At 39.0% G+C, this 55,729-nt stretch overlaps 2 protein-coding genes and 1 long non-coding RNA gene across 3 annotated transcripts; 2 read left to right on the top strand and 1 right to left on the bottom strand.

Annotated features, from left to right (window-relative positions):
- Positions 1-12,391: 12,391 nt before the first annotated feature.
- LOC146659897 (ferric reductase 1-like) lies at positions 12,392-16,590 on the bottom strand. The gene is made up of 5 exons (XM_085421921.1): positions 16,466-16,590; positions 15,804-15,862; positions 15,289-15,426; positions 13,707-13,738; positions 12,392-13,621 (listed from the first exon to the last, which is right to left on the bottom strand). Exons 1-5 carry the CDS (start codon positions 16,588-16,590, stop codon positions 13,532-13,534), a joined length of 444 nt encoding a protein of 147 aa, XP_085278047.1. The 3' UTR covers positions 12,392-13,531.
- Positions 16,591-23,020: 6,430 nt separating this feature from the next.
- LOC146659896 (uncharacterized) lies at positions 23,021-30,818 on the top strand. Its single transcript, XR_014913677.1, has 5 exons — positions 23,021-23,160; positions 24,764-24,794; positions 25,766-25,797; positions 26,926-26,952; positions 29,937-30,818. It is a non-coding gene; the product is annotated as an uncharacterized LOC146659896 (long non-coding RNA).
- Positions 30,819-40,000: 9,182 nt separating this feature from the next.
- On the top strand, positions 40,001-43,774 carry LOC146659895 (uncharacterized). The gene is made up of 6 exons (XM_085424213.1): positions 40,001-40,114; positions 40,335-40,418; positions 40,600-40,783; positions 40,872-41,431; positions 42,280-42,416; positions 42,503-43,774. Exons 1-6 carry the CDS (start codon positions 40,001-40,003, stop codon positions 43,089-43,091), a joined length of 1,668 nt encoding a protein of 555 aa, XP_085280339.1. The 3' UTR covers positions 43,092-43,774.
- Positions 43,775-55,729: the final 11,955 nt, after the last annotated feature.

Genomic DNA, 55,729 nt, shown 5'->3' with positions numbered 1-55,729 from the left:
TGAGAACAACGAAATGAAGAATGGTCCCCGATCATTGCATCATCCCTAGCAATATCAAAATATAAATAAAACAATAAAATTCAATAAATAAAATAGATAGAATACTTAAAATACTAATAAGATATAACAGTAAAACATTCACATACATTCCCACACACATGCTTCAGACCGTGCATAGATTAACACAAGAGTGGCGTGATGGACATTTTTTTGTAGTATTCAGATGTGTTATTGCAGTTGGATAACAGCTGTGTTTGAGTCTATTAGTCCTTGCTCTGATTGCCCTGTACCGTCTGCCTGAGGGCAACAGTTCGAACAGGGAGTGGCCAGGATGTGAGGTGTCTTTTATGATGTTTTGGGCCTTTTTAAAACAGTGGGCGTTGTGTAGAACTTCCAGTGTGGGGAGAGGGCAGCCAGTGATCTTTTGGGCAGTGTTAATGATCCCTTGGAGTGCTTTCCTCTGAGCCCCTGTGCAGCTAGTGTACCAGATGCATATGCAGTAAGTTAGAACACTCTCAATGGTGGCTCTGTAGAAGGACACCAGCAGTCTCTGTGTGATGTTATTCCTCCTGAGAATTCTCAGGAAGTACAGTCTCTGTTGGGCCTTTTTCAGCAGCTCGGAGGTGTTCACACTCCAGGAAAGGTTCTCCTCTATATTGACTCCCAGGAAGCGGAAGCTTGCCACCCTTTCTACACAGTCCCCATTTATGAATAGTGGTTGGATCTCTGCCTTTTTCCTTCTGAAGTCTATTATGAGTTCTTTGGTTTTTGAAGTGTTGAGGAGGAGGTTATTGGCCTTACACCATGACGTCAGCTGCTCCACCTCGTCTCTGTACGTAGACTCGTCTCCCTTGGAAATGAGCCCCACCACTGTGGTGTCATCTGCAAATTTCACAAAGATGTTGCTGTGGTGGCGAGGAGTGCAGTCGTGTGTGTAGAGAGAGTAGAGCAGTGGACTGAGCACACAGCCCTGGGGTGAGCCAGTGCTGAGACTCAGGGCTGAGGATGTGTGATGGCCAACTCTGACTCTCTGTCTACGGCCCGAGAGGAAGCTATTGATCCACATGCAGGTGCTGTCTGGAAGCCCCAGGTCTTGTAGCTTGGCCACCAGTTTGTGTGGAAGGATGGTGTTAAAAGCTGAGCAGTAATCCACGAAGAGCATCCGCACATAGCTACCATGCTCTTCCAGGTGAGTTAATGCAGCATGGAGTGCTGTGGCTACAGCGTCTTCCGTGGATCGGTTTGCTCTGTAGGCAAACTGGTGTGGATCCAGGCTGCGGGGCAGGGCTGCTGTGATGTGTCTGCGGACCAGCTTCTCAAAGCATTTCATTACCACTGGGGTGAGTGCCACCGGTCTGTAGTCATTCAGGCCGGTGATGTGGGGCTTCTTAGGCAAGGGGACTATGGTGGAGGACTTCAGGCAGAGTGGGACAGTCGCCTGTGCGAGGGATTTGTTGAAAATCCTGGTGAAGATCCCAGCCAGCTGTCCTGCACAATCCCTCAATATTCGACCTGGCACACCATCAGGACCCGCCGCCTTCCTCGGGTTAACAGCCTGCAGCATGCGCCTCACCTCGTGCTCTTCCAGGGTGAGGGTGGTGCTGCTATGGGTGGCGTGTTGCTGCTGTGGCTCCAATACCTCCGGTACCCTGGTCTCAAAGCGGGCAAAGAAGATATTCAGCTCCTCTGCCAGCTCCAGGTCACCGTCCGCAGCTCCGAGATTGATCTTATAGTTGGTTAGGTGCTGGATGCCTTGCCACACCTGCCGGCTGGTATTACTCTTCAAAAACAAGGCCAATTTCTGCTCACTTCCAGTGATATTAATCCCTTTTATGTTACCATTCTGCCTAATCCTTTCAGCCAATGGCTCTATAAAAATAGCAAATAAGAGTGGACTCAGTGGGCATCCTTGTCTTGTGGACCTTTCAAGCTTGAAAGCATCTGAAAGTTCACCGTTAATCTTTACTTTTGCAGTTGGGCTATTATACAAGGCCCTCAATATAGTGATGATGGACCCATTAAACCCATGGATTTTTTTTTTAAATATGAAAAAAAATTTAACTTTTTCCTTCCGTCATACTTCAGAAATATAATACATTAATTTTTTGAACATTTTAAAACATTTAAGTTTGCTCGTTGTATTTATAAGATCCTACATTGACGTGCTCCACAATCATTGGTCAGTCATGTTAAAATCCATTATCAGTGGAAAACAAACCTGATCCTCTACTAGAGGCGATTGTGCAATACCTTTTAGACATAACACTCAGCAAACAGTTATTATTAGTTAAAGTCAGTGAGATTTGGAGTGATACATGACACATGATGGAATAAGACACGCAGACTTAGCATGACGAGCCGACGAGGAACACGTACACTGTGAATACATACAGAGGGAAAAGGGGACAGGAGATAAGACATGGACATAACTAAGCACAAACAGAACATGATGGCTGGGGGGGAAACACACGTGACAGAAGGAATGGGTCACAAGGGAAAAACATGTAAACGAGACGGGAGAAAAGGACATTACTGAAATACATGAAGGGCCAGGGCTGGGACAGCCAACCAGTCACAGACAAAGAGCCACATCATACACCTGGGCGCACATGAACATCACCCATCCCTTCCTCTGTCCTGCGTTCAGTTTAGGGTATCGAACTCAGGACCCTAGCCTCATCAGGCCGGGGTCTTTGTGTGGAGTCTGGATGTTCTCTCAAGCTTCCTCCCACAGTCTAGGGACATGCAGTTAGTGGGGGTCTTCTCGCCCCGTTCACATTCACACAGAGATGAATTGAAGATCACCTTGTGGTTAGTGCCTTCTATTCGATGTACAGACTGAATAATAACACCTTCTAATTAGTTCTGTCTCCTATTGGTGCTCTTCTACGAGTGATCAGTGCTTGATGGCTTACTAAGCTTAACTTTTTTCCACAACATTGATAACAAACACACACAGAACAACAACAACATATGTTATCTAAAAAAAACTTGATTGGACCAAAGTTTTGATGTTCATCCTACATGTTTATTGAGATTGTCTAATGTCTGCGACGGTATCTTCTCCCACGTCTGCGGACACCCGAGGCCTTGTGGGGTCTCTTGTGTCTGCGAACGGGGCGAGAAGACCTCGCATGTCTGCGTCTATACCTGCGTCGTGGCATTGTCCAAAACGGCGGTACCTGCTCCACGTCACGGGTTCTATTTATGGACTCACCTGGCAACTTTAGTGATGTCACTGCTGATGTTGTCACTGTTGGTGTGACCTCATGACTCATTCATGCCATCTGAACTGTGGTGTAATTATGAGGTCACAGGGGGACGTGAATTTATTCACAAAGTTGATAGAGAGTTTGGGTCATAACTCAAAGACGCAATGATGCAGTCAAATCATTTGGAATTAAATATCTCTGTCAGTGCGCCCCAGGGTGGCTGTGGCTACAATGTAGCTGCCATCACCAGTGTGTGAATGGGTGGATGACTGGATGTGTAAAGTGCTTCGGGGTCCTTAGGGACTAGTAAAGCGCTATGCAAATACAGGCCATTTACCATCTGTAAATTACAAGATTTAGAGGGTTCTGACATCACAGTCATCTTTCTGACATTGACATCCAGTCTCTCTGTTGTGATGTCAAATATTAATGCCAGATTCGTCTCTCTGTTGTGATGTCAGATATTAATGCCAGATTCGTCTCTCTGTTGTGATGTCAGATATTAATGCCAGATTCGTCTCTCTGTTGTGATGTCAGATATTAATGCCAGATTCGTCTCTCTGTTGTGATGTCAGATATCAATGCCAGATTCGTCTCTCTGTTGTGATGTCAAATATCAATGCCAGATTCGTCTCTCTGTTGTGATGTCAAATATCAATGCCAGATTCGTCTCTCTGTTGTGATGTCAGATATTAATGCCAGATTCGTCTCTCTGTTGTGATGTCAGATATCAATGCCAGATTCGTCTCTCTGTTGTGATGTCAAATATCAATGCCAGATTCGTCTCTCTGTTGTGATGTCAGATATTAATGCCAGATTCGTCTCTCTGTTGTGATGTCAAATATCAATGCCAGATTCGTCTCTCTGTTGTGATGTCAGATATTAATGCCAGATTCGTCTCTCTGTTGTGATGTCAGATATCAATGCCAGATTCGTCTCTCTGTTGTGATGTCAAATATCAATGCCAGATTCGTCTCTCTGTTGTGATGTCAGATATCAATGCCAGATTCGTCTCTCTGTTGTGATGTCAGATATCAATGCCAGATTCGTCTCTCTGTTGTGATGTCAGATATCAATGCCAGATTCGTCTCTCTGTTGTGATGTCAAATATCAATGCCAGATTCGTCTCTCTGTTGTGATGTCAGATATCAATGCCAGATTCGTCTCTCTGTTGTGATGTCAAATATCAATGCCAGATTCGTCTCTCTGTTGTGATGTCAGATATCAATGCCAGATTCGTCTCTCTGTTGTGATGTCAGATATCAATGCCAGATTCGTCTCTCTGTTGTGATGTCAGATATCAATGCCAGATTCGTCTCTCTGTTGTGATGTCAAATATCAATGCCAGATTCGTCTCTCTGTTGTGATGTCAGATATCAATGCCAGATTCGTCTCTCTGTTGTGATGTCAAATATCAATGCCAGATTCGTCTCTCTGTTGTGATGTCAGATATCAATGCCAGATTCGTCTCTCTGTTGTGATGTCAGATATCAATGCCAGATTCGTCTCTCTGTTGTGATGTCAGATATCAATGCCAGATTCGTCTCTCTGTTGTGATGTCAAATATCAATGCCAGATTCGTCTCTCTGTTGTGATGTCAGATATCAATGCCAGATTCGTCTCTCTGTTGTGATGTCAAATATCAATGCCAGATTCGTCTCTCTGTTGTGATGTCAGATATCAATGCCAGATTCGTCTCTCTGTTGTGATGTCAGATATCAATGCCAGATTCGTCTCTCTGTTGTGATGTCAGATATCAATGCCAGATTCGTCTCTCTGTTGTGATGTCAAATATCAATGCCAGATTCGTCTCTCTGTTGTGATGTCAGATATCAATGCCAGATTCGTCTCTCTGTTGTGATGTCAAATATCAATGCCAGATTCGTCTCTCTGTTGTGATGTCAGATATCAATGCCAGATTCGTCTCTCTGTTGTGATGTCAGATATCAATGCCAGATTCGTCTCTCTGTTGTGATGTCAGATATCAATGCCAGATTCGTCTCTCTGTTGTGATGTCAGATATCAATGCCAGATTCGTCTCTCTGTTGTGATGTCAGATATCAATGCCAGATTCGTCTCTCTGTTGTGATGTCAAATATCAATGCCAGATTCGTCTCTCTGTTGTGATGTCAGATATTAATGCCAGATTCGTCTCTCTGTTGTGATGTCAGATATCAATGCCAGATTCGTCTCTCTGTTGTGATGTCAGATATCAATGCCAGATTCGTCTCTCTGTTGTGATGTCAGATATCAATGCCAGATTCGTCTCTCTGTTGTGATGTCAAATATTAATGCCAGATTCGTCTCCCTGTTGTGATGTCAGATATTAATGCCAGATTCGTCTCTCTGTTGTGATGTCAAATATTAATGCCAGATTCGTCTCTCTGTTGTGATGTCAGATATTAATGCCAGATTCGTCTCTCTGTTGTGATGTCAGATATCAATGCCAGATTCGTCTCTCTGTTGTGATGTCAGATATCAATGCCAGATTCGTCTCTCTGTTGTGATGTCAGATATCAATGCCAGATTCGTCTCTCTGTTGTGATGTCAGATATCAATGCCAGATTCGTCTCTCTGTTGAACAGTATCCGGGTTTACACCAGCCCACCAGATTTCTTATTTGTGTTGCCCTGTAGTAATCCTGTAGGCAAGGGATGCCTAATCCTCCTTTATCTTTGGGAAGCTGAAGTGTTTTGAACTTAACTCTTGGCTTTTTACCCGCCCATATAAATCTTGAGAGGGTCCTATCCCACTCTACAAAGTATCTATCAGGGTTTTCTATAGAAACAGACTGGAATAAGTTTAATATCTTTGGGAGCATATTCATTTTTATGATGTCCACTCTAGAAGAAATGCTTAGATAGACCATCTGCTAATATTTAGCATGATATCTTTTTTAAGTAGGGGGTAGTTGATTTCTTCCAAGCTAGTTATATCCATTGATAAGTTTATGCCCAGATATTTGATAGTTCTTTTGTCCCAGCTTAGTTTGTATTTGTTGAGCAGATTCTGGGGAGGGCTATAAAAGCTACTAAGAACTTGTGTTTTTTGTATATTCAATTTATATCCCGAGTATAGCCCATACTCCTTTAACACTGACATGAGCTCCATAAGTGATTCGGTAGGTTTTGATAAGTAAACCAAAATGTCATCTGCAAACAAGGCCAATTTCTGCTCACTTCCAGTGATATTAATCCCTTTTATGTTACCATTCTGCCTAATCCTTTCAGCCAATGGCTCTATAAAAATAGCAAATAAGAGTGGACTCAGTGGGCATCCTTGTCTTGTGGACCTTTCAAGCTTGAAAGCATCTGAAAGTTCACCGTTAATCTTTACTTTTTCAGTTGGGCTATTATACAAGGCCCTCAATATAGTGATGATGGACCCATTAAACCCATGGATTTTTTTTTAAAATATGAAAAAAATGTAACTTTTTCCTTCCGTCATACTTCAGAAATATAATACATTAATTTTTTGAACATTTTAAAACATTTAAGTTTGCTCGTTGTATTTATAAGATCCTACATTGACGTGCTCCACAATCATTGGTCAGTCATGTTAAAATCCATTATCAGTGGAAAACAAACCTGATCCTCTACTAGAGGCGATTGTGCAATACCTTTTAGACATAACACTCAGCAAACAGTTATTATTAGTTAAAGTCAGTGAGATTTGGAGTGATACATGACACATGACGGAATAAGACACGCAGACTTAGCATGACGAGCCGACGAGGAACACGTACACTGTGAATACATACAGAGGGAAAAGGGGACAGGAGATAAGACATGGACATAACTAAGCACAAACAGAACATGATGGCTGGGGGGGAAAACACACGTGACCAATAATAGTAGACCTGTGCTACATTTGTCCAGCTAGGCAACACATATTTCTGCATAAGAGATACATGAGACACCCTTTAAATAAGCAAATTTCATGTTTAAAACATGGAAATGCAGCCAAAATGGACCATACAATGGCCTCAGTGAACACATCAGCACATAAGTAGAGATAAGGAAACTCAATCACATTAGATATTAATATTACTATGAGTAAATTATATATATTATATATTCTGTTATATGGTTTAAAGAATACAATGTGATAATCACACAGGAGAACGCTGTTTCCAGTTATACAAATTTATTTTATTTCACTATTAAAGAAACCAATTATGTAAATAAAAGCTCACCACAAGAACATCTCCCAACCCAGTCTTACAAAGTTGCAGTTACAATAAAAAATGGGTAGGGAACATGAACTGTTGGTGAGCTAAAAAACAATCCTGGTGCTGATGCTTGTCATTGAACGTTTTGGACAGAGCTCTTGATTGAAATGCCTACCGTTGTGTGTAGGCATTTCGGTCCAGATGTTATGGAGTTCAGTTCAGCTAAGATGTATTTCTAAAGCACCGGATCGCAAAAATAGCCGCTTCTCGGCTGTTTATATTGTAAGGTAAAGACCATACAATATAAGAGAGAAAACCCCCCAACAATCAGATGATCCCCTGTGAGCAAACCCTTGATGACAGTGTCTGTGAAGGTTATCAGTCATCAAGGCCATAGTAGTCTAAGGAGCTTGGAAAGAAAAGCGCCTGGACTTCTTTAAGTTAAAGAAGTCCAGGCGCTTTTCTCCAAGCTCCTTAGACTTGGTGACGGTGGGAAAGAAAAACTCCCTTTTAACAGGAAGAAACTTTCGGCAGAACCAGGCTCAGTGAGGGGCGGCCATCTGCCTCGACCGGTTGGGGGGGGGGGCACAGCTGTTATAACCCCTGACGCAGCATAGCTTCTAATTCTGAAAGATACGTAGATACCTTAAACCTGCACTCTATGCAGGACACCAAGCGATGACACGACTTGCAGTACTATAGGAGTCTATGCAGAAACAGTTTTCTCTCTTGAATCTCTGTAATTTTTTTGCTACTGAGTGTCTGGGTGCAGTCACTCATTTTGGGCCAATTAAATCAAATGAACTTCCATTGTCTAAGTTATAGCCCTATTGAACCTGCGTTAACCAGGTTTAATAGGGAGGGCCAAAGTCGTAGTTGTGCTAAATTTCCTCGAATTCTCCTCGGAGATTTTCGAGTAGCTTCCTTTGTTCTTGAAAGTTCTTTTCCATTTGTCTCATCGCTTCCCGTCCATTCCACATCTTTTTGGTAAGGTCACTAACCGTATTTTCTAAGGCCTTATTTTGTTGTTTGAGTATGTCAACTTGGACATCGTAGTTGTTTATCAGATTGTTATGTTCTTCCTGTGAATCATACAGATTTTTCTTGACCTCTTCAAGCTCTCTTTTCATTTCCTCAAATTCATGGCACAACAACTCCTTTTCTCTGTTGGTCACTTCAAAATCATGTTCGGAGTCTTTCTCAGTGGCTTTGGAGATCCGTGATTCTCCTTTCACACCCTCATCGTGTGGTTTCAGTTCTTTTTGAGAATCACCACTCCTTTTGGAAAGCTCCTGGAGGTCCTGTTCAAGAAGTTCGTTATGCCGCCTCAATATGTCAATTTCATGTGCAAAGCATTGGCGTTCCAGGGTCTGTCTGAGCTGTTCACTGTCCGTTGTTTTGTTTTCCTCATTCATGATCCTTTTTCTTTCTTCACTCTCTTGTAACTCTTTAAAGGCTGTGTTTGCCTGATGGAGCTCAGTTTTAACAGCCTGTATTTCCTGTTGCATGTCATCTTTTTCCTTTTCAAAGTCCCTTTTCAGCTCACACATGCGTTTTACCATCACATCATTTTCCTCTCTTAAAGACTGGTTGTCCTTTTCCATGTCTCCCACTTTTATAACCAAGCCTGTCTTGCTGCTTTGCAACTCTCTGATTTCTGCTTCCATTTCCTGCATCACCTCTTTCTGTTGCTGGATCTCTTTGGTTTTGGAGCTGTTTAAATCCTTTAGAATTTGGTTCCAATATTCCAGCTCTTGAATTTTGAAGTGAATTGTTTCATTCTCTAGTTGCAGGTCTCTTTTCCTCTTGTTTTTAGAGAACCCACTTCGTTTGAAGAGAACTTCAATGTTTTTTTGGAGAATCTTGTTCTCATTTATGAGCTCTCTTTTTTGCTCCTTAAGGTCGGCGTTCTCGACTTTAAGGTCACGTATGGTAGAGTTTTGTTGTTTGAGAGTTTTATTCTCATTTTTCAGCTCTTTGATTTGCTGTTTAAGTTTTTCGTTCTCGGCTCTCATGTTGCATACAACAGGATTTGACAGACTCATATTTCAAATTGAAGTTGATGCTAAATCTCTGTACCAACTAAAAGATTTTTTAAAAATACCGTCAACTGTGTCAGAAACGCAAGTTTCCAGTAGTTTCCTGCCTAGTGAATTCTTCCACTCTCTTTGAAAGACTGACAAGAGTGAGAACCTCTCCCCTATTTATAGGTTTTCGTGTGCTGATGTCATAAAGAAGACCAGAGATCAAAGGGATTCTGGTGAAACGTCACTGTGTCTGGTCTGGGCAGTTCTGAATTGAATAATAACAAAATGACGGGGGGCGTGTCTGGTAGCCATGTGAAGACGTGTTGTACAGGGCTCCTCAATGGACTAACTTGTTTCATAATTCCATTGCTCCAAAACTAAGAACTTTTAACAACAGTACGATAACACGCCCGTGTGCTGCTCTGAGGCACTTTTTACATCTTCAAGGCTACGGTGTACGAAATATGAGCAAAACTAGATCGGGGAAAGAGCAGGCCGCAAAAGCCTCGGACCTGTCACGGTTGTTAAAGAGTGGACTCAGGCGCGGAGCTCAGAAATAATGACAGTGCATTTATTTACAGTGCAGCAATGTGACAACAGCTCAAATGTGCAACAATGGTGATAGTGCGTCCCTCCTTCCGTGTAAGCCCGTGCGTGGTAGTGAGTAGGGGTGGGTTTTTATAATCGATTCATTGATTAAGATCGATTATGGCTTGGATAACGTAAAATCGATTAATTAAAATCCTGAATCGATTTTTTTAATATAAATTTATTTTGCCCGAAATGCCAGAATCTCTGGTGACATCTCACAAAATTTCAAGAACCACCAAACAGCTAAGACAGTAAATGAGAGCAGGAACACGGATTCTGCACAAAGACTTAAACACACAGCACGACCCGCGGATCAGAATCATTTAGATGTCGCCTTTCTCACCCGACGGCACGGACACGGTCGGGGCTGAAAGCCGACAGCTCACTGATTCTGATCTGTCGGCGGGTCCGCGCTTTGTGTTCACGCCCTTTATGCGCTGATTCTAAAGCTGTTAGTTTGATCTCTTTCCAAACAATATTGACCGAACCAGCAGCAAAAGAAGATTCACATAAACATCGTCATGAATTCACTCTGACTTTTACTGTTTTGCTTCCACCGCGATGCACAGCTCTCTCTCTCTGTCTCTCTGTCTCTCTGTCTCTCTCTCTCGCCCTCTCTCTCTCTCTGTCTCTCTGTCTCTGTCTCTCTCTCGCCCTCTCTCTCTCTCTCTGTGTACTTCAAGAACAGTTTCCCTTTCTTCATTATTCGCTTGCTTGTTATGCACAAGTCTACCGTTGTTTACAGCGCTGTCGGCCGCTGTTTTTTTCCCTTTTACATTCTTCCGAAAAGAAAACCTCATTTCTGCTGTTCAATACTGAACAAATTTAAACTTTTTAAAATTATTCAAAATGCAAAACGCTTAACCGTGTCTCTAATAAAACCTCTGTAACTTCAGAGGTAATGTTCATATGTTGATTAATGGTTTTCTTTCGTTTTTGATGTACTGCAGAATATTTTTATAAAATCCCAGGCCAGGAAAACCACCTTCATGTTTTTCTGTGTTTTATCTTCAGCTACTTTGACACAAAGGCATCTGCTGTGATGCTTACACCTTTGATAAAGTCTTGCGTGTGTCAGCTTCCTTTTTATTGATACAAAAATATGTAAATGTACTGATCTGAATTATAATATTTCTGACTGTCAAAATTTCCCAGATTTAAATCGAATCGAATCGAATTAAATCGAATCGTGGATCGAATCGATTCGGGACCTTGTGAATCGGAATTGAATCGATTCTAGAAATCAGTGACGATACCCAGCCCTAGTAGTGAGTGCCCGTCTCTCCTCCAAGTGCTTCCTTAGTGTCCGTAAATCCTCCGTCAATCCCTGGGTGAACACACACACACACACACACACACACACACACACACACACACACACACACACACACACACAGGCAGGTCGACCGGTCAGGGCGCCGTCAGATCCTGACAGGACCATGCTGAAGACAGACCGGAGGCACCACCCCATGACATGAGTGAGATTATGAGAGCTATTGCTAGCTCTGAAAAGACGATATTGGACCGTATCGATTCAAGCACGAAAGATTTATTATTCCAGAGGTTGGGACATATTTTTTCTGCACCTGCATTTTGGTACCTGAATGGCAAGCTCGCAAAGTCATCTGCTCTTCGTTTTATAAGCTGGAATGTTAAAGGTATAAATAATCCGGTTAAACGCACAAGGGCTTTGACTCATTTAAAATCATTGAGATCCGATGTTGTATATCTGCAGGAAACACACCTCCGATCAAGTGAACAAATTCAACTAATTAAACTGTTTCTCTGCTTGTCTGCATTGCCACAAATTGTTCTATTTGGTGATGTATCATAGAACTGTACTATATAGTGTATGTAAGTTTCTGTGTTTGCTAGTAACTACCATCAACCTAAGGTCTCAGCTAATTTATCTTTGCAGAGATGTTCATTTGATTGTAACAGCAGTAGGAAAGAGCAGTAACAAGAGTAGGACAGCTAAGCTAATTATGGCTAAACATTTGGAATTTAGTGAAAGCAAAAATTGACCTTGCAAAGATGGATAGGTTTATTTAGAAAGTCAGCTATTTACATTTAGTGTTCGTCCCAAGTAGGAGATTTTGAATTGAGTCTAAATTGACCGCAAATTTACTTACATCAAAACTTACAAATTTACATCAAAACTTCTGAAGATGCAGGTCTCTGTGCAGCGGCTGAAGTCTGTGGTGTAGAGGGTGAAGAGGAAGGGGGAGAGGATGGTCCCTTATGGTGCTCCTGTGTTGCTGATTACCTTGTCAGACACACAATGTGGAAGACGCACATATTGTGGTCTTCCTGTCAGGTAATCAACAATCCAGGAAACTAGAGAAGCATCCCCCTGCATCGCTGTGAGCTTATCACCAAGCACTGGAAAAGTAAAAAAAACATGAACCTCACAGTGCTCGCCGGCTGGTCCGGGTGGATGTAGACACGATTGAGCAGATAGATGATGGCGTCCTGTGAGACGGGGCTGGTAAGCAAATTGAATGGGATCCTGATGTGGTCTGACAATGGGTGAGATCTGGTCCAGGATGAGCCTTTCCAGGGTCTTCATGATGTGGGAGGTCAGTGTCACAGGCCTGTAATCCTGGGGGCCACTGGGACGTGGCGTCTTTGGTACAGGGACGAGGCTTGATGTCTTCCACAGCACTGGGACCCTCTTCAGACTCAGCATGAACAGTTTATGGAAGACTCCACAAAGCTGGGGGGCACAGGCCTTGAGGGGACTCACTCCATCTGGTCCAGCAGACTTGCCTGAGTGGAGTTTCTTCATTTGCATCTGAACCTGGTAAGCATTTAACACTACTACACTGACATACATAATTTTCAATTTAATGAAGTTAAAAATTTGTTGTCTTATTGTCAGTTGTTATTGACAGCAAGATTATTAGAAATATATGAAAAAATGTACATTAAATGGGAAGTTCAGGAGCTGAATCAATGACAGTTTTTTTTTTTCAAATGAAAGTGACAAAGGTGCAGATTCATACATAGATGCTGTCATATTAACAGATGTTAATGTGTGAAAAGGGCTTTAACCCTCCCATTATGATGTGGGTCGAGTTGACCTGATTTAAAAATGTAAAAGGAAAAATTGTTAAAAGTACTTTTTAATACAAAATTGCTGTTTGGCTTAAAAAATGTAACCAGCTTGTAAAATGAAACTGGTTTACCTGGCAGCCAGAGTGGAGGCTAAAGGCGACTGAAACTACTTCTTTCTTTGCAACTGTGAGACATATTATACACACACACACACACACACACACGACAGTAATGCTTGGCCCAGTGAAATTGAATGCTGATTGAAAGTACACCTTAATTATCAACTAAAAGCAAAAGAGAAAAAAAACATAAGTAATATTTTTTAAAGACATTACTGAGAAACTTTCCAGGATTCGCCAACTGATGCATCAGTGGGTCTGAATTTCCAGTGCAGTCTCTCATCAAGTATGTTAAAATTGATGATAAAATTCAACAAAACTACAGGGAAACACTCTGGAAGATTCTGCTGCTGCTCATTTTTCTCCAATTCCAACCAGAAGTGCCACCAAAAAGCAAAGGTTTCCCAGAAGGTACACAGCGATCAGGCAACTGTCACCTTTGACCTGACAAAAAAAGTAAAATTATATTAGAAATACTCCATCTTGTGGCAATCAGTGATTGCTTGCTTTTATATTTCTTTCAGCTTACCAATGCTGATTCCATTTGATCAGCAGTATCATCTGAAACCCAGAGCAAAGAACAGTGAAATATTGCAGGGCACATTAACTGAAGTGAACTAAAGCAGTCAGCTATGTTTTTAATCATTTTATTTATACAGGTTGAGTTATGATATTAGTTTTAAGCTTTAACAGAAGAAGAACAATTTGAAATCAATTTAAATAAAATTGAGTCGAGTTGAGTAGTTGTGGTGATTGAAAAAAAACAAAAAAACAACAACTTTCAGAACGATAACAATGTGCTGGAAGCTCTATGTAAACATTTAGCATGTCAAGTTGCCATTGGTCATGGAAAGTGTGTGTGGCACGGGGGGGTAAAACATTTTTTAAAAATCACCAAACATTAACCAGTTTTTGTAGACACAAAGAGGTTGTGATCATATTTTTTTTTAATAATTTGTGTGACTGAGCCACACATTGAGCCACAGCATTGTCAAACTACACGTGTCCAAAATTGGATAGTCTCAGTTGAGACATTTCAATGCAAGTTCTCTCTGATAACATTAGGTTGGTGGTGCATGAGCTGAGCCTTCGTGTATAGTATTCCCAGAGTATTTTCATGCATTTAATAAATCGAAAGATAAAGATTCCTTTGTCGCTGTACTTCAGCACAGTTAAAGTGTAACAGCTTTTGTTCCAGCAGACTACCATTGAGACATTCTTACGCGTTTTCACTCATCAATTCATAAATACCAATATTGTCAGGGTCCTGGGACTGGGCGACCCAGGATCCCTGAGCAGTCATGTATTATATTATTATTATTATTATTGCTGTGTATTTTGGTGTTGCTCCCCCTTCCCTGTGCTTGTGTATATGTGTGTGTGGGTGGCTGAGCACTTGTTTATAGGCGGCGTCAGGCCTGGAGGGTGTGGCCCTGCAAGGGGACTGGCCACACCCGAAGCCACACACCTGCTGCTGATCAGGCCTCGTCGGGGGAGCTACTTAAGAGAGTCTTGGAGCTCCCACCGACGCGGGATCATTGCTTGGGACTCCACGTTAGTTACCCAGTTTAGGTTTTGGTCGTGTAGTGTATGCCTGCCATTGTTCAGTGTCCTGACTGCTGCCACTATTGTTTCCCGCAGGAGGAGCGTGGAAGGCTTAAGGAGCAGCGAGCACCGGGAGTGCAGACACGGGAGCAGAGAGCACTTGGAGGACACGACACGGGAGTCTGGGGAGAAACACGGGGATTTATTGTTGTTTGATATCACCCTCTGTAAATAAACACTGTCTATACATAGAGCACCGCGCCTGGGTCCTCCTTCCCCACTCCTTCCACGGTGTGCCATGCCGTACCGTGACAAATATTTGATGCTGCTGTGTTATACACAGAAAATCTTGTGATACAGTGCTGTTTATTTTACCCATCCAACCACATTCTGAGGTGTACAGGGGTTATACTCTTCGCTCAGTCAGCTAAATGCTGCTGAACTGATCAGGTGGCTCTTCACCGTGCAAATGGACTGTTGGGTCTAGATTGGTTTTTGTCATTAAAGTGTATATGGGTAGTGATGATTTTTTCCTTCATCACTGAAATGCAAAAAAAAAGGCTTACCTCTGTGTTTAACTACCCAATCATGGACCTCCAAAATGATGATGAAGAGAACTTCCCAGGCAAAGAAGCCACCCATCACTTTCAATAGCCACCCATCATCACTGTCAATCCTGTCCAGGCCTGTAAATATGGCTGCCACTGTGTGACACAAAGAAGCAGGCATTTTAAGACGAGCAGCATGGGTGACAGTGTGTCTGCTATTGAAAATGTTAGCATATCCTGTACATAGCTTGTACTCACTACAGCCTGTACATACTTGTAGTTATAGAATATTCACAACATACTTCATACCGTGTACATTATAACATAATAGACCCATTTCTGTAATATACTTACATATCTATATTATTGCTAATATATATTGTAATATATCTATATCACTAAGCACTTCTGGATGGATGCAAACTGCATTTCGTTGCCCTGTACCTGTGCATGTGCAATGACAATAAAGTTGAATTCTATTCTATTCTATTCATATATGCAAGATGGTAGAATGAAGTAAAACACAAGCTTACCAGCTATAGATTTTATTACCACCGCATTTAAAAAATGTGTCCAGTTGAACAGATACCTCCTATCAAAGAAAAGAGAAGAACTATAAAATCATCAGCTTCTGAAGTTCTTGTCTAAGATTTCTCCTGCATCCAATTTATGAAAACAAGTATCATTACTGAACATAGATTTTACTAAATCTATATTTCACTTAAAAAATATTTCATTTACTGAGTCTGGCCTCCAAAGCTACAACCAGGCTATATTTATTAAAAGTACCATTATTACTAAGAGGAAGGAATAACTTTCACGAGTCATGTGCAAATTAGTTTCCTACTTGGTGTTTCAGTGTGAAAGTGTGCTCTGATAAAGCACATGCAGGCTACACTTTGCAAAAGTTTGAAATTTTAAAAACTTTTATGGCTGAAGTATGAATACAACTCTTAGGGTTATCAAATAACTTTATAACCTCACTTTGCCGCGTGAGCAGTGCATTTAGTCATTAAGCATGTACTGCCCCATTCCTTTGGTTTATCGTGTTTTCAAAATTTGTTAAATAATTGTAGAGAAAAAAAAAGTGAGGCCATTTTTAATTTTTTTTTAAATAATATTTGAACAGAGTATTCTTAAATGTGTATAGGCATGATATAGTATATTAATTAAACACACACAGATGGATACATACAGGTGATGTTGTGGTCCGCAGCGCAGCAAGGCCCCGATGGGCTGGATGAGTGAAAGGATCATAACCAGGCACCCCAACACTGGATGTGCTCCCTGGATACCAAACACATTAACAGTGCTAATCATGGGGCATAAATATCAGTCTGAGAGCTGAAACACACAACTAAAGAGTGCTTAATGAATATCAAGAGAAAAGAAAAAAAAACACTTTGAAGGGGTATATTAATCTTGCCTGTGGATGCAACTTGCAGACTGGAGGAGATAAGACATGGACATAACTAAGCACAAGCAGAACATGATGGCTGGGGGGGAAACACACGTGACAGAAGGAATGGGTCACAAGGGAAAAACATGTAAACGAGACGGGAGAAAAGGACATTACTGAAATACATGAAGGGCCAGGGCTGGGACAGCCAACCAGTCACAGACAAAGAGCCACATCATACACCTGGGCACACATGAACATCACCCATCCCTTCCTCTGTCCTGCGTTCAGTTTAGGGTATCGAACTCAGGACCCTAGCCTCATCAGGCCGGGGTCTTTGTGTGGAGTCTGGATGTTCTCTCGAGCTTCCTCCCACAGTCTAGGGACATGCAGTTAGTGGGGGTCTTCTCGCCCCGTTCACATTCACACAGAGATGAATTGAAGATCACCTTGTGGTTAGTGCCTTCTATTCGATGTACAGACTGAATAATAACACCTTCTAATTGTGTGGATGCTTTAAGCATCCACACTATTGAGTTCCTGTTTCTCTTTATTGTGTGGATGCTTTAAGCATCCACACTATTGAGTTCCTGTTTCTCTTTATTCTTTATTATTATTATTATTCTTAGGACTTCCGTACACTTTTCGCCGTTTAACTACTTCCACAATTTTTGTGCTATTTTCACCGTTCAAACTTTAAACTATTCAGCTATTTTTGCTCTTTCCTGCTATATCTTTTGGTATTTTTAACTATTAAACTTTTTAAAATATTCCACTTTTTTCCTTTAATTTGTCCCATTGAAATGAATGGGAAACTTCAGCAATTCTGCTAAAATTTGCTTGTTTTTGAAACTTAACTACTTCCTCATACTTTCACCTAGAACAACCATTCAAATTTTAAAATGTTCACAAATTATTGGGCTATTCAGGTATGATTCAGCTTTTTCAAATATTTTACTGTTTTACTTTTATGCCTCTTAAAGTTTTGAGTTGCAAAATTGTGATTTTTCACAAAATACATGTGTTGTTATGGTTGCTATGCTCTTGGCTTCCAGTGTGCCACTGAAGGTTTTGCAATTTTCACTTCATGTCCGAACAACTTCCTGCTACTTGCTCAATTTTCACTCAACTTCCACAAATTATACATCAAAACGTAGGTATTTTTGCTGGCTTTCAGAAAATGTCACCATCATTGTTGTGGGATTTATAGAATTTTGGCAAATCTCCTCAGACTAACACAAGGTCAGAAAACTCTCCATATAAAGTCAATGGAGAGTTTGTTCAAAATCACCGCTGCATTTCTGTAATGAGAGGCATATTCGAATCGTCATATCTCCTTAACGAAGCAAAGTTAAGACATGACGCTTGTCCCGGTATATCTTCAGACACTCCTGACGCTCACAATTCAAGAATTTCGTTCTCACCTATTACCGTTCTGAAATGAGTTGGACTTGTTTGAGGGTAGGAAATTCGTCCTTCGCTCAGATTTCTTCAGATTTCAATCTCTGGAAATGAACCACTTTTTTCTCTCGTCATAACTTTTTGTTGGATTTCCACAGAGACCTGAAAATTTCCATGACTGTTCACCAAAGCCTGCTGTCTCTTACGGTGAAAGAATGATATCGATACTCCAAATAGATTTCAAGTCACAAAGCGTTGTTTGAGGGCAAGTCAAGGCAGTTTTTGCTTCGCTCTACTCAGTTATGGTGCATTAGAAGTCAAATATCTTTAATAATTCATATTTTAATGATAAATTGTCAACACTGGAAGATTCCCCCATCTCTTCTGAACAAAACGGTGTAAGAATGACCGCTCTAGCCCCTATGGTTAGGAAATTATGGTCATTTGTTTGAGGGGAGTCCTCACTATGAGAAATAGGCTGCAATAATCCTGTGCCTCTCTGTGCTGCGTGTGTAAATAGATGCACCTGTTTTGGCGGGAAAACGTAAACAGCCTCTCTGATTGGTGGATTCAAATTCAGCAGCTCCCAGGCTGACCTAGAAACTTACTTCTCTCTCCCTGTGTGAGAGAGAGCCTTTTTATGGCATGATCTCATTCTAATATTCAAAATCAATATATTTAGACTGGTTGACTGAATTGGATCTTGTGTGTGTGTCTCTCTGTGCATGTGTGTTTCCTTATGTGTACATATTTGTTATTGTGTGGCTGTTATAGATTTTTTTGCTGATTTTTTTCATTTAACAAGTATAGTTGAGGGACCCTCAGCATGTTCAGCATTTTTTCAGCTGTCCATTTTGCTTTTCCAATTTTTCTGTTTAACTTATTACTATTGTGCTAAATCATACTATTTCTGCCAAATATAGTATTTCTGATTAATTATGGTTTTTCTACTAAATCATAGTACAGTATTTCTGCTTTTTATAGGATTTGTGCTAAAACATAGTATTTCTACTAAATGTAGTATTTATGCTTAATCATACTATTTTTGCTTTTTATAGGATTTGTGCTAAAACATAGTATTTCTACTAAATGTAGAATTTTATGCTTAATCATACTATTTTTGCTTTTTATAGGATTTTTGCATTATATACTATTTCTGCTTTTTATAGGATTTGTGCTTAATATAGTATTTCTGCTAAATTATAGTATTTCTGCTTTTTATAGTATTTGTGCTAAAACATAGTATTTCTACTAAATGTAGTATTTATGCTTAATCATAGTATTTCTATATATTTCTGCCAGGTCCCCAGGCAGCCAATCCTCTGTGAGGACTGAGAAATTCAAATTTTCAAATCAGGGCCTGCACGGTTTCCCAGCCAATCATATATGTGTCCTGAGGCATTCAAATTTGCATATTGGGGCCTTCATGGCTTCTAAGCCAGCCAATCATATCTGAGGGCTGAGGAATTCAAATCCACAAATCAGGGCCTGCACGGCTTCCCAGCCAGCCAATCATATATGTGGCCTCAGCCATTCAAATTTGCATATTGGGGAATTCGTGGCTTCTAAGTCAATAAGTCATCCATGTCATATATCTCTAAAAATTCATATTTTAATGATAAATTGTCAACACTGGAAGATTCCCCAATCACTTCTGAACAAAACGGTGTAAGAATGACCGCTCTAGCCCCTACAGTTAGGAAATTATGGTCATTTGTTTGAGGGGAGTCCTCACTATGAGAAATAGGCTGCAATAATCCTGTGCCTCTCCGTGCTGCGTGTGTAAAAAGATGCACCTGTTTTGGCGGGAAAAAGTGCACAGGCTCTCTGATTGGTGGATTCAAATTCAGCAGCTCCCAGGCTGACCTAGAAACTTACTTCTCCCTCCCTGTGTGTGTGTGTGTGTGTGTGTGTGTGTGTGTGTGTGTGTGTGTGTGTGTGTGTGTGTGTGTGTGTGTGACAGAGAGAGAGAGAGAGAGAGAGAGAGAGAGAGAGAGAGAGAGCCTTTTTATGGCATGACCTCATTCTAAGCTTCAAATTCAGTATATTTAGACTGGTTGACTGAATTGGATCTTGTGTGTGTGTCTCTCTGTGCATGTGTGTTTCCTCATGTGTACATATTTGTGATTGTGTGGCTGTTATAGATTTTTTTGCTGATTTTTTTCATTTAACAAGTATATTTGAGGGACCCTCAGCATGTTCAGCATTTTTTCAGCTTTCCATTTTGCTTTTCCAATTTTTCTGTTTAACTTATTACTATTGTGCTAAATCATACTATTTCTGCTATTTTATAAGATTTGTGCAAAATATAGTATTTCTGCCAAATATAGTATTTCTAATTAATTATAGTTTTTCTACTAAATCATAGTACAGTATTTCTGCTTTTTATAGGATTTGTGCTAAAACATAGTATTTCTGCTAAATGTAGTTTTTATGCTTAATCATACTATTTGTGCTTAATATAGTATTTCTGCTTAATATAGTATTTCTGCTAAAATATAGTATTTCTGCTTTTTATAGTATTTCTGCTTTTCATAGTATTTGTGCTAAAACATAGTATTTCTACTAAATGTAGTATTTATGCTTAATCATACTATTTCTATATATTTCTGCCAGGTCCCCAGGCAGCCAATCCTCTGTGAGGACTGAGAAATTCAAATTTTCAAATCAGGGCCTGCACGGTTTCCCAGCCAATCATATGTGTGGGCTGAGGAATACAAATTTGCATATTGGGGCCTTCATGGCTTCTAAGCCAGCCAATCATATCTGAGGGCTGAGGAATTCAAATCCACAAATCAGGGCCTGCACGGCTTCCCAGGCAGCCAATCATATATGTGGCCTCAGGCATTCAAATTTGCATATTGGGGAATTCGTGGCTTCTAAGTCAATAAGTCATCCATGTCATATATCTCTAAAAATTCACATTTTCATGATAAATTGTCAACACTTGAAGATTCCCCTATCTCTTCTGATCAAAACGTTGTAAGAATGACCGCTCTAGCCCCTACAGTTAGGAAATTATGGTCATTTGTTTGAGGGGAGTCCTCACTATGAGAAATAGACTGCAATAATCCTGTGTCTCTCTGTGCTGCGTGTGTAAACAGATGCACCTGTTTTGGAGGGAAAAAGTGCACAGGCTCTCTGATTGGTGGATTCAAATTCAGCAGCTCCCAGGCTGACCTAGAAACTTACTTCTCTCTCCCTGTGTGTGTGTGTGTGTGTGTGTGTGTGTGTGTGTGTGTGTGTGTGTGTGTGTGTGTGTGTGTGTGTGTGTGTGTGTGTGACAGAGAGAGAGAGAGAGAGAGAGAGAAAGCCTTTTAATGGGATGATCTCATTGTAAGATTCAAAATCAATATATTTAGACTGGTTGACTGAATTGGATCTTGTGTGTGTGTCTCTCTGTGCATGTGTGTTTCCTTATGTGTCCATATTTGTGATTGTGTGGCTGTTATATTTTTTTTGCTGATTTTTTTCATTTAACAAGTATATTTGAGGGACCCTCAGCATGTTCAGCATTTTTTCAGCTGTCCATTTTGCTTTTCCAATTTTTCTGTTTAACTTATTACTATTGTGCTAAATCATACAATTTCTGCTATTTCATAAGATTTCTGCTTAATATACTAGTTCTGCTTTTTATAGGATTTGTGCTTAATATACTATTTCTGCTTTTTATAGGATTTGTGCTTAATATACTATTTCTGCTTTTTATAGAATTTATGCTTAATCATACTATTTCTATATATTTCTGCCAGGTCCCCAGGCAGCCAATCCTCTGTGAGGACTCAGACATTCAAGTATACAGATCACAGCCTGCACGGCCTCCCAGCCAGCCAATCATATCTGAGGTCTCCCGTTTCCTCTCTCGTCATATCTCAGCGATAGATGTACAGAGAGCAATGAAAATCGCAGTCAAAGTACACCAAAGTCCGCTGATTCAGCCAGTAGAAGAATTATGCTTCTAGTCCACCTAGTTTTTGAGTTACACAACGTCTTGTAACTCCAAAAAATGGTGTTTTTCGCCTCTCACCGCGATCTAATTCTGACTCCTCATCAGCCTGTTTTTCCAAAGTGGCTGCTCTCTTTCCCAGTGGCGCAGTTGGTAATGACACGGCTCTGCAAGCCAAAGATCGTGGGTTCGATTCCACCTTGGTCAACATGTTTTTTTTCCCTACAAATTAATACACTGTCACAGACCAGTAATTCATATTCATCATTTATTACAATTCTGCAAACTTTTATGATTTTACCAGCTTTTGATAATATGGACCTCACATTCTTGTTAACACTCCATGGCACAAATACTCTTCCCTTTAGGCTCTGTGTATGTGTGTGTGTGTATCAATATTTCTCCCATTTTAAAGTATTACTCCTCCATAATTGTATTTCTGTTCAATCAAAGTACTTTTACTACATCTTAGTACTTCTGCTAAATCATACTATTTCTGCTTTTCATAGAATTTGTGCCTAATATAGTATTTCTGCTAAATTACAGTATTTCTGCTTTTTATACTATTTGTGCTAAAACATAGTATTTCTACTAAATGTAGTATTTATGCTTAATCATACTATTTGCATATTGGGGAATTCGTGGCTTCTAAGTCAACAAGTCATCCATGTCATATATCTCTAAAAATTCACATTTTAATGATAAATTGTCAACGCTTGAAGATTCCCCCATCTCTTCTGAACAAAACAGTGCAGTGACCGTTCTAGCCCTTACGGTTAGGAAATTATAGTCATTTGTTTTGAGGGGAATCCTTAATGGATAATGTTTATATATATATATTTGTCTTTAAAACATCTTTGCAGACTGACTGTCCTGGACTGGTTGTTGTTTTGTTTTTTTCAGGTCTGGTGAACTCAGCTCTTTGGTGTTGGTGTTTATTTATTCAAGTTATAGATTTAAAGTTCTGCGAGTTTTTTCTGTAGCAAATAAATATTGTATAGAATATTTAAAATCACCTACATTTTTGATGTTTACAATGCCCATTGTGTGTAATACTGGAATTTCCTACTACCCGTGAACGCCTCATCTTTTACCTGACTGCCGGACATCCGCCTTTCCGCACACTTCGCTGAGTCCGCTCTGGGTGAGTGCAGCTGCTCTGCTTCTCCTCTTCTCTCCTAAATGTTTATAGTCTGTTTGTGCGATTTAACGAGTTCTTTTAGTGATTTATAAAGCCAACCGAGGTATAACTCATATTAGAGTAACACAGTGGTTGCTTTTTCTTAGTGAAACTTTGTCATTTTTGTATGTAAAAGGAGTGTTTGATGAGCTAACAACCCGATGCTAATACCTAGCGCTCCTTTGAGCCCAGTGTGAAATGAAAATTTGACTGTGAACCACGGTTGATGTGTTGTTTTATTAATTACATTTGGTGTGTTTGTCAGTCTGTTACATAAGGTGCAGTTAGTTCTCTTCACAAATCAGTTGGTTAAAACAGCCTCATTCTTTATGCTGTAAAGTTTTTAACGAACCGCCATCTTAGATTCAGTGTCAGCTGTCGGCAAGATCAAAGGAGCCATTTTACCGCCTCTGACCGAACACGGGAGAAAAAGAGTCACGTGTGTGCAGGTCTTGTGGGTTAATTAAGACAAAGGAGGGGGGGAGAAACTGAGGATTAAACATAGGCTATGTCCCCACATACACGGGTATTTTTGAAAACGGAGATTTTCCGTTTCTGTTTTAAAAAACAATCCCGTCCACACACAAATGCAGAAATGAAGGAGAACGCTGCTAGGAACATGCCAAAGCAGCAGGTGGCGCTATATTCCTAACCGTGTAGAAATGTTGGCCAATCACAAGTCTAGAAGCCTCGGTGGGAAATGGTAAACAAAGATGGGGCATAGAAGCAGAACCGAGTCATATCTGTGGGGGGACAGTAACTGTGTGCGCATATGTAAGCATTTAAACACTGCAGAGAGTAGAATTAACAGTAACCGTATTGTAGAAATGCATTTCACCGAAACAATAACGTGGCGCACAGTGTGACGTCAAAAAAGGCGCTGCGTTTTCTCCGTTTCCCTGTCCACACATAAATGCAAAAACGGAGTTTTCGAAAATATTCTGGCAAGCGTTTTTAGTTTTTCAGTGACCGAAAACGCCGTTTAAGTGTGGACGAAAGGTGCAAACGCATAGAAAAATCTCCATTTTCAAAAGTACCTGTGTACGTGTGGACATAGCCCAAGAATAATAAGAACTCCTAATATGTAGACTTTAATTTTTAAGAACTGTTTAACAAAGGCTTGTTTGTGCCAACCTAAATCTGCAGCACAGTTTAAATTCTCACTTTGTGGGAAATTAATGAAATAAACAACAGCCCACCTTCACATAAATAAAATATGGCAGTATATTATTATTAGTATGGTACATAGATATTTATTTTAAAACTACAGCATATTTACTATGATACTATGTGCAGTTGGTAATATTTTAGGAAGTAGAATTTGAATGCAGACCACCTCAAATATTAAAGCCTTAAAAATATGTCGTGCAGTTTTTCATGTATGAGTGTTTTGCAATCTTAAATGAGATGTAGACCAAAGAAAACAGAGGAGAGTTGTTGTTTGTATTCCAGCTGTAGTAAACAAAGAAGTTTAGTGAATCTTTTTGACAACAGAGAGTGATGCAGTATTGATGCTGATTTGAGTTTTCTGATCCTGTATTTTTGTTCTTTGTCTTTTGTTACACAGAGTGAAATAAAGCTTGGTTTTGCCTTTGCTGGTAAGTAAACAGTGATTGTAACTGAAGCAATATGAAATTGGGATTGTGTAACATTTTTAGCAATTTACATACAATAGTTTGGCTTTTTGTGATATCTTGCCATTTGCTCATGGGCAAAAACACATTTAGGATTTATAAGCAGTAAAGCCCCCCCCCCCCCCCCCCCCCCCCCCCCACCCACTAGATCTCTGAGTGTCCCTAAAAATGTCCCTGAAGTTTAATAGGCCATTTATGTCTAATTTTAAAGGCTTATCAAAGCATTTCTGTAGTAATTATTGTTTTTATTACACATGTTAAGGCCATTTGAGACTCTGCAATTAAATTTTGCCCTCTTTAGACTAAAGTGAGTTCATTTTGTCTGAGGTACAGTGCTGGGAAAAGTCTTTCTTCCTTGCAGATTTATTTTGTTCATGCTTTTTTGTCACATGTTTCAAATCATCTAACAGGGATGATATGAATAAATACAAAAAAGCATTTTAAAGTGATGATTTCACGTATGAAGCAGAGAAAACCAAACCAGAGCTATCTGTTCTAATGTGAGAACATGCTGGTCTCTAATACCCAGCTGTGGAAGCCCTGATACGAAGAACTACCATCAAGCATTTATAGTATCAAGTATTATTTGTGATTGTTGCACGCTTTGAAACTGTGATGTTATCATTTGATCAAGTGTGCAGTGCGAGCAAATCATTGCTTGTGGTATCTGCTGTGTTATGTAATAGCACCAAAGTATTAGAGCTTTACGTTCATGAGGAATTTCTGTGGAATTGCAGATGGATAAAACGACACATCACCTTAATAAAGACAGAAATCTTTAATAAGGTGCAGAAAGAGAAGATGGGGTGTTTATAGTAAAGCTGTTGTAAACAAAGAATTTAACTGATTTTTTTTTCACTACAGATTGTGATGCAGTATTGACTCTGATGCTGATTTCAGTTGTCTGATTCTGTATTTTTGTTCTTTTGTTACAGAGTGAAACAGAACTTCGGTTTTGCCTTTGCTGGTAAGTAAGCAGCAATTGTAACTGCAGTAATATGACATTGTCACTGTGTAACATGTTTAGCAACTTACCTAACGTAGTTTGGTTTTTGTGACATTACCATTTACTTATGGGCAAAAACAAATGGTCAGAATTTATACCTTGTAGCAGCAAAGGCCCCACACATGACCTCTGACTGTCCCTGAAGTTTAACAGGCCATTTGTGTCTGATTTTTATGTTTGAACACAAACAACTGTTTTTATACAGTTGTTCATGTTCTCCGTTTGTTTATGGATTTACCTAGCAGACATAACTATGAACGCATTTTAGGTGAGTTAGTGTAAGTGGTAGCTTAAACACTTAAGAGCACCACAGTTGTTGATTTATATCTTCACTCATATTCTGCTTATGTATTACATTAAAGTCAGACCACTATAGAAGTATTTTTGCCTGAGTGAACAGAAGTGGTAGGTTAAACATTTAAGCAATAATAAAAGACTAAGAGAACCAGAGTTGTGAGTAGGCAATGTTGTGTATGTTAAAGCCTGTGTGTAATTTATGTACACTAAGTTTAAATCAGTTTCTTAATAAGTTGCTTGATACAATGTGTTTGAAAATTATATATAAAAGGGAAATATTGCAAAATACAAAAAGATTCCTGCCAACAGGTACAATGGAAGGACTTTTTATTATAATTTTTAAGAAATTAATTGCAAAAATGGCGTGCCACTGTTGTTACTATAACATGTCAGAATTGACATGTATTTTAGGATTTACATATTCAGATCAGAACTAAAACCTAATGAGGTTTTCCGTTGATTCTAACAGTTGTGGTTTTTCCACACTTTATTAAGCACTGACTTGTGATAGAAAATGATGGAGCTAAAAAGCCATAATCTGTACCAACAAATATTGGTGCCTCTTCTTTGCACTTCTGTAGTATGCATGCCTTTATTACTACACATGTTATCACCATGTGAGACTCTGTAACTGAAGTTTGTCCTCTTTAGACTACAGTGAGTTCATAAAGGCTTGAAGAAATTGAGGATCTTACTAGTTATTTCATGTCACAGTAAATTGGATTGTGTGTGAAGAGGTTCAACAGTGTAAGTCATTAAACAGTGATCTGATGTGTTGTTTCCTTTCTCTAGGATACTGATCTGATCGTCGCAAGTCTGGTAAGTAAAGGTTTTGTCTGCGGTACAGTGCTGAGAAAGGTCTTTCTTCCTTGCAGATTTATTTTGTTTATGCTTTTTTTCACATGTTTCAAATCATCTAACAAGGATGACCTGGATAAATACAAAAAGCAGTTTTAAAGTGATGATTTCATTTTTGAACCAGAACAACCTGGTCTAATGTAAAAACATATTGGTCTCTAATACCCAGCTGTGGATGCCCTGATAGCAACAATTACCATCAAGCATTTACAGTAACTGGTAATGACTGGTTTACATCACTGGTTGATTTTGGTCCACTATAATTTCAGAATTGTCTTAATTAGATCCAAACAGGACAGGCAAAAAAAGAAAAGAAAAAAGTCTTAATTAAGGCCCAATATAGGGTTTTCAAGTCATACCAAGTACCACGGTGGTTAGCACTGTTGCCGCACAGCAAGAAGGTCCTGAGTTTAATTCCAACATCAGGCCGGGGTCTTTCTGTGTGGAGTTTGCATGTTCTCCCGGTGTTTGCGTGGGTTCCCTCCGGGTACTCCGGCTTCCTCCCACCGTCCAAAGACATGCAGCTTGTGGGGATAGGTTAATTGAATAATCCAAATTGTCACTAGGTGTGTATCTGCGAATGAATGTGAGTGCGAATGGTTGTCTGTCCCTGTGTGTTGGCCCTGCGACAGACTGGTGACCTGTCCAGGGTGTACCCTGCCTCTCGCCCTATGACAGGTGGGATAGGCTCCAGTGCCCCCTGAAAAGGATAAGCGGAAGCGAATGGATGGATGGATGGATAGGGTTTTCAAGTCATACCAAGTATCTTAATTTCATTAAAGTCCAGACTGATTCGTTTACACCAAGTGTTTTGTTTCATTCATTCAATTGGACTTGCTTGTGTGCTTCAGATCCTAAGTGTGATTAAACTTAAGCCCAGGACCTGATGAGTTGATGTAGGTCCTGAAGTAGTAAAGGAACTCTGGGACATCACAGTAACAGCACCATGTTTGACTTTAATGCTGGTGTTTTTCTCTCACTATAGATGATTCAGTTTAGTGCAGTTAGTCAGCACAGCTCTTGGTTATCATTGAGATATTATTAGGCAACTTGTTTTTGCCTGTTCAGCTACAACGTCTGGGAGGGTTTCTGTTTTCTGGGGTCTCCAGATCCTTAGAAATCTCTTTGTAAACCTTTACAGAACTATATGTGTTTGTTTCACATTAGAGCAGCTCACGACTAGCAGTTTAGGGACAATTAAATATTCACATAGGGCAGGGGTCTCAAACTCCACTCTTCAAGGGCCGGTGTCCTGAAGCTTTTCCACGTGTCCCTGTTACAAAACACCTGAATAACATTTGTAGGTCATTAGTGAGAGTATAGAATTTGACTGTGTTGAAGTGGCATCCCCGAAGACTGTTCAAATTTAAGTAATTTAAGTGTTTGGAAAAATGTACTTCTAAAAGTACTTTCATTGCATCATGTTCATTCACTCATGAGCTGCTATAACATGAATCAAATGGCTGAATTACCACCTCAGCATGCAGTCACGTTCTGTAGAGTTTTGCTAATGACCTACTAATGTTATTCAGGTGTGTTGCAACAGGGACACATAGAAAAGTTTCTGGACACCAGGCCTTAAAGACCAGAGTTTGAGACCACTGGTGGTAGGGCATGGTGGATTTCAAAAGCTTCTTCCCTTAAATCACTGCCTAAAAACTGCTTTTTGTAATTTGTCATAATGACTTGCAAAATATAGGTGGGATGAAAACATAAACATAAGACATTTTATAGTGGCCTGATATTTTTATCAAGGCTGTTTTTTGAAAATAATCCTGCCCTAATTTACAAAAGATGAACTGTCTGAAAGTCATGTTTGTTTGTTTGTTTGTTTAAGAAATGTGGGAATCTCCAGCAAAGATCTTACATGCAACAGCTCAGATACAGCACTCACTTCTGTTCTTTTTATCATGAAATGATCTACAAAGAAATTATCATCATACTAAATTATGGTAATTAGGCCTTTATATCAGCTATGATAAGTTTATTATAGATTTAGTGTAGTGCTTATTGCTGTGTATCAAACATGCCCCAAATGTGACTGAAATATGTAGAAACTGCTGTGTAGAAACTAGCTGTCTCCAAATTTCTCATTTTGCCAAAATTCATACAGAGTGGCCTGAAACTGTCTGCTCTAACCTCAGTGTGTTGGTTTTGTTGGACCATATAATATTTACAGTAAGTTACTGTAGCAGCACGTCTTGGTTTGAGTTTAGACTTAGTTTATTGTTTTAATAGAACGTAAAAATGTCCTTATAACAGTTCCACCATCATTTGTTAAACATTGTCATTCTGTTCACTCCAATAATTTACTGTAGAACTCTTTAGTATTTAAAGCCCTACATGTACTGTATTTTTGAGATTATAAGGCATAATGTCAATAAACAAGCCTGTTTTTAAGGCAGATTAAGCCGAACAAACAGTCAGATAAGTCCAACTTTATTCAAGTCATTCACAACAACTCTCAACACTGTTCAGTTGTAACACATAAAATACAGAACAATACACTCACTTTTTCAGTTCATTCCTCATCTACAAATCCATCAAACTCTTCATGGGTTGATCAGTTTGAAATCTGCTTCATAAGCATGTCTCTTAGCACGTGCCAGGTCCTTGTACACACACCATAATGTTATGTTGAAGCACCGTACGAATTACTCTGCGAGGGTCCTGACTATGGTAGCCATAATGCTCTGACAATACATCAAGCAGCGCAGCTTTGTAGCTTACCGAAGTATTACTAAAATATTTGACAGAATTTTGAGCGCTGTGTACCACAGAAATCCCGTTTGAGGTCAGTAAGCATAACCAGAATCGATACACTAGGCACATTGTATATTTTTGAGAAAATGACAGGATTTTAGGTGTGCCATATAGTCTGAAGAATATGGTAAATCCAAGCATATTGGAAATACGACTAATTCCAGTCCTTTTGTGTCTTACAGGTGACCTGCTGCAGAAGATCCTCTCTCTCTCTATCATTATAAGCAATTCTGTCTATCCTATCACTCTCCCAACTCTATCTAATTTGAAAGCCATTCTATCTTGTATCCCTCTATCCCTACTGCTCTATCTAATTTGAAAGCCATTCTATCTTGTATCCCTCTATCCCTACTGCTCTATCTAATTTGAAAGCCATTCTATCTTGTATCCCTCTATCTCTACCGCTCTATCTAATTTGAAAGCCATTCTATCTTGTATCCCTCTATCTCTACCGCTCTATCTAATTTGAAAGCCATTCTATCTTGTATCCCTCTATCTCTACCGCTCTATCTAATTTGAAAGCCATTCTATCTTGTATCCCTCTATCTCTACCGCTCTATCTAATTTGAAAGCCATTCCATCTTGTATCCCTCTATCTCTACTGCTCTATCTAATTTGAGAATCCAAGTTTTCAGAAATCCTTTTCAGAATCCAATCTATCTGTTACAGAATTCTGAGAGATCTCTGCTCTCACTGCTCTTTCTTTCCTGTCTTTAAACTCTCTCACATTCAGTCATTTTGCTGGAAATTACAAGTTGAATATACAGTAGTAGAATTACAGTACAGTAGAACTTATAGTAGAAACTACTTACACAGCCCTACATTTGTCATTTTAATTTTGCATTAGACTTTAGTTTGGACTGCTAGTTTGGCTTACTTTGATCAATTGTATAAAATATCACCTTTTTATAAGTTTATTTGTAATAAGATAATCTGGTTATTTTGTAATACATACATTCAGATAAATAATAAATTAGATCCAGTCTGTTAGTCTGTTTCATTGGCTATAACATTTGACTGCAAGTTTATAGTACTATTATTTAAGGACAAACCCATTTTGTCACTCAGTGTAAGTATTCAGTCAGTATTGTCATCGAGAAGCGCCTGAGGACTTCCTGTTTCCTGACTGCTGCAGAAAATCCAGCTGGAGAATCCTCATCACCAGTCATCTTATCACCACACCACCAAAGGTCCATATATTTGATTTCAATTTTAGATATCTGAAAGATTTACATAAACTCCCCTAAGAGCTAAGACTTTTAATATAGCCTGTTGATTGTTGAGATTTATTCTGCATATCATTTTACAGAAGTTGTAATTATTTATCAGTCTGGTTAAAAAAATATAAGTAAAATTATACAGTTTCAAAAAGAGCTACAATAAAACGGATCAAATTGTTTCCAGAGAACTTTGAATTTCCTTTATTTTGAGTTTGGAGTAGAAAATCAGCTTTTTATATATAATAGTACATTTCTCAGATTTAACAGTAATTTGAGGAGTTATACGTTTTTCTGTGTTTCAAGGTTCAGTTTTGTTTACATTTGTGTATAACCACATATAAGCTCCAGGTTGTACTTCAGCAAAATGCCAAGAAAAGGTCAAAGGTCTCAGTCTCAGAAGCTTAGACGTCAGAAGGAGAAAGAACAGCTGAATGTTTCTCAGAGCAGTGAGCAGGTAAAGGTTTGTGTTTCAACTTTTCCCAGCACTGAAGTGCAGAGCAGTGTTCAGACAGCCACAGTGTCTTATGCAGATGTGGTAAAGAAAGGTGTTCCCTCAGTGTCTGTCCCAGAGCCTGAAGTTATGCAGCTAATCCAGACTGAACCCCAGCTAACTGTACAAACACAGCATGATGAAGAGACAGCCACAGTGTCTTATGCAGATGTGGTAAAGAGAGGTGTTCCCTCAGTGTCTGTCCCAGAGCCTGAAGTTATGCAGCTAATCCAGACTGAACCCCAGCTAACTGTACAAACACAGCATGATGGACACGCTCCAGTACAGTCTCATGTACAGGTTACAAACAGTGAAAGTCCACGAGTGAGTAGCGTCTGTGCTTCCCGAAGCCAGGCCGCTCCTAGGTATGGAAAGTACCGGAATCAGCAATGCATGGCTAACAGTTTGGTTTTCCTGTCATTCTTACACGAGGATGAATTTATTACCAGAGCAGATCTAAACCGTGTGTTGGACAAAGGCCATGCCGTCTATTCAGATGCCAGACTGAGGTTTGTGAACAGTGTGTTTCTAGCCTGCGATGAACTTCCCTCAGTTGTTACCAGCCGCAGACACGAGTATCAAGTCGACATGTCTCAGTTTGCTCATTACGGCACATTTGATGGTACAGATCACTTTCCGAGCCTTGAACAGGGATTACAGTGTTTGGCTTCAGACGTTCGCTATGCTTTGCTAGTCATGGGAGGAACAGTCATCGCTGTTAGCAGGCTGACTTCAGGTGACTATGCATATTTTGACCCTCACCCACGTAAGTCTACTGGTATGCCATTGTCGCTAAGTGTAAGTGGTGGAACTGCAGTTATGTTGAAATTCACACGTCTTAATGACATGATTGACAGGATCAAACGTTTGTACAGAATGTTCAGCATCGCACCAAGCTGCACTTATGAACTACAGCCCATCGAGTTTCACAGTGAAAACGCTGCTGACCAAAGAGATGCTAATCAAACCACCGAATACAGACAAACAGCTACAACTGTTACAGCACCAGCTTTAAATGAAGCCGTTCATGAAATAAACTCCCAAAGATCTACTGACCAGACACAGAAGACTGTGAGAGACACTTTAACGACTGAAGTGACATCATCCAGAGTGGATTATTCAAATGAGACAGCTGCTACTGAAAACAACTATCTTCCTTCTGAGTATTTAGAAATAGAAACCTCTGCATCTTCTGTAAGAGACACTCAGGTAACATCAGATTCTGTTCCTCAGAATGATTCAAACAGTGCCTCCAGTTCAACTAAGATAACAGAGGAACTCTCAGATAAACTGCTGAAATATAGTAAACATGAAAGGCAAAAAATGAGGAGAAGATTATTGACCCAACAAAAGCTACCACAGAGAAAGGAAAATCAGAAGACGAAAGAAAGGCAGATGTACAGGTTTGATGAAAGCTTCAAGACAAAGAAAAAAAACTCAACTAAGAAGTGTAATGATCCTGATCACAGACAGAAAAAGAGTCTGTACAAAAATGAGCTGTATAAATTAAATGCTACCTATAAGGAGAAACACAGAGAACATTTGAGAAAGATGTATAGAGAAAGTGCTAAAATTAGAGAGAGAAAAAGAGAACGTGTCATAAGGACATATAGAGACAATCCCCTATTCAGAGATAAGCAGAAGGAACGTATAACAAGAACGTATAGAGAATCTCCCATATTCAGAGATAAGCAGAAGGAACGTATAACAAGAACGTATAGAGAGTCTTCCATATTCAGAGATAAGCAGAAGGAACGTATAACAAGAACGTATAGAGAATCTCCCATATTCAGAGATAAGCAGAAAGAGCGTATAAGAAGAATATACAGAACTTGTGCTGGATTCAGAGAGAAACATAAAGCTTACATGAGGTCATATGTATATAACCTATATAAAAAAAGCGAAGATTTTAAACAGAAAAAACGATCTTATATGACTAAGCGGTATGGAGAAGAAAAACAATTTCAGCAACAACACAAGGACAATATGAGAGAACGAATGAGAGTAAAATATTGGAACAGTTTTTCTTTCAGACAGATGCATAATATCAGATGTGCAATGAACATAAAACGGAAATATCGCCAGATGCATCGACCAGCTGAGACTTTACAGTGTCATCCAGAGAACACTTTAATGAATGAGGCCATATCTCGTTTCAGATCAAACATTAAGTCAGCACCATCTTATGTTTGTACTGTTTGTCTAAAAGCTTCTTTTCCTAATCAGGTAAAAATCTGCAAAAGACAAAATTACTCAAAACACCAGACTGTAGCTCATCAGTGTCTAACTGGTAAATATGTTCATGTGTGTGATGAAGCATGTAATGATCACTGCAGCTTTCCTGTTGAGAGAAAAAAAGAGTATATCTGTCACACATGTCACAGTTCCCTCAAAAGTGGATGCATGCCCAGGCTTGCTGCTGTTAATGGTTTAGAACTGCAGGATATTCCAGCTGAACTTTGTGATCTCAACATTCTGGAGAGACATCTGATTGCCAAATGCATACCATTTGCTAAGATTATTCCTCTTCCAAAGGGGAGACAGAGACTCATACGTGGTAATGTGGTGTGTGTACCATCTGAGGTCCAACAAACAGTTGACAGTTTACCGAGGATCAGAAGCCAATCACAGATCATGAGGATAAAGCTGAAAAGACGACTGTGCTACAAAGGCCATCAGCTGTTCCAGACTGTCACCTGGTCTAAACTCATTCAAGCTCTGCGTAAACTGAAACAAATTCATCCACAGTACACAGATATTGTTATCAGAGATGATGCATTGCTTTGTGATCCAACGTTACCTGATGATGACAGCAGTGATGAAGCCAGCATGGCAAGTGATGATTATAATGAAGCAGATTTAATGGAAATTGACAACTATGAAAAAGATGCCCTTTTGTGTGAAAGTGAGTCTCAAAGTGACCAAGATATTAATATGCAATCCTGTGATGAACAACCAGAGGAACAAAATCCAGATGAACCAGAAAGTGATTTGAACAATGGAGGTTTTGCTCTAGAAAGTTGTCTGCAGCCTGTAGACATTTCAGAAGAGATTCTCTGTTTCACTGATAACACATATTGTGTGGCTCCTGCAGAAAGAAACAATCCTGTTAGCTTCTTCAGAACTCCTCATTTGGAAGCCATGGCATTTCCTGTGCAGTTTCCTACTGGTCAGAATACACTGGATGAAAAGAGACGTCTTAAACTCACACCAAGTGCTTACTTCAAGTCAAGGCTTTTCAACATTGATGCAAGATTTGCTAAAGACACAAATTACCTGTTTTTCTCACAGTTTGTCACTGAAATACACTTGGCTAATTCCAGCATGACAATACAGCTAAGGAAAGGTAAAACTATGACCAAAGATGGACGCAAAATCACATCAGGAATGTTACAAAGTAAGACAGAAGTAGAGAAGCTGGTAAGAAATAAAGATGCAATCAGATTTATGCAGCCACTCAGAGGAACTCCAGCTTACTGGCAGAAAACTACCAGAGATCTATTCAGCATGGTTCGCCAAATAGGAACACCTCAGTTCTTTGTCACTTTCTCTGCTGCTGAGATGAGATGGCCTGAAGTGATTCAAGCAATAAAGAGACAGCAAGGTGAAGAGGTTGATTTTGAAGCCCTGGACTGGTCAGAAAAGTGTGAAATTCTAAGATCAAATCCAGTAACCACCATGCGAATGTTTGATAAACGTGTTGAGGCTTTGTTCAGAGATTTGCTTTTTTCTCCTGCACAGCCCCTTGGTGAGATCATTGATTACTTTTACAGAGTTGAGTTCCAGCACAGAGGTAGTCCACATATACACATGTTGCTGTGGATTCGAGAAAAGGTAGAAGCAGATGTGGATGATGACCAAACTGTCTGTGACTTTGTGGACAGATACATCTCAGCTCAACTCCCTGATCCAGAAAAACAACCTGAACTGCACAAAAAAGTCACTGAGCTACAAAAGCACAGCAAAAACCACACAAAGACATGCTTTAAGAGTGTGAACTCTGGTTGTAGATTTGGGTTTCCCAAACCACCAGCCACAAGAACAATGATTGTGAGACAGGATGAGGATTCAGACACTGAAGCTGCAAAAGCCAAACTCAGACCTTTGTTGAACCTGCTGAAGGAACCTGAAGCTGCTTCCCTCACCATAGAGCAGATTCTGTCACGATGCAACTTGACAATGAATGAGTATGAACAATGCCTCCAAGACATAAACAAGAAAACAGCTCTGATTCTGAAACGTGACCCAAATGAGTGTTGGATCAACAATTACAACCCAGACCTGCTTGAAGCCTGGAACTCTAATTTAGATGTCTCATTCATTTTGAATGCCTATTCATGTATAGAATACCTCTGTAAATATATAACAAAGAAAGAATCTGGCCTCTCTGAATACCTGAAGACAGTTATTGACAACTCTGATAAGAACACCGTCAATGAATGTGATGAAATGAGAGCTGTGATGCAGGCTTACTCAAAAAAGAGAGAAATCAGCGCACAGGAGTGTGTGACTCGAGTCTGTGGCCTAAAAATGAAAAAATGTTCCCGCAGTGTTGTATTTGTACCAACAGATGATAACCCAGTAAAAATGAGTCGCCCCATGAGCTTCCTGGAAAGCACAACACATGACAGTTGTAATATTTGGATGACAAGTTTGAGTGATAAATACAAATGCAGACCTGAGACCCCAGAATATGAGGAAATGTCACTGGCTGATTTTGCTGCCTTGTGCAGGTTGGTGAGTGGTCCAAATGAAGGAAAAGATGTGCTTCCTCTTCTAAACCAGCTTGGATTTGTACAAAGGCGAAAGAATGATAAACCAGCTGTAATCAGATATTACCACTGTTCACAGGAAAAAGATCCTGAGCAATATTATGGTCGACTGTTGAGACTTTACCTTCCACACAGATCAGAGCAGGAACTGAAACCACAAGGGTTCCAAACCTATCAGTCCTTCTACAACTCAGGTTTTGTACGACTTCCATGTTCAGACCACAGTGAGTCTGTGAAAAGGGTTGTGAAAAGAAATAAAGACAAGTATGAGAAGAACTCTGAGGATATTGAGAGTGCACTGGAAGAGTTTGAACAAAATAGGGATGTTGTGATTGATGAATGGTGTAATCTTGCTCCTGAATCTGAAGTTGTGAGGCTGCAATGTGATGAGAATCTTCCTGAGAGACATTCTGATGATGAGAACGAACAGGAGAATGTTCCCGACTACAGTCGTCAGTCTGATGCTGTAACAAAGATCAGAGCCGTCAGAGAACAACCTGCAGTAGATCCAGCCGTGGTACGTGTAATGTATCAGAATCTGAACCAGAAGCAGGCCTGCGTGTTCTATGCCATAAGAGACTGGTGTATTCAGCGAGTTTGTGGTTTGAACCCAGATCCATTTTTCTTCTATATCAACGGTGGTGCAGGAACTGGAAAGTCACATCTGATTAAGTGTATTCATTCTGAAGCATCAAAGATCCTGAGCAGACTGCCTGCTAATGCAGAAGAAGCTGACATATCAAATCCAACTGTTTTACTGACTTCATTTACCGGTACAGCAGCTTTTTCTATCAATGGCTCTACATTACATTCTCTACTGAAACTACCCAGGAGTCTGAAACCTCCCATTCAAGGACTTGGTAACCAACTGGATGAAGTCAGATCTGAGCTGATGAATGCTGAAATTATTGTTATTGATGAGATTTCAATGGTTTCAAAACCCCTTTTTGCTTATGTGGATGCAAGACTGAAACAAATCAAAGGCACTCAGAGACCTTTTGGTGGAATGTCAGTTTTAGCTGTTGGAGATTTTTACCAGCTGCCACCAGTGCGACAGTCTAAACCTCTCTGTGTTTACGATCCAGAACAGATTGACCTATGGCAGGAGCATTTTCAGATGATCACTCTAACCGAGATCATGCGTCAGAAAGATGATGTGGCCTTTGCAGAGATGCTGAACAGGATTAGAGTCAAAGAAAAGACAGATGAGCTTTCTCAGTGCGACAGAGATTTGTTGTCACAGGCTGTGACTGCACCAGAAGAATGTCCAACTGAGGTCTTACACATTTATGCCACCAACAAGAATGTGGAATCCCACAACACAGATACCCTGAAGAAGCTTCATTCAAACATTATAATCATCAATGCAGACGATTTCCAGAAGGATAAATGTACAGGCAGAATGGAACGAAGAGACAAACCATTTACAGGTGGGAGAAATGATTTACCTGACACTCTGAATGTTGCTGAAGGAGCTCGAGTCATGCTGACCAGAAACTTGGACACACTAAACGGTTTAGTCAACGGTGCTTTTGGTATACTGATAAAGGTGGTGAGATCTGAAAATGATGGACACATAATTAAACTGGGGCTCAGGATGGACAACCGGCAGCCTATGAGACACAACCGCAGTGCTAATTCAGCATCTGATGATCTTGTTTACATTGAGAGAGCAGAGGAGAGTCTGAAGTTTAAAGGAGCAGTACGCAGACAGTTTCCTGTAAAGCTAGCATTCGCTTGCACAATTCACAAAACTCAGGGTCTTACAACACAGACAGCTGTAGTTTCAATGAAGAACATTTTTGAACCAGGTATGGCTTACGTTGCTCTCAGCAGGGTGACATCTCTCAGTGGACTCTATTTGCAGGACTTGGATGAGAAAAAGATTTACTCCAATCCCGAGGTAACTGCAGCGCTCCAAACCATGAGACAAGCCAGTGTTGAGGAAATGATGCCTCTTCTTCAGGTCAGAGAAACAGCCAGCAGACTTGACACTCTTACACTGATCCATCACAATACAGAGGGTTTGCCATCTCACATCAGTGACATCAAGAGTCATCATGAAATGTGTTTAGCAGATGTTTTGTGTCTCACTGAGTCTCACCTTCAAGGCTCCTTTGTTGCAGACAGTCTTCATTTGGATGGCTACACCATGTTCAAACGCAACAGACATGTGTCCTACACAAACTTTCCTCACATGGCCAGCAGAAGTGGTGGGGGAGTTGTTGTGTATTTGAGGAATCATTTTCAGGTTCAGGTAAAACAGTATCTGCATAATGTCACTGATCTTGAGTTTTTAGTGTTGAAGGTTCAGGCTCCATTCCCTGCACTCATTGCTGTTGTGTACAGACCCCCTGACTACAGTTTGACACCATTCATGCAAAACCTGGTAAGTCTTTTAGATTCACTTGAAATAATGGACTGTCACCCAATAATTGTGTGTGGAGATTTTAATGAGAACCAGTTGCAGAGTGGAAGAAAACAGATTCTGGAGCAGTTTCAGTCGAGAGGGTATTCACAGCTGATCACTTCTGCCACTACAGACAAGAACACCCTGCTTGACCTCATTTTTATTTCTCAGCCACAGAAATGTCTTCGTTCAGGTGTTCTGAGATCATATTACAGTTACCACAACCCTGTCTTTTGTGTCCTGTCCTCGAGCCAATCATGAAGTCGTCTGGTGAGTTTTGAAACAATTACAGATCATGTTTGTTACAGAGTTTACTGATTGTAGAGCATGAAAAAGATTTTTCATTGAAAAAAGGGTCTTCCCTACTCTGTCTGTCAGAAGACCCTTTCTTATTGCAATGTTATTAATCATTTCACCAAATCATTGCTGAACTTCATGCAGAGCAGAGAACATCTGCTATCATGCACCTCTGATCTGAAATGTGCTGCAACATTTATTAAACCAACATCATTTCTTTTATTCTCATGTTTTAAATGACTAAATCTTTTTACTGTGACGTATGTAGCTCAACAAACGAGATCTTCCCCTCCAAGGGCTTGAAAATATGAAATAGTAAATAAATAAATCCCACATAAATGCAGGTATTTATTATGGCTCACATGAATAAATACAGACAATTATATTTTCTTGATTATAGTAGCTTTTGTAGAATCAAAAGTTTTTGTGATGAATGAGTTTTTGCTTATCATGTTTTACAGGTAAAAAATGTCAAAAGTTATAAACTATCTTTAGGCTACCAGAGATGTCTATAATGATACATTATGTAGAGAAAAACATTAGTACAGCTTACAGAATATGTATAAAAACTGATTTAGAAGTAAATGGATAGTTTTCTGAAAGTTCCCGACTACAGTTTAACACCACCCACCCAGATCAGCTCCCAAGTGTCTATGTAATGCTGGTATGGTGTGTGAGTTTGACTTGGCCTTTATCCGGGTGGGTTTGGGTTTGGGTGGATAAAGGCCAAGTCAGAATTCTCTGAGCAGCTGGAAAAAGCTGCTAATAAACAAAGACATCAAAAAGTGTGGGCTTTAGGTGTAGCCCCCGCTTTCTGATGCACTAATTAGACTTAGTAACCGACACCCCATACCAGCATTACATAGACACTTGGGGGCTGAGCTGGGTGGGTGGTGTTATAAGCACGTGTTTTGTTAGATATATTTTTTCAGACACCATCTTCATGAACTGCTGAGCCAAACCTGATCCATCAGTGCTGGACTGCACAGATAACTACATGCCACAAGGAGACTGCTGTGTTATGAATTGCCATACCAGTGTGTCTTCAATGGAGAAGATGACACACCCATCACCTGACCTCCTGCCTGATCTGGAGACCATCATCATGCTACCACACTACACACCTCTGAGACCATCAATGATGACTCATACTGAGGAAACTGTATTTCCTGTCAGAGATGCTCAGTGATCCTCAGAGCAGAGAGAGGTATCATTCTTTATCTTTGATAAAAAAAAATGTCAGTGTTTTTAATTCAATTAATTAATTAAAATCCTGTTTATTGCATAAATAATTCCACACTCAAATGATTATACTTGTTGACACTTTTTGAGTTTTAATTCACATTATGGATTACAAATCTATGCTTTTTCCACTCTGTCTCTCGGTGCAGGTATTGCTGTCTTCTGAGTTCTTCCGTGTCCCAACTGAGGCCTTCAAACCTCATTGCAGAGCTCATGTCTTTCCTCACCATCATGTGAGTGTGAGATTGCTCTGGATTCTGGTTATGTGGCCTGCAGCACCTATAAGGTATTTCAACATTGTTCATTGTATAACTTATTTGTAGTTTTTAGGGTTTCTACAGACAAAAAAAATGTTCCTTTTTCTGTATTTTTTAGAACAAGCTCGTCCAGTGTGCCTGCATTCCAGCTTCTTAGACTCTACGCAAGTGGACAGAGTATCAGTGTTTGGCCACTCTTACAGACACTGACTTCTGTCAATTCACTTCTACTGATCGGGCACCTCACTCCAGGAAGACAGAGGGCTGCAAGCCTGTCATCATTTCCAGTGTGGCTTTGTATTCTTGGGGTAGCATCAGATTTTTCCCACAAATATTCAAAGGTAACACTTGTTTTAAGCTTAGTTATTAAATCAAAAGTCTTCCCTTGTGTCATGTCTGTGAAGGTTCTCATGATGTCCTTTGATGTAGTCTCTCTCTTCACTTGCATACCCACTACAGAGGCAGTGGAGACTGTCAGAAAACGACTACAAGAAGACAGCTCCTTGGAAGACAGGACCAACTTCACACCCGATCAGATGTGCACACTGTTAGACCTCTGCCTCACCACTACATATTTCAAATACAACGAGGGTTTCTACAGACAAAAACATGGCTGTGCCATGGGTTCCCCTGTGTCACCTGTTGTAGCCAACCTTTACATGGAGGAAGTGGAAAGGAAGGCTCTTGGCTCTTTCAAAGGAAGAGTACCCAGCCACTGGTACAGATATGTAGACGACACCTGGGTCAAAATCAAAAGGCAAGAAGTGGAATCCTTCACTGCGCACATTAACGCCGTGGATAAAAACATCAAGTTCACCAGGGAAGACACAAAGGACGACTGTTTGCTTTTCCTGGACTGCGCTGTGCACATTGAAGAGAACGGCAAACTCAACATCGAAGTTTACCGGAAGCCCACACACACGGACCAGTACCTCCTCTTTGACTTCCATCACCCTCTGGAACACAAACTTGGAGTAATTAGGACACATCCCTCCCCCCCACCCGGGCAGAACATGTTCCCTCTAAGCCTGAAGGGAAAAAGAAGGAACACACACATGTAAAGGAAGCACTCAAAACGTGTGGCTATCCTAATTGGGCGTTTATAAAGTCAGCAAAGATGCACAGAAAAGAACATCAGATACCAGCGAGGGAGGATAAGAAAGACAGATGCAACAACATTGTCATCCCCCATGTACTAATTAGACTTAGTAACCGACACCCCATACCAGCATTACATAGACACTTGGGGGCTGAGCTGGGTGGGTGGTGTTAAAAGCACTTGTTTTGTAGATATATTTTTTCAGACACGGCACAGTCTCCTTTGTGGCAAAACCTTCAAACTTCACCATCCTCAGCTGAAACAACAACATCTTAACACCATCTTCATGAACTGCTGAGCCAAACTTGAGCCATCAGTGCTGGACTGCACAGATAACTACATGCCACAAGGAGACTGCTGTGTTATGAACTGCCATACCAGTGTGTCTTCAATGGAGAAGATGACACACCCATCACCTGACCTCCTGCCTGATCTGGAGACCATCATCATGCTGCCACACTACACACCTCTGAAACCATCAATGATGACTCATACTGAGGAAACTGTATTTCCTGTCAGAGATGCTCAGTGATCCTCAGAGCAGAGAGCGGTATGATTCTTTATCTTTGATTAAAAAAAAAAATGTCAGTGTTTTTTAATTCAATTAATTAATTTAAATCCTGTTTATTGCATAAATAATTCCACACTCAAATGATTATACTTGTTGACACTTTTTGAGTTTTAATTCACATTATGGATTACAAATCTATGCTTTTTCCACTCTGTCTCTCTGTGCAGGTATTGCTGTCTTCTGAGTTCTTCAGTGTTCCAACTGAGACATTCAAACCTCACTGCAGAGCTCATGTCTTTCCTCACCATCATGTGAGTGTGAGATTGCTCTGGATTCTGGTTATATGGCCTGCAGCACCTATAAGGTATTTCAATATTGTTCATTGTATAACTTATTTGTAGTTTTTAGGCCTTAACACAAATAAAATGTTCCTTTTTCTGTATTTTTTAGAATAAGCTCGTCCAGTGTGCCTGCATTCCAGCTTCACAGAAAAGAACATCAGACACCAGCGAGGGAGGATAAGAAAGACAGACACAACAACATTGTCATCCCCTATGTAGCCGGTGTATCAGAAAAACTCAGGAGAGTTTTCTCCAAATACGACATCCCAGTGTACTTCAGACCCAGTAACACACTCAGACAGAAACTGGTTCACCCGAAAGACAAAACTCCTAAACACAAACTTAACAATGTGGTGTACGCTGTACAGTGCAGCGAGGAATGCCCAGACTTCTACATCGGAGAGACCAAACAGCCACTTCACAAGCACATGGCACAACATAGAAGAGCCACCTCCACGGGACAAGACTCAGCAGTTCATCTGCATCTAAAGGACAAAGGTCAGTCTTTGAGGATGCCAATGTTCACATTTTGGACAGATGGAGGAGTGAAAGAAGCCATTTACGTCCACTGTGAGCGACCATCTTTAAACAGAGGCGGTGGTTTACGACACCAACTGTCTGCCATCTATAATCCAGTTTTGAGTTCCCTCCCCAGACACCGTAACGTCCACTCACATCCTGGGAGTGGGCGTGGGTGATTTCCTGACCTCGGGAAATCACATGATAGGGTGGGGCCAGGTTTCACAATGAGCTCACCCGAAACCCTGGCTGATTGGGACCCACACCCACTTTCACACCTTGGCTCATGTGATTAGGTAGAGGATCATCAGGGGGTTCTTTGTCCCTCTTTGGGGGGAAACTCCCACTGGGTTTAAATCTGGGACTCTCCACCATTGACCCTTAGAACTGAAGAAGCTTCTCGGATGAGAGGTGAAACGTCTTCAAGGAACTCAAAGAAGTCCAGACGCTTTTCTTTCCAAGCTCCTTAGACTTCACTTGTGTTAATTACATTTTATTTGTTGTTGTTTTCTTTTAGATTTATATGCAGTGATTGGATGTGGTGGAGCTTTGTTAACCGTGTGGAAAACATCTGTTTGTGATGATATTTACAATGAGGCTTTAAGGTGACAGTTTCCATGTAATTTCAATCCTCTTACTAAGCAAAAACATGTTTGCAATTAACATATTTTTTCAGTTTTGTCTTTTGGATTTATGGTTAACATTCCTCTGTGACAGCAAATACTAAACTGGTCCAAGTAACCAGCATATCATTGGTCAAAGGCAAAAAGGACCACATGTCACACTAGCAATGAATTTTTGACTGTGTTTGTGTTAGTATAGAGTAGGTCTAACAGTGGTTTTCCACATCTGCTGTAATATATATAGATAATGGGTCAGACATATAAAGTCATTTTGAAAAGTTCATAAAGGTCATTTATATGTGTTCCTCTTTATCATTTTATATCAGGTCAAACAGCTGACTTGAGTTTTGATCAGAGTAGAACCATAACATTCATGCTAATGGTTCTACTGTTTACAGTTACTTTATGATGGATTTCACCCTGGTCACAGCACTATGTGAAAAGCTGTTAGAGGTAAAGTTAAGCCAATTAATACCTCATCATAAGTCACTCTCTAACGCAGGGCAGTGATTATTATTCACTGTAATTTATTCCACAACAATGTTCTTTATTTGATTCTTTAAATATGCACATCGATTGTTTAGCTGTGTGACTCTCCACACCTGAAATATATCACAATGTGGACTTCATTTCGACAGTATTTTGTAGATTGGTACCATATTTATCATCAAATCATCTTGTGCATTTATTAACTAAATGTTGTTTGTTTTTGTTTTTTTGTTTGTTTGTTTGTTTGTTTGTTTGGGGTTTTTTTGTTGGCATTTTTACATTTCACCAACTGTGTAAATTCTGCAATTTTACTTTGGTTTTGTTTCACATCAGTTTATCTGCTGGCTGGTATTCCTGTCTTCCTTCTCTCACCCCAACCGGTCGCAGCAGATGGCCGCCCCTCCCTGAGCCTGGTTCTGCTGGAGGTTTCTTCCTGTTAAAAGGGAGTTTTTCCTTCCCACTGTCGCCAAAGTGCTTGCTCATAGGGGGTCATATGATTGTTGGGTTTTTCTCTGTATCTATGAAGCGCCTTAAGGCGACTTTTGTTGTGAATTGGCGCTATATAAATTTAATTGAATTGGTTTTCTTCCTTTTCTAATGTTTCTGGTCATTTTTCACAGTTAAACAAGTAACTTTGAGGTTACTTCATCATTTTTAGCTTTTATCTGTTTACAGTTTTTTCCTAATAATTACATTTCTGCAAAATTATAGCAGTTCTGATAAGTTGTAATATTTCTGCCAAGTTATTAATTTTCTACTAAATTATATCATTTCTGCTAAGTTATGTTATTCTAAATTATTACATTTCTGCTAAGTTGTAGCTTCTGGTAAATTACAACATTTCTGCTGAATTGTTATGTTTCTTCTAAGTTATTGCATTTCTGCTAAGTTATTGCATTTTTGTTAACTTGATGTTGTTCTGCAAAGTTATTAAAATTTCAACAACTTTTTAAAAACTAGCTTTGATTTCTTCAGCTTCTTCAGCTATTTTCAACTATCTTCAGCAGACAGCTTCAGCTTTACAATTTCTGCAACTTTTCAGCTTTTTCAGCTACTTTTTGCATGCAGCTTCAGCTTTAAAGCATCCACACTGCATTTTCGCAGGAAATGCAAATTTTTCTAGTTCTTTATTATTATTGTGTGGATGCTTTAAGCATCCACACTATTGAGTTCCTCTTGGGACTTCCGTACACTTTTTGGCACTTAACTACTTCCACAATTTTCAGTCGATTTTCACCGTTCAAATTTTAAACTATTCTGCTATTTCTGCTAATGTGTGCTATGTCTTTTGGTATTTTTCACTATTATACTTTTTAAAATATTAAGCTTAATTTGTCCCATTGAAATGAATGGGAAACTTCTGCAATTCTGCTAAAATTTGCTTGTTTTCGAAACTTAACTACTTCCTCATATTTTCACGTAGAACAAGCATTCAAACTTTAAAATGTTCTCAAATTATTGGGCTATTCAGGTATAAATCAGCTTTTTCAAATCTTTTACCGTTTTACTTTTATGCCTCTTAAAGTTTTCAGTTGCAAAATTGTGATTTTTCACAAAATACATGCGTTGTTATGGTTGCTATGCACTTGGCTTCCAGTGTGCCACTGAAGGTTTTGCAGTCTTCTCTTCATGTCCGAACAACTTCTTGCTACTTGCTCAATTTTCACTCAACTTCCACAAATTATACATCAAAACGTAGGTATTTTTGCTGGCTTTCCGAAAATGTCACTATCATTGTTGTGGGATTTATAGAATTTTGGCAAATCTCCTCAGACCAACACAAAGTCGCAAAACTCTCCATAGAAAGTCAATGGAGAGCTTGTTCAAAATCACCGCTTGATTTCTGTAATGAGAGGCATATTCCAATCGTCATATCTCCTTAACGAAGCAAAGTTAAGACATAAGGCTTGTCCCAGTATATCTTCAGACACTCCTGACGCTCACAATTCAAGAATTTTTTTCTCACCTATTGCCGTTCTGAAATGAGTTAGACTTGTTTGAGAGTAGGAAATTTGTCCTTCGCTCAGATTTCTTCAGATTTCAAACTCTGGAAATGAACCACTTTTTTCTCTCGTCATATCTTTTTAATGGATTTCCACAGAGACCTGAAAATTTCCATGATTGTTCACCAAAGCCTGCTGTCTCTTACGGTGAAAGAATGATATCGATACTCCAAATAGATTTAGAGTTAGAAAGCGTTGTTTGAGGGCAAGTCAAGGCAGTTTTTGCTTTGCTCTACTCAGTTATGGTGCATTAGAAGTCAAATATCTTTAATAATTCATATTTTAATGATAAATTGTCAACACTTTAAGATTCCCCCATCTCTTCTGAACAAAACGGTGTAAGAATGACCGTTCTAGCCCCTACGGTTAGGAAATTATGGTCATTTGTTTGAGGGGAGTCGTCATTACGAGAAATAGACTGCAAAAATCCTGTGTCTCTTTGTGCTGCGTGCACCTGTTTTGGCGGGAAAAAGTGCACAGGCTCTCTGATTGGTGGATTCAAATTGAGCAGCTCCCAGGCTGCTTGACTGAGCATGAAACTTGCTTCTCTCTCCCTGTGTGTGTGTGTGTGTGTGTGTGTGTGTGTGTGTGTGTGTGTGTGTGTGTGACAGAGAGAGAGAGAAAGCCTTTTTATGGGATGATCTCATTGTAAGATTCAAATTCAATATATTTAGACTGGTTGACTGAATTGGATCTTGTGTGTGAGAGAGAGAGAGAGAGAAAGAGAGAGAGAGAGAGAGAGAGAGAGAGAGAGAGACCCTCTTTAGGGCAGCATCTCATTGTTGGAAAAAATATAATATATTCAGACTGGTTGACTGGCATAGACCCTCTGTGTGTGTCTCTCTCTCTGTGCATTTGTGTATACATATTTGATTTTGTGTGTATCTGTTGGCTGTTCCTTCTTGTTTTTTAAATTTATTTTTATTTCTTTATTTTTTTTTTCACAGGTGAATAACAGTTAGTTTTGAGGGAACTTAACCATGTTCCGTTTTTTTTTTTCAGCTTGTCATCTTACATTTTCCAGTATTTTCACTTAAGTTATTACTATTCTGTTCAATCATAGTATTTGTTCTAAATCATTGTTATTATGCTATATTGTAGTATTTCTGCTAAATCATACTATTTCTACTATATTATATTTTTCTTTCTAAATATAGCATTTCTGCTATATAATTGTATTTCTGCTATGTTATAATATTTGTGCTAAACCAGAGTATTTGTGCTGAAACATGGTATTTCTGCCAAATTATAGTATTTCTGTCAAATTATAGTATTTGTGCTGAAACATAGTATTGATTTAAAATTACAATATTCATAGTTCAACACAGTGTCTCTGGTAAATCACAGTATTTCTGCTCTGTTGTACTATTTTTCTAAATCATAGTGTTTCTGTAATGCTTAAGTATTTTTGGCTAAATACATTCTTTCTGTTATCTTATATTATTTCTCCTAAATTCTTGTATTTTTGAGAAGTTATCATGTTTCTGGTAAGTTACAATATTTCTGCTAAGTTCTGGTATGCTATTGTATTTCTGCCAAGTATTATGTTTCCTCTAAGATATTGCAGTTCTGCTAAGTTATTCCATTTTAGCAAAGTTCCTTTGCTTCTGCAAAGTTTTTACAATTTCTGCAACTTTTCAGCCTTTTCAGCTAGTTGTGTGGATGCTTAAGCATCCACACTATTGAGTTCCTGTTTCTCTTTATTCTTTATTATTATTATTATTATTCTAGTTGCTTCCGTACACTTTTTGCCGTTAAACTACTTCCACAATTTTCAGCCGATTTTCACCGTTCAAATTTTAAACTATTCAGCTATTTTTGCTAATTCCTGCTATGATTTTTGCTATTTTTAACTATTATACTTTTTAAAATATTCCACTTTTTTCCTTTAATTTGTCCCATTGAAATGAATGGGAAACTTCAGCAATTCTGCTAAAATTTACTTGTTTTTGAAACTTAACTACTTCCTCATATTTTCACCTAGAACAACCATTCAAACTTTAAAATGTTCACAAATTATTGGGCTATTCAGGTATGATTCAGCTTTTTCAAATCTTTTACTGTTTTACTTTTATGCCTCTTAAAGTTTTGAGTTGCAAAATTGTGATTTTTCACAAAATACATGTGTTGTTATGGTTGCTATGCTCTTGGCTTCCAGTGTGCCACTGAAGGTTTTGCAATTTTCACTTCATGTCCGAACAACTTCCTGCTACTTGCTCAATTTTCACTCAACTTCCACAAATTATACATCAAAACGTAGGTATTTTTGCTGGCTTTCAGAAAATGTCACCATCATTATTGTGGGATTTATAGAATTTTTGCAAATCTCCTCAGACTAACACAAGGTCAGAAAACTCTCCATATAAAGTGAATGGAGAGCTTGTTCAAAATCACCGCTGGATTTCTGTAATGAGAGGCATATTCGAATCGTCATATCTCCTTAACGAAGCAAAGTTAAGACATGAGGCTTGTCCCCGAATATCTTCAGACACCCCTGACGCTCACAATTCAAGAATTTCTTTCTCACCTATTACCGTTCTGAAATGAGTTGGACTTGTTTGAGGGTAGGAAATTCGTCCTTCGCTCAGATTTCTTCAGATTTCAAACTGTGGAAATGAACCACTTTTTTCTCTCGTCATAACTTTTTGTTGGATTTCCACAGAGACCTGAAAATTTCCATGATTGTTCACCAAAGCCTGCTGTCTCTTACGGTGAAAGAATGATATCGATACTCCAAATAGATTTCGAGTTAGAAAGCGTTGTTTGAGGGCAAGTCAAGGCAGTTTTTGCTTCGCTCTACTCAGTTATGGTGCATTACAAGTCAAATATCTTTAATAATTCATATTTTAATGATAAATTGTAAACACTGGAAGATTCCCCCATCTCTTCTGAACAAAACGGTGTAAGAATGACCGCTCTAGCCCCTACGGTTTGGAAATTATGGTCATTTGTTTGAGGGGAGTCGTCACTATGAGAAATAGGCTGCAATAATCCTGTGCCTCTCTGTGCTGCGTGTGTAAAAAGAGGCACATGTTTTGGCGGGAAAAAGTACACAGGCTCTCTGATTGGTGGATTCAAATTCAGCAGCTCCCAGGCTGACCTAGAAACTTACTTCTCTCTCCCTGTGCATTTTTTTGCTGATTTTTTCATTTAACAAGTATATTTGAGGGACCCTCAGCATGTTCAGCATTTTTTCAGCTGTCCATTTTGCTTTTCCAATTTTTCTGTTTAACTTATTACTATTGTGCTAAATAATACTATTTCTGCTATTTTATAAGATTTGTGCCTAATATAGTATTTCTGCTAAATTACAATATTTCTGCTTTTTATACTATTTGTGCTAAAACATAGTATTTCTACTAAATGTAGTATTTATGCTTAATCATACTATTTCTGCTTTTTATGGGATTTGTGCCTAATATAGTATTTCTGCTTTTTATAGGATTTTTGCTCAAACATAGTATTTCTACTAAATGTAGTGTTTATGCTTAATCATCCTATTTCTGCTTTTTATAGGATTTGTGCTTAATATAGTATTTCTGCTAAATTATAGTATTTCTGCTTTTTATAGTATTTGTGCTAAAACATAGTATTTCTACTAAATGTAGTATTTATGCTTAATCATAGTATTTCTATATATTTCTGCCAGGTCCCCAGGCAGCCAATCCTCTGTGAGGACTTAGACATTCAAATTTTCAAATCAGGGCCTGCACGGTTTCCCAGCCAATCATATATGTGTCCTGAGGCATTCAAATTTGCATATTGGGGCCTTCATGGCTTCTAAGCCAGCCAATCATATCTGAGGGCTGAGGAATTCAAATCCACAAATCAGGGCCTGCATGGCTTCCCAGGCAGCCAATCATATATGTGGCCCCAGGTTTTCAAATTTGCATATTGGGGGAATTCGTGGCTTCTAAGTCAACAAGTCATCCATGTCGTATATCTCTAAAAATTCACATTTTAATGATAAATTGTTAACACTGGAAGATTCCCCCATCTCTTCTGAACAAAACAGTGTAAGAATGACCGCTCTAGCCCCTACGGTTAGGAAATTATGGTCATTTGTTTGAGGGGAGTCCTCACTATGAGAAATAGGCTGCAATAATCCTGTGCCTCTCTGTGCTGCTGCGTGTGTAAAAAGATGCACCTGTTTTGGCGGGAAAACGTAAACAGCCACTCTGATTGGTGGATTTAAATTCGGCAGCTCTCTCCCTCTGTGTGTGTGTGTGTTTAGTGGGAGAGAGAGGACCCTGCCCTTATTTGGCAGCATGTCATTGTAGGATTTAAATTGAATATAGTTAGACTGGTTGACTGGATTAGAGCCTGTGTTTGTGTGTCCCTCTGTGCATTTGTGTTTCAATATGCCTCCATATTTGTAATTTTGTAAGTTATTACTATTCTGCTAAATCATAGTATTTCTGGTACTTTTCGGTACTTGTGCTAAATACAGTATTTCTGCTAAATCATACTATTTCTGCTTTTCATAAGATTTGTGCCTAATATAGTATTTCTGCTAAATTATAGTATTTATTATTTTTATAGGATTTGTGCCAAACATAGTATTTCTGCTAAATTATAGTATTTCTGCTTTTTATACTATTTGTGCCTAATATAGTATTTCTGCTTTTTATAGGATTTGTGCCTAATATAGTATTTCTGCTTTTTATAGGATTTGTACCTAATATAGTATTTCTGCTTTTTATAGGATTTGTGCCTAATATAGTATTTCTGCTAAATTATAGTATTTCTGCTTTTTATAGTATTTGTGCTAAAACATAGTATTTCTACTAAATGTAGTATTTATGCTTAATAATAGTATTTCTATATATATCTGCCAGGTCCCCAGGCAGCCAATCCTCTGTGAGGACTGAGACATTCAAATTTTCAAATCAGGGCCTGCACGGCTTCCCAGCCAATCATATATGTGTCCTGAGGCATTCAAATTTGCATATTGGGGCCTTCATGGCTTCTAAGCCAGCCAATCATATCTGAGGGCTGAGGAATTCAAATCCACAAATCAGGGCCTGCACAGCTTCCCAGCCAGCCAATCATGTATGTGGGCTCCAGGTATTCAAATTTGCATATTGGGGAATTCGTGGCTTCTAAGTCAACAAGTCATCCATGTCATATATCTCTAAAAATTCATATTTTAATGATAAATTGTCAACACTTGAAGATTCCCCCATCTCTTCTGAACAAAACGGTGTAAGAATGACCGCTCTAGCCCCTATGGTTAGGAAATTATGGTCATTTGTTTGAGGGGAATCCTCACTATGTGAAATAAACTGAAAGAAGCAGGTCTATGTCTCTGTGCTGCGTGTGTAAAAAGATGCACCTGTTTTGGCGGGAAAACGTAAAACGCCTCTCTGATTGGTGGATTCAAATTCAGCAGCTCCCAGGCTGACCTAGAAACTTAGTCCTCTCTCCCTGTGTGTGTGTGTGTGTGTGTGTGTGTGTATGTGTGTGTGTTTAGTGGGAGAGAGAGGACCCTGCCCTTATTTGACAGCATGTCATTGTAGGATTTAAATTGAACATAGTTAGACTGGTTGATTGGATTAGAGCCTGTGTTTGTTTGTCCCTCTGTGCATTTGTGTTTCAATAAGTTATTACTATTCTGCTAAATCATAGTATTTCTGGTACTTTTCGGTACTTGTGCTAAATACAGTATTTCTGCTAAATCATACTATTTCTGCTTTTCATAGGATTTATGCCTAATATAGTATTTCTGCTTTTTATAGGATTTGTGCCTAACATAGTATTTCTGCTAAATTATAGTATTTCTGCTTTTTATAGGATTTGTGCCTAACATAGTATTTCTGCTAAATTATAGTATTTCTGCTTTTTATACTATTTGTTCTAAATGATAGTATTTCTGCTTTTTATAGGATTTGTGCTTAATATAGTATTTCTGCTAAATTATAGTTTTTCTTCTTTTTATAATATTTGTGCTAAAACATAGTATTTCTACTAAATGTAGTATTTATGCTTAATAATAGTATTTCTATATATTTCTGCCAGGTCCCCAGGCAGCCAATCCTCTGTGAGGACTGAGACATTCAAATTTTCAAATCATGGCCTGCACAGTTTCCCAGCCAATCAAATAAGTGTCCTGAGGCATTCAAATTTGCATATTGGGGCCTTCGTGGCTTCTAAGCCAGCCAATCATATCTGAGGGCTGAGGAATTCAAATCCACAAATCAGGGCCTGCACGGCTTCCCAGCCAGCCAATCACATATGTGGTCTCAGGCATTCAAATTTGCATATTGGGGAATTCGTGGCTTCTAAGTCAACAAGTCATCCATGTCATATATCTCTAAAAATTCATATTTTAATATTAAATTGTCAACACTTGAAGATTCCCCCATCTCTTCTGAACAAAACGGTGTAAGAATGACCGTTCTAGCCCCTACGGTTAGGAAATTACGGTCATTTGTTTGAGGGGAGTCGTCACTATGAGAAATAGACTGCAAAAATCCTGTGTCTCTCTGTGCTGCTGCGTGTGTAAACAGATGCACCTGTTTTGGTGGGGAAAAGTGCACAGCCTCTCTGATTGGTGGATTCAAATTCACCAGCTCCCAGGCTGACCTAGAAACTTACTTCTCTCTCCCTGTGTGTGTGTGTGTGTGTGTGTGTGTGTGTGTGTGTGTGTGTGTGTGTGTGTGTGTGTGTGTGTGTGTGTGACAGAGAGAGAGAGAGAGAGAGAGAGAGAGGCTTTTAATGGGATGATCTCATTCTAAGATTTAAATTCAATATATTTAGACTGGTTGACTGAATTGGATCTTGTGTGTGTGTCTCTCTGTGCATGTGTGTTTCCTCATGTGTACATATTTGTGATTGTGTGGCTGTAATAAATTTTTTTGCAGATTTTTGTCATTTAACAAGTATATTTGAGGGACCCTCAGCATGTTCAGCATTTTTTCAGCTGTCCATTTTGCTTTTCCAATTTTTCTGTTTAACTTATTACTATTGTGCTAAATCATACTATTTCTGCTATTTTATAAGATTTGTGCTTAATATACTATTTCTGCTTTTATAGGATTTGTGCTTAATATAGTATTTCTGCTAAATGTAGTATTTATGCTTAATCATACTATTTCTGCTTTTCATAGTATTTCTGCTTAATATAGTATTTCTGCTAAATTTAGTATTTCTGATTAATTATAGTTTTTCTACTAAATCATAGTACAGTATTTCTGCTTTTTATGGGATTTGTGCTAAAACAAAGTATTTCTACTAAATGTAGTATTTGTGCTTAATCATACCATTTCTGCTTTTTATAGGATTTGTGCTTAATATAATATTTCTGCTAAATTATAGTATTTCTGCCAAATTATAATATTTGTGCTTAAACATAGTCTCAATTTAAAATTACAATATTCATAGTTCAGCACAGTGTCTCTGGTAAATCACAATATTTCTGCTCTGTTGTACTATTTTTCTAAATCATAGTGTTTCTGTAATGTTTAAGTATTTTTGGCTAAATATATTCTTTCTGTTATCTTATACTATTTCTCCTAAATTCTTGTATTTTTGAGAAGTTATCATGTTTCTGGTAAGTTACAATATTTCTGCTAAATTCTGCTATGCTATTGTATTTCTGCCAAGTATTATGTTTCCTCTAAGATATTGCAGTTCTGCTAAGTTATTCCATTTTAGCAAACTTCTTTTGCTTCTGCAAAGTTTTTACAATTTCTGCAACTTTTCAGCTTTTTCAGCTACTTTTTGCATACAGCTTCAGCTTTAAGCATCCACACTGCATTTTCGCAGGAAATGCAAATTTTTCTAGTTTTTGCATACAGCTTCAGCTTTAAAGCATCCACACTGCATTTTCGCAGGAAATGCTAATTTTTCTAGTTATTATTCTAGTTGCTTCCGTACACTTTTCGCCGTTAAACTACTTCCACAATTTTCAGCCGATTTTCACCGTTCAAATTTTAAACTATTCAGTTATTTTTGCTAATTCCTGCTACGATTTTTGCTATTTTTAACTATTATACTTTTTAAAATATTAAGCTTTTTTCCTTTAATTTGTCCCATTGAAATGAATGGGAAACTTCAGCAATTCTGCTAAAATTTGCTTGTTTTTGAAACTTAACTACTTCCTCATATTTTCACCTAGAACAACCATTCAAACTTTAAAATGTTCACAAATTATTGGGCTATTCAGGTATGATTCAGCTTTTTCAAATGTTTTACTGTTTTACTTTTATGCCTCTTAAAGTTTTGAGTTGCAAAATTGTGATTTTTCACAAAATACATGTGTTGTTATGGTTGCTATGCTCTTGGCTTCCAGTGTGCCACTGAAGGTTTTGCAATTTTCACTTCATGTCCGAACAACTTCCTGCTACTTGCTCAATTTTCACTCAACTTCCACAAATTATACATCAAAACGTAGGTATTTTTGCTGGCTTTCAGAAAATGTCACCATCATTGTTGTGGGATTTATAGAATTTTTGCAAATCTCCTCAGACTAACACAAGGTCAGAAAACTCTCCATATAAAGTGAATGGAGAGCTTGTTCAAAATCACCGCTGGATTTCTGTAATGAGAGGCATATTCGAATCGTCATATCTCCTTAACGAAGCAAAGTTAAGACATGAGGCTTGTCCCCGAATATCTTCAGACACCCCTGACGCTCACAATTCAAGAATTTCTTTCTCACCTATTACCGTTCTGAAATGAGTTGGACTTGTTTGAGGGTAGGAAATTCGTCCTTCGCTCAGATTTCTTCAGATTTCAAACTGTGGAAATGAACCACTTTTTTCTCTCGTCATAACTTTTTGTTGGATTTCCACAGAGACCTGAAAATTTCCATGATTGTTCACCAAAGCCTGCTGTCTCTTACGGTGAAAGAATGATATCGATACTCCAAATAGATTTCGAGTTAGAAAGCGTTGTTTGAGGGCAAGTCAAGGCAGTTTTTGCTTCGCTCTACTCAGTTATGGTGCATTAGAAGTCAAATATCTTTAATAATTCATATTTTAATGATAAATTGTAAACACTGGAAGATTCCCCCATCTCTTCTGAACAAAACGGTGTAAGAATGACCGCTCTAGCCCCTACGGTTTGGAAATTATGGTCATTTGTTTGAGGGGAGTCCTCACTATGAGAAATAGGCTGCAATAATCCTGTGCCTCTCTGTGCTGCGTGTGTAAAAAGAGGCACATGTTTTGGCGGGAAAAAGTACACAGGCTCTCTGATTGGTGGATTCAAATTCAGCAGCTCCCAGGCTGACCTAGAAACTTACTTCTCTCTCCCTGTGCATTTTTTTGCTGATTTTTTTCATTTAACAAGTATATTTGAGGGACCCTCAGCATGTTCAGCATTTTTTCAGCTGTCCATTTTGCTTTTCCAATTTTTCTGTTTAACTTATTACTATTGTGCTAAATAATACTATTTCTGCTATTTTATAAGATTTGTGCCTAATATAGTATTTCTGCTAAATTACAGTATTTCTGCTTTTTATACTATTTGTGCTAAAACATAGTATTTCTACTAAATGTAGTATTTATGCTTAATCATACTATTTCTGCTTTTTATAGGATTTTTGCTCAAACATAGTATTTCTACTAAATGTAGTGTTTATGCTTAATCATCCTATTTCTGCTTTTTATAGGATTTGTGCTTAATATAGTATTTCTGCTAAATTATAGTATTTCTGCTTTTTATAGTATTTGTGCTAAAACATAGTATTTCTACTAA

Source organism: Rhamphochromis longiceps, linkage group LG11 (genome assembly GCF_057381845.1).
Source record: "Rhamphochromis longiceps isolate RC_006_pf linkage group LG11, R_longiceps_female_GT1.1, whole genome shotgun sequence".
Taxonomy (NCBI): domain Eukaryota; kingdom Metazoa; phylum Chordata; class Actinopteri; order Cichliformes; family Cichlidae; genus Rhamphochromis; species Rhamphochromis longiceps.
The sequence above is the reverse complement of the archived record's forward strand: the minus strand, read 5'-3'. Positions and strand labels throughout refer to the sequence as shown.

What these genes read in the sequence shown, in the direction of transcription:
- LOC146659895 (XM_085424213.1), top strand. Translation starts at nt 40,001, where the DNA reads ATGACACACCCATCACCTGACCTCCTGCCTGATCTGGAGACCATCATC. An exon ending in CTGAGGAAACTGTATTTCCT is followed by an intron (nt 40,115 to 40,334) that starts GTCAGAGATGCT and finishes CTCTCGGTGCAG; the next exon opens with GTATTGCTGTCTTCTGAGTT. An exon ending in TGGCCTGCAGCACCTATAAG is followed by an intron (nt 42,417 to 42,502) that starts GTATTTCAATAT and finishes TGTATTTTTTAG; the next exon opens with AATAAGCTCGTCCAGTGTGC.
- LOC146659897 (XM_085421921.1), bottom strand. Translation starts at nt 16,590, where the DNA reads ATGATTAGCACTGTTAATGTGTTTGGTATCCAGGGAGCACATCCAGTG. An exon ending in TGCGGACCACAACATCACCT is followed by an intron (nt 15,863 to 16,465) that starts GTATGTATCCAT and finishes TTTCTTTGATAG; the next exon opens with GAGGTATCTGTTCAACTGGA. An exon ending in GGTAATAAAATCTATAGCTG is followed by an intron (nt 15,427 to 15,803) that starts GTAAGCTTGTGT and finishes TGTGTCACACAG; the next exon opens with TGGCAGCCATATTTACAGGC.